We start from the raw sequence: 72089 nt of genomic DNA, 5'->3' as shown, positions 1-72089 counted from the left end.
TATTGATCTTTAGGATTTGGGGAATTGATGAAGTAAGTCTATAAATTGATATTGTTTTCCCAAATATGATCTTACTTGACTATATCTGTATTTTGTAAGATCTGTTCAGCTAACATGCAAATTGACATGCATAGTAATATCCCATCGCATTTCTAACAATCAAATTGTTATAGAAATTTGTTACAGTTTGGATCTAGAAATATTCCTTGAAAAGCCCATGTTTCAAAAGCATGATCCCTTATGCAGAAATGTTCAGAGGTGAAATGATTAGATCATGAGAGCTGTGTGAAACCTCATCAGGGGCTTAGTCCATTTGATGGATTAGTAATTCAAATAGACTGTATGGTGGTAACTGTAGGCAAATGTGGCATAGCTGAAGGAAGGCCGTCACAGGGGGAGTACACTTAGGGATCATGTCTTGTTCCTGGCTCTTCACTTTCTTTCTGCTTCCCAGTTGCCATGAGCTGAGCAGTTTTCCTTTTCCATGCCTTCTACTGTGACTTTCTGCCTTAGGCCAGAGCAATAGAGTCAACTGAACATAGACTGAAGCTCTGAAACCGTGAACCCCAAATAAGTTTTTTCCCCTGTAAGTTGCTCTTGTTAGGTATTTGGGGCACAGTGATGAAAATTGACTGACACAACATTTAACATTTTTATTATCATATTGTCTTCTTTTGTCTCTTGCTGTATATAACCAAGACAGAACAGAATACTAGATACTATAACACATGATATATAATCACTCCCTAATAATGATTGGTTCTATCAGTCTATTAAGTAAAATAGAGCATATTCATTCAGTTGTTCTTGCCAGAGAGTGTGCCGAGCAATAGCAATTGGGAAACAGGATATGAAGGTCTTAGGTCCTTCCCTCAGTCTAGCTTAGACAATTAGTAAAACAAGGCTTTACTCATTAAGACCACATTAATGAGCTATTATAAAGTGAGTATCAGATTAGCTGTCAAATTGACAGTTTCTTTAATTTAAAAGACAGGCAATTGTAGACTGGAGTGTTTTGAAGAGTTCATGTTTAACTGGACTAAGAAGAGAGTTTGGAATATCAGGTTGTTATAAAGTAGTAGCCGTTAGAAGATAGTTATGACAGAGATTTCTAGTTATTATCCTATATCCACTTTTCTACCTCCCTCAGTATCAGAAAGTTTGAGCAGGACACATGGTTTCTTAATCCATTCTGTGCTACTATAGCAAAATGCCTGAGGCTGGGAATTATAAAGAGCAGAAATTTATTTCTCACAGTTATGGAGAATCAGAACATTCAGTTGTCTGGATGAGGGTTACTCTTTGCTTCTGAGATGGTGCCTTGATGCTGCATCCTCTAGAGGGGATGAATCTATATCCAGTGGATAGAAAGGTAAAAAGAGATGAAATCTTCTCAAGACCTTTTGTACATTTGTGGGGATAGGTCCCTCATGATTCAGTCACCTGTTAAAGGCTGCCCCTCCCAACACTGTTAAATTGGGGATTAAGTTTCAGCTTAGTTTTGAAAGGGACAAAAATATTTAAACCACAGCACATGGTCATCAGAATGAAACTGAATTTGGTCATGAAAATAAGTTTTTTCCCAAGGGTGAAAGCAGCAGTGGTAAGTGCAACATACAGAAAATGTCCTTAAATAAGATAAGCCAGTTCTCCTTTTCTTCTTTTTTTTTTATATTATTAAGCATTTTTTTTATTTATATATGACAGCAGAATGCATTACAATTCTTACTACATATTTAGAACACAATTTTTCTTATCTCGGGTTTTATACACAGTATATTCACACCAATCCATGTCCTCATACCTGTACTTTGGATAATAATGATCATCACATTTCACCATCATTAATAACCCCACGCCCCCTCCTTTCCCCTCCAACTCCTCTGCCATATCTAGAGTTTGTCTATTCCTCCCATGCTCCCGCTCCCTACCCCACTATGAATCAGCCTCCTTATATCAAAGACAACATTTGGCATTTGGTTTTTTGGGATTGGCTAACTTCACTTAGCACTTTCTTCCCTAACTCCATCCATTACTAACTGGAATGAAGACAGAGTTTGAGCACCATTTTGTACCATGAAATGAATTTGGGAACATAGGTCAAACATGAGAGAACGATAAACAAAAGGATCAGTGGTCTTTGATATCATGGAATATCAAACTTGCCATGGATCTCCCTGAAATTTTCCTTTTGGTGGTAGTTAGGGATTGAATATGTGTATGCTAAGAAAGTGCTCTAGCACTGACATGTCTTCTCAGTCCTTTTTTTTATTTTGAGACAGTGTCTAAGTTGCCAAGGCTGGCCTCAAACTTGCCATCCTCTTGCCTCAGCCTCCCAAGTGACTGGGATTACAGGCATATATCACTGCACCTGGCTGTTTGAGCCCCTTTTATTTTGGTTTGTCTGTCACTAGCAGCTGAACTCAATTCTATTTGTATACAGAGGATATGTTCTAGGACTCCTAGTGGATGCCTGAAACCACTGATAATACAAAATGCTGCATCCTCTAGAGGGGATGAATCTATGAATTGTTTTTCCTCATACATACATACATACATACATGAGAACATTTATTTATTAGACACAGTAAGAGATTAAAAAAACAATGAAATAGAGCAATAACAATATACTGTAATAAAATTTTGTGAATGTGGTCTTTCAAAAATATTGTTTTATACTCACCTTGTGATGATGTGATATGATACAATGTCTAGGTAATGAGAATAAATGAGGTGAATGATGTAGATATTGTGACATAGCATTAGGCTACTATGTAAGCATAATGTGAACACAATCATGCAATCCCACAAGAATTACTAAGGGACTAACTTGGGAGATGTATACAATGTGAATATGCTGGACAAGGATAATTCATGTCATAGGCTGGATGTAGCAGGAATTGTAAGATTGCATCACGCTACTCAAAATAATGTACAATCTAAAATTTATAAATTGTTTATTTCTGGAAATTTCCACTTGACATTCAGACTGGTTGATTTCAGGTAACTATAATCACAGAAAGCAAAAATACCACGGAAAAGGGGGGAACTTCTATACATCAACACCCTAAATACTTGGAGAAACATAGCGGAGTTTACCCTGAAGAACTGAGAAGTCTAATATTCCTGAGAAGGGGAAAATACAGTGTTCCTCAATTTTAGCACACTATGGCATACAAAGAAAATTGTAAAAGAAATTTTTTGTTATAATGCTGGCAATGTTGACATTGCTTGGGTATACAGCCAAATACTTGTATAGCACTTAAACCAAGAGAAGGTTGAAAAGATCTTGAAGGAAAAAATGTAAAGATTTAGTGACTATGACTTTTAGGAAGGTATAGTGGCAGATATCAAGGACATGGGAGATAGTATCAAAGAAAATACCCAGGTGTTTTAGACTGGTGGTCTGAAACGAAGTGGGAAAACCATCTATAGAGACAGGAAAATCAAAAAGGTAGATGTGAATGGATAGAGAAGAGAGTGAGCCAGAAAAGTTGTGAAAAGGACTGACAGTGGAATCCAGGTGAAATTTTCTGGTAGTATATTGGCAGTAAAGGAAGAGATGGTGGAAGGAATCAATTTCAAACATATATCTCCCAGTTAATGTTCAGTGAAGACAGAGAAATGATAGCTGATGGTAAAAGAGTGCGACTGGATAAGAGGAAAAACTTCTGTGGCACAATAGGATAACTGTAGTTGGCGAGTTAATTGTGCATTTCAAAAAATAGCTAGTAGGATTTTGAATACTCCCAACACAAAGAAATAATAATGTTTAAGGTTGTGGATATGCCAATTACCTTATCAGGTCATTGTACATTATATACATATTTTAAAATATCACACTGTACCCCATAAATATGTATAAAAACTGCCGATTTGAAAGGGCTTATAAAAGATATATGCTGAGGAATGTTCTGACAAAAAGTTAGATGATCTTGTTACCACAGATGAGAATAGCAAAGAAAAGAATGACTACAAACAAAAGCAGAATTGAAGCATGATTTCACTGTGGGCCCAGTGACTGCACACTGAACAAGACAATTCCTTGTGGTTACACCATCTGATAAGATTCTGTTCAGAACATTACCACATGTATATTGTTAGCTCTGTGTGATTCATATTAATCTGATGTTGATCTTTAATATACTCCTCTGTTTACTAAAAGTGATAATATTGCCATAGATTCTGTGACTCGATCAGGTATCATCAGAACTTTTTGTTGTTACATAAATCTCTTAATACTCCACATGACTTGAGAATGACAACTGAGAAAAGCTCATTGGCTAAATGCTGTAACTGTGAAATTCTTCACAACTTCTTAGTATTATAAGGAATCCAAATACCTCCTTCATTCTAAGGAGGAAAAAGAGGCCCACAAAAAGACCGGAGGCTGAATATTCTCTTATTTGTGGATGCTAACCTCAAACAGAGGAGGTTGGGGAGGGGAATAATAGAAATAGATTGGACTGAACAGGGGATGATAGAGGGATGGGGTTGGAGAGGGGAACAGCAAGGACAATAGAAGTAATTGGTCATAACTTTCCTAGCATTGTATTTGTATACACCACCAGATAACTCCACATTATGTGTGACCACAAGAGTGGGGTCCTAATAGAATAAGTTATATGTGTATTCTGCCAAAAATGCATTCTACTGTCATGTATAACTAAAAATAAAAATTAAAAAAAAATTTTTAAAGACCAGAGTTTATAAACATTGATGGGTTGTGTCACTGCAGTATGCTAATTTTGAATCCTTTAGGCATATACCAAGGAGTGGGATAACTGGATCAAATGGTGGTTTCATTCCATTATAACAGCTAATTCACAATAGCTAAACTATGGAATCAGCCTAGTGCCTTTCAACAGATGAAAGAATAAAGAAAATTATATATATATATATATATATATATATATATATATATATATATATATATATATATATATGAATATGATTACTCAGCCATAAAGAAGAATGAAATTATGGCATTTCAGGTAAATGGATGAAACTGGAGGCTATCCTACTAATGGAAATAATCCAATTCCCAAAACCAAAGCCTGAATGTTCTCTCTGATATGCAGATGCTAACACACAATTAGAGGAGGGCAGGAAAGATTAGAAGATCATTGAATTAAAGGGGTTGAGGGAAATAAGGGGAATGGGAATAAGAAAGACCATAGACTGAATCAAACACAACTTTCCTATATTCATATATATACACGACCAGTGAAACTCCAAATCATGTACAACCACAAGAATGAGATCCTAATTAGAATGTTATACTCTGTGTATGTATAATCTGTCAAAATACACTCTATTGTCATGTATATCTAAAAAAGAACAAATAAAAATGTAAAAAAACCCAGATTTTATACTTAAAAAAAAAAAGACAAGAGTTTAGAAGAACACAATGTATACTTCACAGCCTTTCAGAGATTCAGCCTTAGGGTAAAAACCATATAAAAGGTGGGGCCATCACATTATTTGTGAACCCAAAAACAGATGAACATGACTACCCAGGCCTCTCAGTTGGATGGAAATGGCTCAGAGAAGAGACAGGTTTTTCCACACCCATAGACTTTCTGAACTCTGGGTGTGTGTGCATGTGTGTGTTTGAGTGGGTATGGTGAAGGAAAGTAGAATCATTTGTTAGAACAGTATGACCTAGTCAAAGCTACCTAAACATGGCTGTCAGCTCATCTAAGAGACATCTTGTTAGATATTGGAACTATTTAAAGGAGTATATCCCAGTTGGATAGAGAATTACCCTTATTGGGATTTAATATTTACAGGGTCCATGCAGGGGATAAAAGAATTGTTGAATAGTGTATAGGAATAGATTTGTCAGCAGGTTTAGATTATTTGAGACATGTTATTAAAGAAGATCAACTGCTCTAAAATTCTTCCAAGTGATTATTTACTTTTCTAAGGCATTTCATGAATTTTCAGTGAACTTGCATCCACAGTCTCATTTCCACCTTAAAACATCTAAGGTAGACAGGAATGTGACTTATCTCCTTTTAAAAAGACAAATAGGCTTCTGGAACATTCAGACACACGAAGACCAGATGAGGATCCTCCATGTTCTTTCTATAGACGTGCTTTTGAATGGAAAACTTCTCAGAAGAGGATTTAATTTAAAATTTGTATCTATACAGAACTGTGATTTTTCTGTGTCTTAAATAAAATATGTAAACTCTTTCTCTGAACAACCTTAAGACTTCAATGCTATTCTTTCTAGATGGGTACTGTTTTCACTATCTTCTCGTGTCTTGATGTTTTGTGAAAGTCATTAATTTCTTTAATAAGCCTTCTCAACTGCTCAAAATCTCATCAGGAAACAGAGTAGATCTCTTCCTCCATTAATAGATTAGTCCAGCCAACTCCAGGCAAGAGCTGTCCAAGCCATTTATCATATTTCACTACAGGATATGGAAATTTACATGTTGGCTCTCTGTTTAGTTTTTTATTTCCTGTTTTAAAGTTAAAATAGTATACTCATCTTCATTCTCCAAAATGAAGCAAGTCACTTTTTCCTCTAAGCTGAGAATTCAGTAATTTTACAATATATGTAGAGAAAATACAAAATCTAATCAGTGCTATTGTGTATTATTATAATGTGGAAGTACTTGCTTCACATCATTAATTTTATAATGTAGTAAAACTTTACTGATTTGCAGAAAGAGCTTGATCAAATTAATGAATATTTTAAATTATAGAGCACTTGAAGATAGAGTATGTACATCTATGAGCTGCATAAATATGTAACAGATTTATATACTTTTGCATATGAATATCTAAAACTCCAAGGGGCTGCTAACCAGTGTTGCCAAGAAAAATACTAGTAGATTTGCTTTTAAAAAAAGAATTTATAAATCAGGTGCAGGTGGCACACACTCGTAATCTCAGTGACCTGGGAGGCTGAGGGGAGGATCACAGTTCAAGGCCAGCCTTGACAACTTAGCAAGATCCTGTCTCAAAAAAGAAGAGCTGAGGTTGGCTCAGTCGTAGAGTAGCCCTGGGTTCAATCCCCAGTACCACACACAAACACAAAGGACTTATAACAGCATTTTTTGCAAGTATATCAAAACTCAAGAACTTCTTATTGTTTTTGCTTGTTTGTTTGTTTTTGTACTGCGTATTGAACCCAGGGCCACTTAACCACTGAGTTACATCCTCAGTCCTTTTTTAGTGTTTTAGAGAGAGGGTCTCACTGAGTTGCTTAGGGCCTCTCTGAATTGCTGAGGCTAGCTTTAAACTAGTAATCCTCCTGCCTCAGCTTCCTAAGCCACTGGGATTACAGATTACGTGTGCCACTGCACCCAGCTCAAGAACTTTTTAAATGTATGTTTAGGAGTATTTGTGGTCTCCTATTAAGATGGTTTATAAATATTCTTAATGGATAGTTCAAATTATAGGTCAATTTCCAGTGACATAAAAAAACACAGATATACAAGATGGAAAATGCTACAGCTCTACTGTTGGTTGGCTGTGGTAACTTGGCCTCAAAGTCTGGGGAACATGGCTTGAAATTTCATCTACATAGCAAGCACATTTTTCTTCACACTGCATATTTTGAAGGTAGCCAAATCTCCTCAAGTCACCACTAGGTGCTGAGATGTTTTGCCCTGAATGATAACTCATGTACAAATATAAACATAAGATTGCACCTGTTGTAAGTTCCCTTGGTCAGTTTGCTTCACACACTTCCAAAGACTGTTTTGAATGAGTTACAAAGCACCATTTCACTTATGTGCTCTCTATATGGATTATATATGTGTGTATAAACACTAGGGTAAATATGCTAAAGAATATGAAGTAATACTCTTCCCAAGACTCATTTCTACCTCCAGAACATTCCACCAGAAATACTACTGCTTCTCAGAGAGGGGCAACCATGTAAGGGATTCTCATCAATGTATGTGGAAGTAAGGAGTCATTTCTAAGTCAAGGCTCTTGAAAAGTAGGAGTGCTTTCTCCATGCGCTTTTTCTGTATTGAGAACTGCATGCATATGACTCCAAAGCAGGAGAGAAGGATAAATCCACAAGATTGATCACATAAAAGAACACCTGACAACCAGAAATACCAACACTTTTGTTGTATTGAGTCACCACAATTTTCTTGTCTGATCACCTCAGCACTTAGCCCTTCCTAAATCATAAAACTTATTTATGGGCACAAAATAATGTGAAAATATTTTTGAAAGACCTATATTGCAATGCATGGTGGCACAGGCTTGTAATCTCAGTGACTCTAGAGACTGAGACTCAATGATCACAAGTTTGAGGCCAGCCTCAGCAATTTAGAGAGAACCTGTCCCTTAATTAATTAATAAAATAGGCTGAGGATGTACCTCAGAGGAACAGCACTGCAAATGAATAAATAAATAGATGAATTAATAAAACCTCTACATAATCCACTATTATTAGGATGCCATTATGGTTTGGATATAAAATATCCTCCCAAAGCTCTTGTGTTAATGTAGGAATATTCTGAAGGGGAATGATCACATTATGAGAGCTATAACCGAATCCGTTCATCCAATTTTGATTGGAATAAATGGGTGTGTGCAGACAAGTGGGGACTGGCTGGAAGAAGTGGGTCACTGAGGATATGTCCTGGAAGGGTTCATATTCTGTGATCCCTTTCCCTCTTCTCCCTCTCTCTGTTCTGGTCAGCCATAAATGAAGCAGCTCTTCTCCACCAAGCCCTTCCACCATGATGTTCTGCCTCATCTTGGGCCTAGAGCACTGCCCTCAACCAACCATGGACTAAACTTCTGAAACCATAAGCCAAGATATAATTTCCCTCCTCTACGTTATTCTTGTCAGGCAATTTGATCACAGTGACGAAAAGACGACTAACACGGACACTACTCTTATTTGTTAATACTGTACAATAGAAACACTTGCCTAACGTGCTAAGCCCTGTATTTCCTCTAGGGAATTCCAGCTAATAAATACCAGGGGGAAAAAATGGTAAAATTGGAAGAAAATTTCCATTTTCAGACTTTCAAATTAATCATTTAGAGGTCAACAATCCATTCATCCCTTGTAAAGTTATTAGGTGAAAGATTGTTAGGAAATTTACAGTGGAGGAATATGGCTGTAACCACCTGATCAACACTTCACTAAAACTAAAACAACCAGATATGCTATATGCCTTCTAATGTAATCCATATGAAAATTTGCACCTAGGAGACCATGGGAGAAAAAAAATGCAACTGTATCTATTCAAGTTCTTAAAACTAATATTTTAGCCAGTTACTAAAAAAGACAGACAGACAATGCAAGAGAATATTGGGCCACACCAATAGTGTGGGAAATTGGCCTGGTTTCCTCAACAAAGTAATAGCGTAAAGCTAGGGAGAGGGAAACTATGGTGGGTGGGGGGAGCTTTTGACATGTGATGAGGTCTGATTTTTTAAAAAATATTTTAACTAAGGTTTTTTTCCTCCCCTTTTTATTAGGGTGTTAAATTTCTACATAATAGTGGGATTTGCTGTTACATATTCATACATGCCCACAATATTACAATATAATTTGGCCATTATCATTCTCTAGTATTTCCCTTTTCCTTCCCATCCTCTCTCCCCTGGTCCCTGATCTCACTTCATTTTTCATGAGTCGGCCCTCTCTCAACACATCTTTCTTTTCCTTTTTCCTCTCTAACTTCCATATATGAGAGAAAACATATAACCGTTAACCTTCTGAGTTTAGCTTATTTCATTTTACATAATGTTCTCAAGTTCCCTCCATTTTCCTTCAAATGACATAAGTTTCATTTTTCTTTATGTCTGAATAAAACTCCACTGTGTATATATACCCCATTTTCTTGATCCATTCATTCATAGATGGACACCTAGTTAAAGCTGGTTAAATAGTTTGGCTATTATGAATTGGGCTGAGTTCCATAGTGGTTGTACTAATAATCCCATCAATAGTATAAAAGTGTTCCCTTTATCTCCACATCCTCTCCAGCATTTATTATTATTTATATTCTTTCTCCTCCCTTCTCCCTCCGGTCTCCCTGATTTGCTTAGCACCTCACTTTTGCTGAGGCTGGGTTTGAACGATCCTTTTGCCTGAGCCTCCTGAGTCACTGGGATTACAGATGTGTGCCACCACACCTGGCTTAATATTTTTATTTTGATGACTGCCATTCTGACTAGAGTGAAATGAAATCTCAGTGTAGTTTTGATTTGCATTTCCCTAACTGCTAATGATGTTGAACTTTTTTTTATATTGTTGTTCATTTGTATTTCTTCTTTTCAGAAATGTCTTTAATTCATTTGTTCATTTATTAATTGAACTATTGGTTTTCTGAGTTCTTTTTATATACTGGATATTAATCCTCTGTCAGAAGAGTAGTTAGAAAAGACTATCTCCCATTCTGTAGGATCTTTCTTCACATTCCCAGTTGCTTCCTTTGCTGCACAGAAGTCTTTTAATTCAAAACTATTCCATTTGTTAACTTTTGGTGTTATTTCCTAGCTTTAGGGGTCCCATTGAGAAAGTTGTTGCCTGTATCTATATGTTGGAGTGTTGACCCTATGTTTTTGTCTAGGAGTTGAAAAGTTTCTGATCTAATTCCTAGGTCTCTGATCCATTTTAATTTGATTTTTTGTGCAGGGTGACAGATAAGGGTCTAGTTTCATTCTTCTATATATGACTAACCAGGGGAAAACTATTTTAGATTATGAGATTTAAAAAAAATAGGGACAGAGCCACTAAAACTGGGAACCATATTTGGAAACTGATGTCATTAATTTCCCAATTTTTCTCTTTTAGATAATTGAAAAAAATTGAAGGGCTATAGCTCAGTAATAGAGCACTTTCTTAGGGAGCTTGAGGCCCTGGGTTTGATCTCCAGCACCACCAAAAAAATTAATATGTGCTGGGCACCAGGCAACATACTGCACACCTGTAATCCCAGCAGCTCAGAGGCTAAGGCAGAATGATGGAAAGTTCAAACCCAGCCTCAGCAATTTAGCAAGGCCCTAAGCAAAAACTTAGTGAGACCCTGTCTCAAAATAAAATATTTTGAAAAATGTCTGGGGACATGGTTCAGTTATTAAGCTCTTCTGGGTTCAATCTTTGATATACACAAAAAAATATGCATTTAACATTAGGTGATATGAAGGGATCATTGTTAATATTATTTTACAAAACAATGGCATTTTGTTATGTAAAAAAATATAAGAAAATTACATTATTTTTAGCTGGGCGTCCTATTGAATGCCTATAATCCCAGTGGCTCTGGAGGCTAAGGCAGGAAGATCATGAGTTCAAAACCAGCTTCAGCAAAAGTGAGGCACTAAGCAACTCAGTGAGACCCTGTCTCTAAATAAAATACAAAATAGGGCTGGGGATGTGGCTCAGTGATCAAGTGCCCCTGAGTTCAATCCCTGGTATCCCTCCAAAAAAACAAAATTGTATTAATTTTAAAGATGCACACACTAAAATAAGGGTGAGATGAAATGACTTCTGTAGTAGTTTGCTTTACAATGTTGCAATAAAATAAGAGATCCATCTACCGCACTGTACTAAGGATTGAACCCAAGGGTGCTCTACCACTGAACCATCTCCCCAAACCTTTTGATTTTAATTATGTACTTATTTATTCTGATTTTATATAACAGTGGAATGCATTACAATTTATATTACACCTATAGAGCACAATTTTTCGTCTCTGGTTGTATACAAAGTTTATTCACACCATTCATGTCTTCTTACATGTACTTCAGATAATGATGTCCATTTCATTTCACCATTATTTCTAACCCCATGTCCCCTCCTTTCCCCTCCCACCCCTCTGCCGTATCTAGAGTTCATCTATTCCTCCCATGCTCCCCCTTTCTACCCTACTATGAAACAGCCTGATACTAGTTGTTTTAGTGAATCATAATAATAACCATTATTTATCAGGTGGTTAGTATATGCCAATACTGTTAAAACACTTCATGAACTAGATTTCTTTTTAAAGTCATGTTTGTTGAGATATAATTTATATATGGTACAATTTGCTCTATTTAGTTTTATAGTTATATGAATTTTGACAACACAAATTTAAAAATGACTATATATATATATATATATATATATATATATATACACACATACATACATATATATATTACTACAGTCAAGATACAGAATATGTTACCTTGTTCTCCTTTACTTCTCTTTTTTTAAACAATTAGAGAAATTAATTTTAATATATTTTCATTAAACCAAATGAATTACCAACATAATTTGCAAAGAAAATAATTGTTAGTAAGACATTTCATGTTCATTTTCTTTGTCCTAGTAATTCTTTGTCCTAACAAATGTCTATTTAACACATAGCACACCTCAATTTAGACTAGACACATTTCAAATCTCAGTAGCCTCATGTAACCAATGGCTGCCATATTGGCTCCTTTCTCCATCTTTCACCTTTTGGTGAGACATACGCTGTAGGCTGTATGATAAGTCCCTTTGTTATGTGGTTTCTTGTTGAGTTCCATCAAAAAGAACACCAAAGAGATGAACTTAGAATATACAAAAGTAGGGTGATTTATTCCTCCCTATAAGGCTCTATTAGACTGTGAGTTGGTTTCTTCATGCTTTTGTGGGAATAACTTCAGTTAGGTCACCTTCTCCCACAAGTTTTTCATAATGGCTCTCTCTTCATTCACCTCCTACCTCTCCAAGTCTACAAAGTAAAAGTGCTTCACAAAATTTGTTGATTTCCCTCAACTTTGCCCTTACCTTTATAAATACCTTATTAAACAATTTTTACCCTGATTGATTTTTTTCACATTGAATTTTGAATGTTTTTTTTAATTATAAGAAATATAATATACCTCATCTCATATCACAGGCAGTGTATATACACATATCAAATTAATTATGTATTAAAATATAACATATAAAATGTTAAAACTTTTTAAGAAAATATTTGTGTAACTTTGTGAAGAGAAATAGAAAACAAAAAATATAAAATAAACAAAAACCTGAAAAATTAGATGACACTGTAATAAAAACTTTTATGTGTAAAAATTTATCCAAAAGGGTTGAAAGAGACATGAATTGTATTACCAGTCATTTTTGTTTATTTTTGGTATTTAACTTGACTTGGTTTCTCCTTTGATTGTTTTTTCCTTTATTGTAGTTCTTCCCTTTGCAGATTTTTATTGTTGCTTTTCATTTCTTCCTCATGGAATATTTCCAAGAATATTCTGTAGTGCAGGCTTTTTTGCTGTAAATTCTTTTAGCTTTTGTTAGTTATGGAAGGTTTTTATTTCATCATCAATTTGAAGCTTAATTTTTCTGGATATAAGATTCTTGGTTGGCTTCCATTATCTTTTAGAGCTTGGTATATGTTGTTTCAGGATCTTCTGGCTTTGAGAGTCTGGGTTGAAAAGTCTACTGAGATCCGAATTGGTCTTCCCTTATAGTTAACCTGATTTTTCTTTCTTGTGGACTTTAAAATTCTGTCCTTATTCTGTTTGCTAGGTAATTTTCATTACAATGTGTCTTGGTGTAGATATGTTGTAATTTTGTATATTTAGTGTCCTATAGGCTTCTTATATTTGATTTTTCAGTTCATTCTTCATGCTTGGGAAATTTTCTGACATTATTTCATTAAAGAGATTGTATATTCCGTTGGTTTGAAACTCTGAACATTCCTCTATCACAGTAAATCTTAAATTTGATCTTTTGATAGTATCCCATAATTTTGGATATCCTCTTCATGGTTTCTTACCATCTTCACTGTGAAGTCAATTTTATTTTCAATATTGTATATTTTGTCTTCATTGTCTGAAGTCCTGACTTCCAAGTGATCTAGTCTATTGGTGATGCTATCTATTGAGATTTTTAATTGGCTTATTGTTTCTTTCATTTCAAGGATTTCTGTTCTTGCTGTTTTTTTTTCAGTATCTCTGTTTCTTGAAGTAATCTCTTGCTACCTGTTCTCTTATCTATTTGTTGGAGTGATTGGTTTTTGCCTGCATCTGCTCACCTTGGTCATTCTTTAATTCCCAAATCATTTTAGTTATGTATGTTCTGAACTCCTTCTCTGACATTTCACCTACTACACTATCTATGGATTCTATTGTTGTGGTATTTGGTTTGTTTGGGACACTTTCCTCCCTTATTTTTCATAATGTCTATGTGTCTTCCTCTCTTGCAGTGTAGATCTGAGGTATTACAGCTTCTGCCCTATTGTCTTATAGTGTCCCTATAGGTTACCAATACCTCACTTTTAAGGGAGAGATCAATATTACAGCACTCAATGCACCCAACATGCAGCCATACATCAGTTAGCTTCTATTTTTACATTTACAGTTTTGTCACTATAATCAGAAATGATGAGTTTGATTATCTTCTACCATGTAGTCAATAGGTTTATGTAATGGTTTACAGTTTCTAATAGTAGAAGAGGGAACTGGGGGGTTGGCTGAGATGTTTATGAGGTAGGATGTGAGAATATGGATGTATTAGATTATATGACAAGTGAGAAGGTAATCATAAAAGGTTGGCTATTAGTAAGTAGGAGAAACAAGAGATAGGCAATACCTTGCAAGACTCCCTGTTACCTCAGCAACAGGATAACTGTTAGCACCCCTAGTAGAGAAACCTCTGGTTCAGCTAGGCCCACAGGGACCTTGGTTATGTCTTATCAGGTCCTTGTTGTTGTCCCTTAATAGAAGCGGTGATATCCTGGATTCGTGGTAGAGGCAGCCCCAAGCCTATATGTACCCTGATGTTGGGCTTTGGAGCAACACTTTGGTGAATAAGAAACCCCAGCATGGGGTTACTCTTGGCATGCGGGCATGGGGTGGGCCTCTCCTCTGGATCTCTAGGCTGTGGTGTGGCCTTGATTTTATTTTAAATTTAATTTATTTATTCATTTCTTTAGTATGTGTGGTCTTAGGGATTTATCCCCAGGGATTGTCTACCACTGAGCTACATCCCCCTGCCCTTTTTTATTTTCAAAAAGAGTCTCAGCAAATTGCATCAACAGGAGGATCAGCCTCTAACTTGTGATCCTCCTGCTTTAGCTTCCCTCATTGCTGGGATTACAGCAAAGCTCTGGCTCAAAAAAAATTTTTTTTTAAGTTCAGGAGAGATAAACCATATGGCAAAATATTGATGATTATTGAAATTTGGTACTGAGCTTATTTTTTCATTTATTTATTTGTTTGTTTGTTTATGTATTTTTTGGTATTGGGTATTGAACCAGGGTCACTTAAGCATTGAGCCACATTCCCAGTCCTTTTCATATTTTATTTTATTTTATTTTACTAGGTCTCCACTTCATGACTAGGTAGCAAAAGAGGAGAAAGAGAAGAGGAATGTCTGGGGTCCTACTATCTTCTTCAAGGGCTTATCCCCAATGACAGGATAGGCCCACCTCATAATGTTTCCACTTTCTCTCAATGCATCATTGAGAGAACCAGTCTTTAACACATGAGGCTTCAGAGGATGTTCCAGATTCAAAAATATAAAAGTATCTTATGGAGAAATGACAGTGAAAACCTTATGTTCCTATGGATGCTACCAGAAGTTCCAGTACATCTATCAACTGTCTCTTTTATAATTCTTTCATTTTATTGGTTGTTCAAAACATTACAAAGCTCTTGACATATCATATTTCATACATTAGATTCAAGTGGGTTATGGACTCCCATTTTTACCCCAAATTGCAGAATCACATCGGTTACACATCCACATTTTTACATAATGCCATATTAGTAACTGTTGTATTCTGCTACCTTTCCTATCCTCTACTATCCTCCCTCCCCTCCCCTCCCATCTTCTCTCTGTATCCCATCTACTGTAATTCATTTCTCTCCTTAATTTTTTTCCCATTCCCCTCACAACCTCTTATATGTAATTTTGTATAACAATGAGGGTCTCCTTCCATTTCCATGCAATTTCCCTTTTCTCTCCCTTTCCCTCCCACCTCATGTCTCTGTTTAATGTTAATCTTTTCCTCCTGCTCTTCCTCTCTGCTCTGTTCTTAGTTGCTCTCATTATATCAAAGAAGACATTTGGCATTTGTTTTTTAGGGATTGGCTAGCTTCACTTAGCATAATCTGCTCTAATGCCATCCATTTCCCTGCAAATTCCATGATTTTGTCATTTTTTAGTGCAGAGTAACACTCCATGGTGTATAGATGCCACATTTTTTTTTATCCATTCATCTATTGAAGGGCATCTGGGTTGGTTCCACAGTCTAGCTATTGTGAATTGTACTGCTATGAACATCGATGTGGCGGTATCCCTGTAGTACGCTCTTTTGAGGTCTTCAGGGAATAGTCCGAAAAGGGGCATAGCTGGGTCAAATGGTGGTTCCATTCCCAGATTTCCCAGGAATCTCCATACTGCTTATCAAATTAGCCGCACCAATTTGCAGTCCCACCAGCAATGTACAAGTGTACCCTTTTCCCCACATCCTTGCCAGCACTTGTTGTTGTTTGACTTCATAATGGCTGCCAATCTTGCTAGAGTGAGATGGTATCTTAGTGTGGTTTTGATTTGCATTTCTCTGACTGCTAGAGATGGTGAGCATTTTTTCATGTACTTGTTGATTGATTGTATGTCCTCCTCTGAGAAGTGTCTGTTCAGGTCCTTGGCCCATTTGTTGATTGGGTTATTTGTTATCTTATTGTTTAATTTTTTGAGTTCTTTGTATACTCTGGATATTAGGGCTCTATCTGAAGTGTGAGGAGTAAAAATTTGTTCCCATGATGTAGGCTCCCTATTTACTTCTCTTATTGTTTCTTTTGCTGAGAAAAAACTTTTTAGTTTAAGTAAGTCCCATTTGTTGATTCTTGTTGTTAACTCTTGTGCTATGAGTTTCCTATTAAGGAATTTGGAGCCCGACCCCACAATATGTAGGTCGGAGCCAACTTTTTCTTCTATCAGACGCAGAGTCTCTGATTTGATATCAAGCTCCTGGATCCATTTTGAGTTAACTTTTGTGCATGGCGAGAGAAGGGGATTCAGTTTCATTTTGTTGCATATGGATTTCCAGTTTTCCCAGCATCATTTGTTGAAGATGCTATCCTTCCTCCATTCATGCTTTTAGCCCCTTTATCAAATATAAGATAGTTATAACTTTGTGGATTAGTCTCTGTGTCCTCTATTCTGTACCATTGGTCCATCCGCCTGTTTTGGTACCAGTACCATGCTGTTTTTGTTACTATTGCTCTGTAGTATAGTTTGAAATCTGGTATTGCTATGCCGCCTGATTCACATTTCCTGATTAGAGTTGCTTTTGCTATTCTGGGTCTTTTATTTTTCCATATGAATTTCATGATTGCTTTCTCTATTTCTACAAGGAATGCCGTTGGGATTTTGATTGGCATTGCATTAAACCTATAGAGAACTTTTGGTAATATCGACATTTTGATGATGTTAGTTCTGCCTATCCATGAACAGGGTATATTTTGCCATCTTCTAAGATCTTCTTCTATCTCTCTCTTTAGGGTTCTGTAGTTTTCATTGTATAAATATTTCACCTCTTTTGTTAGGTTGATTCCCAAATATTTTATTTTTTTTGAGGATATTGTGAATGGGGTGTTTTTCCTCATTTCCGTTTCAGAAGTTTTGTCACTAATATACAGAAATGCCTTTGATTTATGCGTGTTGATTTTATATCCTGCCACTTTGCTGAATTCATTTATTAGCTCTAATAGTTTCTTTGTAGACCCTTTTGGGTCTGCTAGGTATAGAATCATGTCATCTGCAAATAGTGATAATTTAAGTTCTTCTTTTCCTATTTTTATGCCTTTAATTTCTTTCGTCTGTCTAAATGCTCTGGCCAGTGTTTCAAGAACTATATTGAATAGAAGTGGTGATAGAGGGCATCCCTGTCTTATTCCAGCTTTTAGAGGGAATGCCTTCAATTTTTCTCCATTCAGAATGATGCTAGTCTGAGGCTTAGCATAGATAGCTTTTACAATGTTGAGGTAAGTTCCTGTTATCCCTAGTTTTTCTAATGTTTTGAACATAAAGGGATGCTGTACTTTGTCGAATGCTTTTTCTGCGTCTATCAAGATGATCATTTGGTTCTTATCTTTGAGTCTATTGATGTGGTGAATAACATTTATTGATTTCCGTATATTGAACCATCCTTGCATCCCTGGGATGAATCCTACTTGATCATGGTGCACAATTTTTTTGATGTGTTTTTGTATCCGATTCACCAGAATTTTATTGAGGATTTTTGCATCTAGGTTCATTAGAGATATTGGTCTGTAGTTTTCTTTCTTTGAGGTGTCTTTGTCTGGTTTCGGAATCAGGGTGATGTTGGCCTCATAGAATGAATTTGGAAGAGCTCCGTCTTTTTTTATTTCCTGAAATAATTTGAAAAGTATTGGTATTAATTCTTCTTTAAAGGTTTTGTAAAACTCCGCTGTATACCCATCAGGTCCTGGGCTTTTCTTGGTTGGTAGTTTTTGATTGCTTCTTCTATTTCATCCATTGATATTGGTCTGTTCAAATTGTGTGTATCCTCCTGACTCAGTCTGGGCAAATCATATGACTTAAGAAATTTATCGATGTCTTCACTATCTTCTATTTTATTGGAATATAGGTTTTCAAAATAATTTCTAATTGTCTTCTGTATTTCTGTAGCATCTGTTGTGATATTGCCTTTTTCATCCCGTATGTTAGTAATTTGAGTTCTCCTCTTCGTTAGCATGGCTAAGGGTCTGTCGATCTTATTTATTTTTTCAAAGAACCAACTTTCAGTTTTGTCAATTTTTTCAATAGTTTCTTTTGTTTCAATTTCGTTGATTTCCCCTCTGATTTTAATTATTTTTGCCTTCTGCTACATTTGCTATTGTTTTGATCTTCCTTTTCTAGGACTTTGAGATGAAGTGTGAGCTCATTTATTTGTTGTTTTTTCCTTTTTTTGAGGAATGACCTCCAGGCGATGAATTTCCCTCTTAAAACTGCTTTCATTGTGTCCCATAGATTCTGATATGTTGTGTCTGTATTTTCATTTATCTCTAAGAATTTTTTGAATTCCTCCTTTATGTCTTCTGTAACCCATTGATCATTCAGTAACATATTGTTCATTTTCCATGTGATGTAGGATTTTCCCTTCCTTCTTTTATCATTGATTTCCAGTTTCATTCCATTATGATCAGATAAAATGCATGGTATTATCTCCACCCCTTTATATTTACTGAGGGTTGCCCTATGGCATAATACATGGTCTATTTTTGAGAAGGATCCATGTGCTACTGAGGAAAAAGTATATCCACTTGATGATAGTTGATATATTCTCTATATGTCAGTTAAGTCTAGGTTATTGATTGTGATATTGAGTTCTATAGTTTCTTTATTCAACTTTTGTTTGGAGGATCTGTCCAATAGTGAGAGAGGTGTGTTGAAGTCACCCATAATTATTGTGTTGTGGTCTATTTGATTCTTGAACTTGAGGAGAGTTTGTTTTATGAACGTCGCAGCACCCTTATTTGGTGCATAAATATTGATAACTGTTATGTCTTGTAGGTGAATGGTTCCTTTTAATAGTATATAATGTCCTTCCTTATCCCTTTTGATTAACTTAGTCTTTTAATTCGATATAAGGATGGCCACCCCTGCTTGCTTACGAGGACCGTGTGTGTGGTATATTTTTTCCCAACCTTTCACCTTCAGCCTGTGTATGTCTTTTCCCATCAGATGTGTCTCCTGGAGGCAGCATATTGTTGGATTTGTTTTTTTAATCCATGTTACCAGTCTATGTCGCTTTATTGGAGAGTTTAAGCAATTAACCTTTAGAGTTACTATTGATATATGGTTTGTACTTCCAGCCATGTTTGATTATTTATCTTTTTTTTAAATTTAGTCTGTTTCTCCATGATTAGCTTTCCCCCAGCCCTCTGTCTTTACTGAGGTACTTCCCACTGTTGGTTTTGGTTATTGTTTTTCATTTCTTCCTCGTGTAGTGTTTTGCTCAAGATGCTTTGCAGTGCTGGTATTTTTTGTTGTTGTTGTTTATCATGAAAGATTTTTATTTCATTGTTGTACCTGAAGCTTAATTTTGCTGGATACAAAATTCCTGGTTGGCATCCATTGTCTTTCAGTGTTTGAAATACGTTGTTCCAGGATCTTCTTGCTTTCAGCATCTGTGATGAAAAATCCGTTGTTAACCTTATTGGTTTACCCCTGAATGTAATCTGCCTCATTTCTCTTGTAGCTTTTAATATTTTCTCTTTGTTCTGTATATTGGATATCTTCATAACAATGTGTCTTGGGGTTGGTCTACTGTGATTTTGTATGCTCAGTGTCCTGTATGCATTGACAATTTGTACATCAGTTTCCTTTTTTATTTCTGGAAAGTTTTCTACAATTATTTCATTCAGCAGGTTGCTCATTCCCTTGGTTTGAACCTCTATACCTTCCTCTATCCTGATGACTCATAAGTTTGGTTTTTTAATGTTATCCCATATCTCTTGGATGTTTTTTTCGTGATTTTTTTACCAGCCTTTCTGAGTTGGCTAGACTCTTTTCAAGATGATATACTTTGTCTTCATTATCTGACGTTCTGGCTTCTACTTGCTCCACTCTGTTAGTGATACTCTCATTTGAGTTTTTAATTTGGTTTATAGTTTCTTTCATTTCTAGAATTATTGTTTGATTTTTTTTTATAATCTCTATCTCCTGATAAAGATGCTTAATTTCTTCTTTTATCTGTTTATGTAATTCATTTTCAATGTGTTCTTTCACTGTTTGGATTTGCTGTCTCATATCCTCTTTAAGGTTCCATTCCATCTGTCTAAGGTATTCCTTGAGTTCTTTATTTGGCCATTTTTCTGATGCCTCTAGGTTCTCCTGAATATTTAGGCTGTCCTGCATTGTTTGTACTCCTTTTCTTCCTTGCTTTTTCATGCTGCTCATTTTACTTCTTGTTCGTTTGACTGTTGAGTTACTGTTTACTCCTATAAATTTATTTGATGCTTGGGAGGAAAGGTATTAGAAGGGAAGGGAAGAAGTCATTAAAGAGAATGAGAGTAAGCAGGTAGAATTCAAGGAAGGGGGAATAAGGAAATTGAAAAGAAATGAAAAGACAAAAAAATAGAAAAGAAAAAATATTTTAAAAAAATAATCAAAAAATTAAAATTAAAATTAAAAAAATTATTAAAAATATTTTAAAAATTTAAAAAATGAAAAGGAAGAAAAAAACCCAAATAAAAAAAATTAATAAATGCAGTCTTAGAGTTTGATTATCTTCTCTTCCAGTAGGTGGAGCTGTGCCCACCGGGCCAAGCTTCTCCTCTCAATACTCGGGAACCAATCAGTGTGCAGCAGCTCTTCCTCCCAGACTGGGCGGGTCTCCAATCCTGAGTGCCAAGGCCTTCTCTTGTGTTTAGTCACTTCCCCACTTTTCCTCAAGCCAGGCCCCGCTCACTGGTGACGCTCACCATAATACTGGCAACACGCCAGGTCTGCTGCTCCCAGGAGCCCTATTTTCTTGAATGACTGGGCACACTCTCCCCATTTGCCATTCCCTCAGACCCTAAGGTTGTGGAGCTTGGGGCTGAGAATCCTCAGTGAATTTTGCTTGCCCTCCAGTAGCCCCGCCCCCATAGCTGGTGCAAGAGAAGTCAGTTGTCAGCACTGTACTCGTAGCCGGGGGTTCCGCGCCACGTGTCCCGCGCCACTCCTGATTCCCTCAGTCTGACTAACGTGCTCATGGGAGAGCTGGGAGGGGCCCTTAAGGTTTCCCTGCTGTGTGGAGAGGGAGGGCTAGGGGGTTACACAGCTGTCTCCACCGGTTTCAATGAAGTTATCTCCTCTGCCACATTCTGGTGACGTCAGTTCTCTGCCATGGTGGTATCCCATGCAAATGATGACAGTTTGTTCCCTTTGCCAGGTGACCAATGCAACGGGTGGGTCCTGACTGGCTCTCCTAAGCCCCGTCTCAGTCTTGTGGCCACTGCCTATGAAGGCTCGGTTGGTATTAACCTCCGCATGTTCAGAAGGGCTGACCAGTTGTTTCAGCGGGATCGCTTAGTGCTGAGTCACAGCGGTTTGCCTGCGAGACACAGGCGAATGGGAGCTTGAATCCAGCCGATCCGGGCTCGGTGTGTGTTCTGAGAGGCCCAGACTGTTCGACACAGATCCAGGTCAGCTCAGCATTGCCTAGTGATCCTGAGCAAACAACATTTAGATGGTTTACAACTCCCTATGCCCGCACAGCTGAAGAGGTCAGAGACTTGATCTCTCTGCGCCCGCCACTATGTTGGATCTCTTTTATAATTCTTATTCTCTCCCCCAAACATTTTTTTTTTTTTTTTTGTAGCAAAGATTGAACCTCGGGGTATTTTATCTCTGAGCCACATCTCCAGAACTTTTTATTTTTTATTTTGCTATAAGGTCTCTCTACATTGTTTAGGACCTCGCTAAATTGCTAAGGTTGGCTTGAACTCATAATCTTTCTGCCTCAATCCCGGATCCTCTGGGATTATAGGTGTATGCCCCAAGGCCCAGCATTTTTGTCCACCCTGCCCCCGCCCACTCCCCAAAGTGCTAAAGAATAAAAAAGGGCCTTACCCATGATGGGCAAACTCAATGGTAACTGAGCTACATCCCCTTTGAGGCAGGGTCTCAATAAATTGCCCAGGCTGTCCTGGAACTTGTGATCCTCCTGCCTCAGCCTCCAAAGTGGCTGGGAGTAATATTTCACTATACTTAATAGTCTTTCAATCTAGATTTCCATTGCAAATATTAATTAATTAACTTTTTAAAAGGTTAAACTTTTACACATTTCAACATTCAACATTTTTTTAAAAATTGGCATAATGAGAATTCTCTCTCTCGCCTGTCCTTCAGCCGTCCTGCAATGTGTTTTTCTCATAGTTTCCTCAGTCACTTGCTTTTGTGTTCATGGCTTGCCCTGAAATGTCCTTCAAGCATTCTTTAATTTTGCCCTCACTTCTTCAAATTATAGCTTGATCCTCTATAGTGGCCTTTCCTCAGCCACTATCTCCAAAATTTGTCCCCCCACTTTGCTTTTATTTTATTCTGTGCAACTAAATATTGTATGTACTCTGCATTCTTTAATATGTCTAAAATTATTAATAGTTCCCAAATCATTTTCATATTTCCTGGACAGATTTTAGATTTCTAAACAGCTTACTGATTTTATAGGTCCCTTGAAATCAAAGAATGACTCCTATTTCTTTTGTTCTCCACATAGCAGTCTGGAACTATGCAAGTAGTGGGTGCCTAATACCTTCTCTATCCTCCCAAAACCTTACCTGGTGATACTCAAATTTGCTGTATATTAGAATAATCTGAGGAGCTTTTGAAACTCATGAATGCCTGAATGCTCCAATACCAATTAAATCAGAATGTGCAGGGGTGAGGAATGTGCAGCATTGAGATATAAGCATTAAGCTGGGCGCTGTGGCACACGCCTGTAATCCCAACAACTCAGTAAGCTGATGCAGGAGGATCGCAAGTCCAAAGCCAGCCTCAGCAATGGTGAGATGCTAAGCAACTCAGTGAGACCCTGTCTCTAAATAAAATATAAAATAGGGCTGGGGATGTGGCTCAGTAGTTGAGTGCCCCTGAGTTCAATCCCTGGTACCCTTGTCCTCCCCCCGAAAAAATAGAGATATAAGCATCAATACTATTTAAAGCCCACTGGATGACTCCAAGTATGGTTAAGAATAAATGACCTAATCACCTGCCTGCCCTTAATACAACTGATGTCCTCACTTTATGAGAATGTGCTTGCTATAGTTTGAACCTTGAATGTCTCCCAAAGGTCTATTTGTTGAAGGATTGGATACCAGACTGTGACACTCTTGGGAGGGTAGGTAATTTTTAAGAGGAAGGATCTAGTGGGAGGAGGTTAAGTCATTGCAGGCATGCTTTTGAAGTAGATGTTGGGACTCCAACCCTTTCCTCCCTCTGTTTCTTGGCCTCCATAAAATGAGCAACTCTGTTCTGCTATATACTCCAGCTATGGTGCACACTGCCTCAACACTGGCCTAAAGGAAACAGAGCCTGAAACCTCTGAAACAAGGAACCAAAATAAACTTTTTCCTTTACAAATGCATTATCTCAAGCATTTTGTTATAGTAACTATCACAATTCTCTTACTACCAATGTCATATGTGCATCTTCCCTACTTCTGTACCCATCTTCTACTCTGTTCCTATTGCAGTTAAGAAAGAGTTTTCTTTGCTCCCTCTCATGGAAAGCTTCATAAATCTTTAAGCAGGTGATTTTTCACCTGCAAGTCTCTCTTTGACCCACTTATATCTAGCCTTCATTCCCATTAGACCTTCAAAATGGTTCTTGTCAGAATACCTGTCAGTTTTCTGCCTTCTCACCTCTCAGAAGTTTGACGATGCTTTCCTCTAAACACTTTCTTTCCTTGACTTCTAAGATACCACATGGTTGCTCCTTTTCCCTCTATTGCCTTCACTCCTTTAATTCACATATAGGTATGTTGGTATACTTGGGGAACAGAGCATTTTCAAAAACAACTGGAGCAAGTTTAAAGTTGTTCTCAATTTTTTAAAATTTATTTATTTATTTATTTATTTATTTATGGTGCTGAGGAGCGAACCCAGAGCCTCACACATGCTAGGCAAGTACTGTAACACTGAGCTACAACCCTAGCCCTCAAAGTTGTTCTCTTTATTATCAACTTATTTTAGCATTGCCAATGTATAGTGTCTGTTTATTAGATTTAAATCTGTGAGGTTCTAATTCAGTTATTCTGATATGATAAAACTACTATTTTCACTGGGTATGGTGACACACACCTTTAATCCCAGCAACTCAGGAGGCTAAGGCAAGAGTGTCACAAGATCAAATCCAGCCTCAGCAATTTAGTAAGACACTGTCTCAACATAAAAAAATAAAAAGAGCTGAGGATGTGGTTCAGTGGTTAAGGCCCTCTGAGTTTATCTCTGGTATCAAACAAAGCAAAACAAAACAAAATAAAACAAAAAAACCCTATTGTTTTCTAATAATTCTCTTAGAATTTTTAAAATTCTAGATAAAATGTGAATTGATAGAATGCATCTAATAATTCCACTAGATCTTAATTCTCTTGGTAGCTCTAAGTTAAGTCTAGTAGATTATAATAAAGCAGGAAGATATATACTGTTTCTGTGGGACAGGAATAAAACAATGCAGCTGTCAGTACTTTAATGAGTAGGCAATGTCTATTATTAGCCTACTACAGCATGTTGGCTTTGTTTTTGTAATCTTAACAGGGGTTCTTCTGCATAAGAAACAGTCAATAATCTCTTTTCAGAATCAGAATGTATCACCTGATCAATTGAAATTTAGCCATGTAAATAAGATATAAATCCTTGGTGGCTTGAGAATAAAACACTAATAACTTTGTACCTTTATGTGATGATTTTAACAAATCAGCTGTAACATTTATGGTTCCTAATATTCCTGAATATTTGCATGTAAAAAGTTAACAAATTGTTGAATGAAATATGTTTTTTCATTAACAAAATTATGTTTATGTTTATAATGACAAAAAATTTTAAATGTAAAGAGAATTGGGTGCAGTGACACTTGCCTATAATCCCAGCTACTCAGGAGGCTGAGGCAGGATGATCGGAAGTTGGAAGCCAACCTGGAGAACTTATTGAGACCCTTTCTCAAAATATAAAACAAAAAGAGCTGAGGATGTAGTTCAGAGGTGGAGTATCCCTGGGTTCAATGGGTTCAATCCTTTTAACAGCCAGAGAGAGAAAAGAGAGAGAGAGAGAGAGAGAGAGAGAGAAAGAGAGAGAGAGAGAGAGAGAGAGAGAGAGAGAGAGAGAGAGAGAGAGAAGAGGTATGTTACATGTAGCTAAAAATTAGAAGATGTAAAGAATAATTTTAATTATATTTGGTATGTCTGGTCTTGTGATAGTACAGCAATGATGTTTAGATGGTATTGGTATAATGGCACATAGAATTAATAAGTTTTATACATTTGTCCTATAAGAATTGTTCTTTTGACTTTCATTTTAGCAAATTACTAATTGTGTTATTATCAAGATTTTCACTTAATTTGTGTTGATAGTGTACCAAATGAGATGACTTTTCTTGATTTATTAAAACTTAGATAGTTTTAAAATTAGTTTTAATTGTTTTAAGCTTCATTTTGCTGAGGCAATAATATTCGGATTTTGGGGGGGTGGTACCGCAGATTGAACCCAGGTGTGCCTAACCACTGAGCCACATCTCCACCCCTTTTTTGTATTTTATTTAGAGACAGGGTCTTGTTGAATTGCTAAGTGCATCAATAAGTTGCCGAGGCTGGCTTTGAACTTGCTATCCTCTTGCCTCAGTCTCCTGTGTCACTGGGATTACAGACATGCGCCACCACACCTGGCACATTTGGAATTTTTAATAAAATTTTAAAAGCAATACTCTTAGCAATGCATCTTGAATTTTACATAGCGTGTTCATGCATTGTAATCAGTTTGCTTCTGATAATTATTTTTGTTAACCATATGGAAGTTTGTGTTGTTCTTAAAGTAACAGTGAAATCTTTAGAATCAATAGTAATTTTGACTAATGCTATATTTAGATTTATGCTATATTCAGTTGCAATATGAATTGCATGATAATGAAAATTATTCCTCAGCCTCTATGTACAGCTGTGGTGATAACCATGCTAATTTATGAGTATTGCTGGAACCACAAATGGAATATATACCAAATTCAAAAAAGTGGATACTTGGAACTATTGCAAAACAATGTTTTGTTATGCAAGAAACTATTGCATTGCCCTAGCTTCAGAACCGCTTTGTAGATATGTGATTTTGTCAACAAGCAGCCCAATCACAAACAAGTATAATTCTTTGTGGGTTTTTTTTCTTTTTTCAGTGCTGAGAATCAAACCAGGGCCTTGTGCATCCTGGGCAAGTGCTGTACCATTGAAGAATACTTTTCAAGAGGTACATTTTTAAAGCATAAGAAACAAAGTTAAATCTCTATTTCGTTAGAATCATAATGATGAGAAGAATGGCAGAGGTTTTAAAATATCACAGATCTTTGATAAGTAAATTGAAAATACATAGCTGTTTACCATTGCAGCTTAAAGGTACAATAAATGATCCATGTTAACTTGTAACTGAATGATAATTTTTGAATCACCTTACTCAAACTAGTCAAATATGCATAATACTAAATTTTTATGACTGCAAAATATTTTCAACAACTGTTTCAATAGAAATAAAATTCACAAATTATTAGAAAAGCAAAATTTTGATTTAATGAAGAATGGTCTGTGAAGTATCAAGTAATAATTAATATTCAAGAAGTTGTATTTATTAACAACTGTGTGACAAAACCTGAATATAGGTAATATAGGAGGTTTAAAATAAACCATATAGGGGCTGGGGATATATCTCAATCGGTAGAGTGCTTGTCTCACATGTACAAGGTCCTGGTTTCAATCCCCAGCACCACCAGGAAATTAAAAAAAAAAAAAAACATATAAACTGGGCATGGTGGTGTACTGTAATCCCAGCTACTTGGATGGTTGAGGCAGGAGGATTGCCAGTTGGGCCACTCTCTTTACCTACTTTTTAAGACTCTTTAAAAAGGCTGGGATGTGGCTCTGTGGTAGAGCATCCCTCGGTTCAATTCCTATTACTGGAAAAATAATTAAAAAAGAAAAAAATCTCAAACATACAGAAAAGTTACAAGTATAATAAAATGAAATTTCTTTTCCTAAATCATTAGATAGTGACTAATCTTAAATCCACCATATCCAAATTCTTTTATAATGTGAAGAGCTGTGTTATTTACATATAGTTGCAAATTAGAAGATGCAAAGATGATTAATTTATGATTTCCATCCCCAGCCGCCCCCCACTTTTATTTCCCCAGACAGAGTCTCGGTGGTGCTTATAAAATTTGTGTTTATGTTTAGCCACCACAGTTGGCTAAACATAAATGTAATTTTGTCAATGTAAGGGGATAAAAGATATTTTATTCAATAATTTGCTAACATTTTACATGTAAATATTCAGGAATTTTGAGAGTACCTGGGGGCATATTTTTTTACAAACAAGGATATACTCTTGTTTATATAAATCACAATATAACCATCAAAATTAGAAAGTCACCATTCCTACATTCCTACTATCAAAATCAAATCAAGTCCACTGACTCCATTCAAACTTCTCCATTTGTCCCAGTAATGTGCTTTATTGCAAAAGGATCCAGTTCAAAACTAGGGATCATATTTAGTTGTCCTGTCTTATTTGTCTCCTCAGTCAGGAACTATTCCTCAGCCTTTCTTTGAATTTCATGACTTTGACATTTGTTTAAGATTTTAGGCCACTTACTTTGTGAAATGACTTTCAATTCAGATTTGTCATAATTATAGTCTCATAATTATACTCAGATTTTGCATCTTTGGCAGGGATGTCACCGAATTTCACTACAGTCTTTTAAGTGGCTCCTAATTCCAGTTTGTCCCATTATTGATAATATTAATTTGAATCACTTGACTAAAGGTAAGTGTTCAGGTTTCTTCGCTATGAAGTGTTTTTTTTTTAATTAATAAATTTTTTTTTGAAGAAGTGAAAGGTATCTGGAAATTGTCTTCCTCATTCTATTTCTCATCAAACTTTCTATGTATCCATTTGTACATATATATTAAACCCATGGTGTCTTATTTTATTCAATGCATCATTTTTTAAGGACCATTACTTACTACTGTGCCTCAGGGGCCCCAGATTTGATCAGTAAGAGAGGCTGGCATCTGTGTACTTTTAACATGTCCCTGTCATTCTGGGTACTTTCTTGCTTTGGGGCACAAGATGTCCGGGCTCATCTAATACTTTGTCAATCTCATCCCTGACATCAGTCACTTCTTCAAAGAGGACTTATTCTTTTTTCATGGAAATTGGTTTGTAAGCCACTGTCTGGGTGCTTATTGTTCTTATTGCAGGGGAGTTGGAGGGTTACCACTTCAAGACCCTGTCAGTGGTTAGAAATAGGGAATACATGTATGAGTACACATACCAATGAACATACACATATATATTAATACATATACATACGTTTACAACTGCATTTATTTCCACATTTATTTGTAAGGAATGAGTTATGTTGACATCTTCAATTCCAATTCAATAATACAAAATCCAGTCTGTGGATTGATCAATATCTTTGTTTATTTGATAAATTTTTTGCTGCCCTCCCCTGCTATCTTCTGGATCAGAGCCAAACTAAACTCAGGGATCTACAATGTCACTAGCTCTAGGAAGCTGCTGGACTTTGAGGAAGTCACTGTACTTAGGACCTTCAGTTTTCTCACCCATAAAAATAAGAAAGTGGGTCAAAATTAACTCAAAGGTATTTGCCAGCTCTGTTTCTGGGTCTTAAGGCAGAAAACATATATGCTTTATCATCTCAAAAGAGTTTAAACTGTTTATAATTCAGTAAAGGATAAAGTATTTTACATTGGGAATTGCCAGATGAGGATAAAAGAAACTAATCAGAAATGAAATCTAATCATAACACACTCAGAACATATTCACAAAACTTTCAGAATAAGGTCTGTTTTCCTCTCAACTGGTAGAACTTTGAATAATGGCCAATGGAGTTCTTAAGTAACTAATTTACATTTGAGATTTATATTGGAGATTAGCTGTTGGAATTTCCTGGAAGGTAATTTCCCTTTGCTGTTTGTTTTTTCCAATGCCTGTTCCACTGGAAACCATGCATGCTGACCATGAATCAGAACAGTAACATTTGATTGGTGTAGTACTTCTGCCTTAAGTACTTCTCACCCCAATTTCCCTCTTGTTCATTCAGCCTGGATGCTCAAGGACTTAGCTTTAAGATCTTTGGGTGAATTTTTTCCTGACTAAACCCATTATATTTCCTCACTTGGGATGGTGAACTAGAGAAAGTTGAAACTGATTTCAATATAAGTGGAAATTGAAAAAGAAAGACTGTAATTTTTTATTTTTTAAAGAAAACTCCATGCTGTGTTTTAAAGTAGGACATCATTTTACATTATCACCAACAGTGCACAAATGATTGAGTTATTAACATCATCACTATCACTTGTCTTAAAAAAAGACTTAATTATTTTCAACAATAAATTTCAAATATTTTATATTTTATTTTTTACTACAATGGCATAATTTTGAGAATAATATTTAAATTTCAATATCTCTCTCTCTCTCTCTCTCTCTCTCTCTCCCCCCCCCACCCCACCCTGTACTGGAGAGATTTTTTAGTTGTAGACGGACACAGTATCTTTTATTTTATTTTATTTTTTTAATTTAATTTAATTTTTTAAAAATGTCCTGCCTCAGCATCCTGTGTCACTAGGATTACAAGTGTGCAATTTAATTTTTTAAAATTGAACCCAGTGCCTCACACATTTGAGGTGAGCACTCTACCACTAAGCCACAACCCCAGCATCTATCACTTGTCTTAAAAAAAAAAAAAATTAGTATGCAGCTGGCGTGGTGGCTCACACCTATAATCCCAGTGGCTTGGGAGGGTGTGGCAGGAGGATTACAAGTGCAAGACTAGCCTCAACAAGTTATCGAGAGCCTAAATAATTTAGCAAGCTCATGTCTCAAAATAAAAAAAATAATAATAAAAATAAAAAAGGGCTGGGGATGTGGCTCAGTGGTTAAGAGCCCCCTGGTTTCAATCCTCAGTACCAAAAAAAAAAAAAAATAGTATCCACCCTTACAATAGTGAGGTAATATCTCATAGTGTTTTTGTTTGTTTGTTTGTTGCTACCAGAGATTGAACCCAGGGGTATTTTACCACTGAGGTACATCCATAGCCCTTTTTATTTTGTATTTTGAGATAGGCTTCCGCTAAATTGCTGAGACTGGCCTTGAACTTGTTATCTTCCTGTTTTAGCTTTCCAAGTAGCTGGGATTACAGGAGTACACCACCTCATCTAGCTCCTGGTGGTTTTGATTTGCATTTCTCTAATGATTTTCTTATACACCTTTTGGCCATTTGTGTATGGCCTTTGGAGAAAGTTCTATTCAGGTCCTTTGCCCATTTTTAACCTAGGCTTTTAATAGGATTTGTTGTTTGTTTATCACCATGTAGTTGTAGAAATTGCTCATATATTCTGAGAAAATAACCCCTTTTAAAATATATGGTTTGTAAATATTTTGCCTCATTTCATAGGATGTTTGTTCACTCTGTTAATTCTTTGCTGTGCAGAAGCTTCTTAGTTATATGTAGTACTAATTGATTATTTCTATTTTTGTTGACTGTGTTTTTGGTGTCATGTCCATGAAATTGTTGCTTAGATCAGTTATCTTGGAGCTTTTCCCCTTCTCTTCTAAAAATTTTGCTGTGCTAATGGTTTATGTTGTTGTATACTTAAATTATTAATATATTTAAAATTTTTATATTTTATTTTTTAGTACAATAACATAATTTTGAGAATCATATTTAAATCTCTCTCTCTCTCTCTCTCTCTCTCTCTCTCTCTCTCTCTCTCTTTGATATTGGAGATTGGATGCAGGAGTACTTTACCACTGAGCTACATCCCCAGTACTTTTTTTTTTTTTTTTTTTTTTTTTGAGACAGGGTCTTGCTAAGTTGCTTATGACCTCACTAAGTTGCTGAGGCTGGCCTCAAACTTGAAATCTTCCTGCTTTAGCCTTCTGAGTTGCTGAGACTAGCCATTACATTGGTGAGAATAATATTTAAATCTCTTGATGTCTATGTAGAAAAAAGTATATTTTGTAATATTAAGTATGATTCTCCCCCCATTTTATTGATGCATACTTCACAAATATTGTTTATATTTAAAGTGTGATACTTTTATATATACATATGTGTGTGTGTGTGTGTACACATATACATTGTTAAATGATTACTACAGTTAATTACTATCCATACCTCATAAAGTTATGATTTCTCTGTGTATGTGTATATGTGTGTATGTATGTTGGGAACATCTAAAATCTACTCCCTTGGCAATTTTTTTTTATATGGGAATTGAATCCAGGAACATTTTACCAATAATCGACATCTTTAGCCCTATTTTATTTTGAGACTGAGCCTAAGTTGCTCATGCTGTTCTCCAACTTGAGATCCTCCTGCCTCAGCATCCTGTGTTACTAGTATTACAAGTGTGCACCACTGTACCCAGCTCTCTTTAGCAAATTTCAAGCATATAATGCAGCAATATTAACTATAGACACTATGGTGTACATTAGATCTCCTTAATTTATTCATCAGGAATAATGAACTTTTGTGACTTTGGACAAGACCTCCCTGTTTTCCTTACCCTCCAGCCCCCGAAAACCATCATTCTACACTTTGATTTTATGAATTCAAATTTTTAGAGTCTACGTGTAAGTAAGATCAAGCTGTAGTTTTCTTTCTGAGTCTAACTTATTTTACTTAGCATAATATTCTCCAGGTTCAACTCAGATCCTACATTTGAGTCTTTAATCCAACAATCCTAGAGCTATGGCCTGAATATTTTTGCCCTCCTAAATTCATATGTTAAAATCCTAACTCTCACAGTAATGGTTTCAGGAGGTACAGCATTTGGAAGGTACTTCAGTTACCAGGGCAGAATCTTCATAAATGAGATCAGTGTCCATATAAAGAGGCAGAAAAGAGACCCCTTTCATATTTTACCAGGGGACCTTTGAATCTATGAGGAAACAGGTCCTTACCAGATACTGAATGGGCTGGCACCTTGATCTTGGACCTCCCCTTACAGAACTGTGAGCAGTAAGTTTCTGTTGTAGCAGTTCAAATGGTCTAAGACACAGCCTTCTGGTCATATATCCAAAAGAACTGAAATCAGGATTTTTTTTTTTTTTTTTGGTACTGGGGATTGAACCCCGTGGGACTTACCCACTGAGTTATATCCCAAGTCCCTTTTATGTATTTTTTTTAGAGACAGGATCTCATCAAGTTGCTTAGGGCTTTGCTGAGTTGGGGAAGCTGGCTTTGAACTTGCGATCCTCCTGCCTCAGCCTCCCAAACTGCTGGGATTACAGGTGTGTGCCACCACATTCAGCTGAAATCAGGATCTTGAAGTGATGTTAACACTCCTGTATTCATTGCAACATTGCTTAGCTGAGATGTGGAAAATGTTTATCCATAGATGAACAGATAAATAATATGTGGTATGTATACTCACACACATAAATTCATGTATCTTATTTTATATTTTTTATTTTTTATATATTTTATATTTTAATATAAATATCTATCTATCTATCTATCTATCTGTACATTGTTAAATGATTACTACAGTTAATTACTATCTTATTATATTATATATTATATATATCTATAAATAATAATATTACTACATTATTATATATAGATATATACATAAAATGCAGGGTGAGGAAAATGGGAAATGCTGGTCAAAATCTATAAAAATTCAGTTATTCTTAATGAACAGATTCTGGTGATTTAATGTACACAATAGTGCTATAGTTGCATATACCTTCACGTATAAGAACTTTTATATATACACATATACATTTAGATGGCTTCATATGTATATACATTAATTTATATATGCACAGCATTTTATTCATCTATTCATTCATCAGCAAACAGATATTCATGTATATATATTACATATAATGAAATACTATTCAACTTTAAAAAGGAAATATTTCTAGGAGCTGGTAGGAAGAGCAACTGTGAAGTTATTTATCAAAGGGTATTAAGTTTCAGTTAAACAGGAGAAATAAATTCTAGAGATCTGTTGTATAACACTATATTTATAGCCAACAATATTGGAGACTTAAATATTTGTATGAGAGCAGATCTCATATTAATTCTTCTACCACAATAAAATAAAATAAAATTTAAAAAATAATAATTTGACAAAGAAAAAAAAGTGAAAGAAAAGTAAAGATCACATGAAAAATTCTCAAGAAGTAAGTGTGGAAAGTGAGAGATCACATGTTTGCTCAGATTACTGAGTGCAGATAAATTGAAAAGGTTAAGGAAAGAGGATTAAGAAAATGAATAAGGAAGAACAAAGACACATTATCTCTGTTTGCTTCCACAGATACTGTGAGGTAATAGAAACCTATTATTACAACCAACAGTAATTTATAAATTAAGAGAGTAATACACAGAAAAGCAAATGAGTACCTGGGCATGGTGGCACTCACTTGTAATCCCGGCTACTCAGGAACCTGAGGCAGGAGGATGGAAAATTTGAGGCCAGCCAGCCCAGGCAACATAACAAGACCCTGTCTCAAAATAAAAATTTTTAAAAAGGACTAGGGATGTAGCTCAGTGGCAGGGCACTTGCTTGTCATTCACAAGGCCCTGGGTTCAGTCCCCAGCACTGAAAATAATTTTTTCTTCAAAGGATAATTGATTTTTCAAAGGTTGTGTGGATAATTACTGTTACAGTCATTTTTGGACCTCAATCTTTTGACCTTTAATGAGTTCTCTTTTATTACCCTGCACTTAGAGTACTGGCTCTGCCATTAGTTAGCTTGTGACCTTGGAAAAAATCAATTAATTCCTCTGAGTCTCAAATCAACAAAGGAGGGTAAAACAGAAGCCTTATCCTATTATATAAGATATAAATTTGACGACTCCAGGTACCTCAGATAAGTAAAATCATGTAATACCTATCTTTTTGTGTCCAATTGATTTCACTTAGCATAATATCTTCAAGTTTCATCCATGTTGTAGCATGTTTCATAATTTCATTTCTTTTTAAAGCTAAGTAATATTCCATTATATGTACATACTACATTGTATTTCTCCATTTATCTGTCAATGGGCATTTGAGTTATTCCTATCTTTTGTCTATTGTAAATTATACTGTTTTGGACTTTGTTATATAGACATCTGTTTAAGTCTGATGGATTTTTGATATTCAGAACCCCCCTTCTTTTGGGGGGTGCTGGAGATTGAACCCAGGGCTCTACGCATGCTAGGCAAGTGCTACATCTGAGCGTCCATTGAGCTACATCCCAACTCCAAAGTATTATTATTTAACAAATGTTTATACAGTACCTAATACTCCTAAACACTGCTAGATGCTGGGTATACTCTGTTGGTCTTAGAGGTCTTCATTGTACCTCTGTTTCTTTAACATACAAGGCCTATATCATTGAAATCCAAGCTAAAGCAAACAAACAATAAAACAACTAATAAAAGTTAGTTGTAAACTTGAAATGGTGGCACTTTTGCTTGTAATTCCAGCTATTATCTGAGACAGGAGGATTATATATATATATATATTCATGCTTGTGTATGTGTGTGTGTGTGTATATATATATATATATATATATATATATAGAGAGAGAGAGAGAGAGAGAGAGAGAGATAGAGAGAGAGAGAGAGTTTAAATGCATAATGCATAATGCCAGTATTGTATTTGGAGTTAAAAATGAAACATAGAGTAAATATTCTCTCCTAAAAAATATGTATATACTCTGCTCTGATGTCTGAATTACCTCCCAAATCTCCACCACCTGAAACCATTACCTTGAGAATGAGGATTTCAACATATGAATTTAGAAGGACAAAAATATTCAGGCCATAGCTGTAGGATTGCTGAATCAAAGACTCAAATGTAAGATCTGAATTAAACCTGAATAATATTATGCTAAGTAAAATAAATTAGACACAGAAAGAAAACTGCAGCTTAATCTCACACATAGAATCCAAGTTGCTGTGGGGCCTCACTAAATTGCTGAGGATGGCTTTGAATTTGTGATCCTCCTGTCTCAGTCTCCCAGGTAGCTGGGATAATAGGCGTGTGCCACCATGTCTGGTTCTTCTAAAATATTTTTAAAAATCATAATAGCGCAGAGATTTTAACATGTTAAGTGATTATGAACTTTTTTTTTTAAAGCAACATTTTATTTTAGGTTCACAAAGTACATTTCATTTGTTTCAACAAATCCACTCTCATCTGAAAATTCTCTTGAGTCTGAAAGGAGCATGCACACTGAGCTTGGGATGCAGTGGTTGGCTTCTTTTCAGTTTCTTAGTAAGCAGAGTGATAAAGAAAAAAAGAAAAGAAAAAGTCTCCAGGGAAACCGGCTTCATCGTTAAACTTCGAATTGAAAAGAAAGAACTAAATCTCCCTTGAACAGTGTTCTTATTTACTAAGATCTCTGGCAAGTCATTTTACCTGTTTCCTGGGGAGAGTAATATGTACTTCGCAGAGATGTTTGAAGAGTGAAATGAGATAACACCTAAGGGCATTTTGTAAACTCAAGCACTATACCAACAGGTTAAAAAGGTTGCCATTTTAAAAACATGACTAGTTTAATATATTCTGATAGCTATGAAACAGTGATGAAGTCATCATCCTGCTGTTGGTGAAAGAATTTAATCAAATTTGTATAAAAATTTCCCCAATGGAATTCAAGAAAGTTATTTTGAGTTAACAACAATAAAAATGAATCCTGAATTTTTTTTTCTTCTCCCTGAATTGATATAAGAGTTGAAAAGTTTCTTTTCTACCATTCAATGAAGAACAGGAATCCCCTTGGTAGCCTGCATATGATCCTTCTATGTATGACATGAAATACCACCCACAACACACTATTCCATTTCAACTACTTTCACTAATCTATACTATCTCTGACCAACAGTAATGCAAAATAAATCCTAATATTGTTCTTTGAATGTTTAAAGAGAATAAAAAAATTAAGTCTTCCTTCTGTAGTCTTTCCTCTGGACTTTCTAGGATTTTAGCATTTTTTACCAATATGACAACTGCCCAATGGATATTTTTAGTGTCTCTGTTTCTTTCTTGGTATTTGGAACAGAGCATAATATTCCATGTATGGTATGAATAATACAGGTTCCTTATGCCGAGTTATATATATATTTCTGTTAATATGCCTTAAGCTCATATTAAAGTATTAAGCTAAAGTCTTGACATTTTTTCTTTTCAAGAGCTGATCATCTATGTTTTAGCAATTCCATTTTCTTTTTTTATATTTATTTTTTAGTTGTAGTTGGACACAATATCTTTATTTTATTTATTTATTTTTATGTGGTGCTGAGGATCGAACCCAGGGCCTCTCACATGCTAGGCAAGCACTCTACCACTGAGCTACATCCCCAGCCCCAACCAATTCCATTTTCATATAATAATTTTTTAAAGATTCAACTACAATAATTTAATTTATTCCTTTTATTTTGTCCTGTTAGATGCAAAAGTGAAAGAGCATAGAAAATATTTTTTGGTTCCCAACTTTCCACTTCATGTGAAACCTGTTCCTACATCTTTCGTTGGATTATGTGAAATCTGAGAACACTGCTTCTGCCTCTTGGCTTTCCTCTAACTTGAAGTTGGCTTCTGATCTTTGCAGCTTTGGCTAGAACACAGCATTACCAACCCCACCCTATACCCCTGGGATCACTTCACACTTCCTTAGTCTGCAGCCTGGGAGGGCAGCCTCAAGAGTTTTATCAAATAGAAAAACCAAGAAACTCAGCAGCTTTGGCTCTATGTCTACCAGAGAAGGGAAAGACACTCGCCTTCACTGTCACATCTCTGTGCTGATAATGGAAGAAGAAATGTCTCCACATGTGGAAGGATCATTTCTGGGGAGGAAGACAACAAATGACAAACTGGAAAAAAAAAAAAACCCACTGGACTTGGAGTTGAAGGTGCATGTTGGTTGGGGAAAAATTATACTAATTCTGCTGCATTCGTGTTGTATGATTTGGGGAAAGCCACACCCCTTGGCCTTCATATATAAATATTGAAGAGTGAGGAGAATTCTATATCAGACCTAAAGTCTCTTTCAACTGTCAGGGTACCTTTGCCATCTCCTGTTGCTTTGCTCTCTGTGATTGAAAGACATTTCTCCCAAGGCCCTGGAGACAGGCAGACCTGGCAGAGGTTTTGTAAACATGCTCAGTGGTTGAAAGACCCCTTCTCTCCCACTCTGACCTGTACCCCTCTCTTTTTCTTCTTTATGTGTATCAGCCTTCTTCATCTATGTTCATAGAACTTGGACACTTGCAGTACTGCTTTGCCAAGTTGCCCCAACCTAAGAGCATAGAAAATATTTTTCTAAGGTGAAATCCAGGATAAGAGGAAGACGTGTCACATTGTAAAAGCAAATAATAACAGAGATAGGTTATTTGGCTAGAAGCAAGTTTACAGATATTTTCTGCATGAATCCATTTCCTGATTAAGAGGTGTATGTGTGTGTGTGTGTGTGTGTGTGTGTGTGTGTGTGTTGCTAGGGATCAAACCCAGGACATCGTGCATGCTAAGCAGGCACTCTACCACTGAGTTACATCCCAGCCCACAATACTTGTTTTTTTTTTTTTTTTTTTTCCTTCCTCTTCTCTTTTTTATTTGGATCAGTCCTTGCTTCTTTGGATTCACAACTGCTGATTTGGTTAGGATAGACCATGTCTGGTCTGTGACTTTGTTCCATGTCCATGCTATACCTGAAAGGAAATCCATGGAACCCAGTAATCAGGGATTTTTAGTCTCCATATTTGGAGGCAGTATCTGTCTCATAAGGTGGGGAGGCTCCATAATTGAACAGATGTTTAGATTCTGGACAGTTAAAAATATCCACTGTTGCAGCTGACAATTCTCAAATGATTTTCTTCAATTCTTTGGGCAATGGTCTTTAAAAGACTGTTACTTGAGAATCATAAAACTAATAATTATTTTTTCTCTTGGCCTGAAATATTGAGGGCTAAGGAAGAAAATAATTTGGTCTTCTCTTCACATAGCCTGATAGGAGTTTGGTTGGGACCCAGAAATAGGAGGATGTAGTTAGAGAATTAACTGCCAAAGCCAAAATTTATGTCTGGAAGAACCAATTTATAATCCTTTACTCTGATAATTAAATTACACAATCTCTTTCCAGCCACTTGCTTTTTCACAAGAATGGTTTAATGCACACTAAGGTTTTTCCTGGATGAAATAATTTGTTTTTATATTTTCTAGAATTAGAACAGTTGAATTAGAGCTAGCTAAAAAGATACACAAAGAAGTTAATATAACTCGTTTCCTCCATCTAATTGTACTAGCTTGCTAGGTTTACTGTAATAAAGTACCACAGACCAGGTGACGTAAACAACAGAATTTTAATGCTCTCACAGTTCTGAAGCTGGACATCTAAGAGCAAAGTGTCATAAGGGTTGGCTTCTTTGAAGGCTGTGAGGGAAGAATCTGTTCCAGGCCTCTCTCCTTGGCTTGTAGATGGCCATCTTTGCCCTGTCTTCACATTGCCTTCCCTTAGTAAATGTCTGGGTCCAAATTTATCCTTTTTATAAAGATACCAGTCATGTTGGATTAGGTCCCATCCTAATGATCTCATTTAACTTTATTACCTCTGTAAAGATCTTATTTCCAAATAAGGTCACAATCTGAGGTACTGAGGATTAGGACTTCAACCTATGAATCTGCAGGGAGGGCAACACAATCAGCTCATGACACTGATCTTGTTGGTGATCTCCTCTTTAGGAGAGGAGGGAAACTGCACAAGGCTCTGATGGCTGTATTGGGAAGAAAGTAGTGTTGAGGGCTGGGAGACTAAGACAATAGCATTCCTGAATGTGGCAGACCTGAGAAGGCCTCTTAGATCTGTCAAAGGACAAAATCACAATTATGTTCTAGATTAGGGTAACCCTTTACTCAATAAAATTGAATGAATGTTCTGATGAGCTAGCTGAACAGAAAAAGTTGTTTTATAGACAGAAAAAGGTTAGAGAAAGCAAAAACACTCCCCCCATCCCCACCCCCCACCCCCAGAAAAAGCTTATTGGTCATTTCAAAGTTACTTTCCTTTTAAGGCCAACAATAGAAAGGCAACTGATTAGTTAGCATCAGATTTTGCTTTAGGTTACCCTTTTCCCTGTAAGGATTAAAGCAAAGGGAACATCTTTATCCTGCCAATTGAAATGTGCCTGTTAGGGAAATTTGGCTGTTTTTTCCCTAATCCTGATTTCTTGGAAGAGGCATATACGGCTTAGTTTCAGTTTGTAACTTGATCATGAACAACTCTGTTTTGATTTTTAGTCGGGTCTGTTGAGTCCTAGTGAAGGTGCATAGTCCAAAACAGTGGCATCCCATTATTTTTATTTAACAGTATATAATCTAAGGTTGTAATATTTTTAATAAACAATTTGAAGACATGATCTAACAAATATAAGCAGAATTTAGTAAGTATTTATCCTATGAGTGGAACCAAAAACATTTTTGTTTAATTTTAAAAAGTACAATTTCCCTAAATCTTTCTCTCTAGGTGCTAAAGCTTATTCTGCCAACAGTTTGGCAATATTATAATATAATTTAATAGTGCCAATTTTACTTTAATTACAAGAATCATATATAAAAACCTCAAAATTCATAACATATTTTTCACATATTTCATCCAATCTAATTAAACTATATTTTTAAGGCACTTTTGTGTTAAGTAAGATGCAGTAAAGCAAATATAATGAAATCAGAAATTTTCTTTTCTTTCTTTCTTTTTTCTTTTTGCTGAGGATTGAATCTAGGGCCTTACACATGCTAGGCTATTATTCTTCCAATGAGATATATCCCCAGCCCTTCTTATTCTAAGTCAGGATCTCACTAATTTGCCCAGACTGGCCTGGAATTTGTAATCTTCCTGCCTCTGCCTCCTGAGTAGCTGGTATTACAGGTATGCATTACCAAGCCTGACTTGGAATCAGAAACCTTTCATGGAATCTACTTAAACATACCCACTTTATCTATTTCATAGGATTCAAAAATAATAATGTGAGCTACATAAGGTTCTACAGGTCCTAGGTATTTTTATTATATCAAACTATGGGCAAAGATTCTCACTTTTGTTTTTAACTTACTGAGACATTTGTCAAATTGTCTGTTGGTTTCTAGCATCTCGTTCAATAGAGATGATTGCTGAGATGTTGAAAGGTATTAATAGTATAAGCAAATACGTCAAATTTTATGAAATTGCTTTGTTAAAAATACAGACTAGAAATTTTAAAAATAAGCTGAAGGCTAAGCGAACCCCTTTCTCTCCTTTGTATTCTAGATCTCTTTTGATACCTATCATATTCCATTTTGCATTTTGGCAAATTATACTTATTTCACAAATTTAGTAAATCACACACATATATTTCTACCATACTCTACATTAGGATTATGGGGAAAATTAGTTCTATTCACCTTCTACTTTTTCAGGTATTTCCTTCTTAGCACCTTGCTGAGTTAGGGTAGATATAACCTTGTGAGCTTTGAGACATTTGAATGTGAATGAGGAAAGCAACCACATGATGGCAGCATGTTAAAAGAATAAAGATTTACTTGAAGACATCCTTTCAATTTTTAGAACTCTGTATGAACAAAGAAGAAAACCTCAGACTTAACACTTAACCTGCTTCCTGAATCCCTTATTCAAGTCAGCTCTTACAGATGCAGCAGATGAAGTAAACTGATTGGTTTCAGATCTCAAAAGCTCAGGGGCTCTGAGCTCTTAGATCCTAAACTAGAACCAGGCAAGCAGACTACTCATCCTTTAAACTGAATAGTTCTGGGTAATAAGTATGAGAATTATTTGGTACATTATACAAAGCCAAATAATAATTAATGGATAGTGCTTAATAATAACGTATCATAGTTACACAAGATGCTTTTTTTCATCTTGTACACATATGTGTCATAAGTTTTTTGTTTGTTTTTGTTTTGTTTTTTTTTTTTTTGTCTGTTCTTTTTCGTGCTGGGGATGGAACCCAGAGCCTTGGAGCATCCTAGGCTAAGCTACGCCCACAGCCCCCTGTTATGCAATTTTGAATGAATCATCAAAACATTTCAGTACCTAATTTGAATAATCTCTTTGCCTTGTCATCTGTGACTGAAGACTTCATTTCATTAATAAACAAATTAGTCAACGTTTGTTGAATACCCCCAACTACATGCTAAATGCCTAGACAGGGAAAGAATGACCGCTTGACTCTTGTATTGGAAAAACCTAGGTGTGATTTATTCAGAACCCCAAACAATCCCATCAGATCTATCTTTCTTTTTCCTACTTTCAGTTGTTCCCCCTCTCTCCCTCTCTGTCCTTTGTGTTGTACTGTGTGTTTGTTTTTCCTGAGATTGCACCCAGGGGCACTCTACCACTGAGCTATGCCCCCAGACCTTTATATTGAGACAGTGTCTAGCTTAATTGCTGAGACTGTTCTTGAACCTGTGATCCTCCTGCTTCAACCTGGCATCACAGGTGTGTACCACCTTCTCTGCATCAGTTCTGTTTTCTTTTGCATTGGATTGTGGCAAACATGACTCCAGTCTATTGGCTTAGCTACTTCAGAAAGAGAACTCTGTTGCAAAGTTTTCAGCAAAGGTTCTGGGGCTGTGTCCCATTAGCCAGGTTTGTGTCACTTATGAAAGTCTGAAATAGTCACAGCCTCCATCATGAATGAAGGACTCTGATTTGCTGGACTAGTCACAGGCTCACATGCTAGACCAGAACTTAAATCACTTTCTTCTCCCACAATAACATGTACTGAGAATGGATACCTAGAGTTTTTCCAAGGGCAAACCAGTATGCTATTACCAAAATAAGGGACAAGGAATGCTAAGCAGACAGAAACAACAGTACCCACCAAAAGCAGTTAATAAACTTTAAATGAAGTAGACTTGGGAGACTGCAGGAGAACAGCAAGATTGAAGCCATCCTTGGTTACTTAGGATAAAAAGCGCTGAGAATGTAGCTCAGTGGCAGTGTTGCTGAAAGCTCAGTCCTTGTCCCCATGCCAATTTTTTGAGAAAAAGGAAAAAGGTTTATTGCTTTGCTAGCAAAGGAAAAACACAGGGTACTCCTGTCCCAAAGGCTGTGATTCTGCCCACCAGCAGGAACAGGGGGCTTTTAAAGAGGTGATTCAAAGGCCACTAATTCTCTGTTGTAGTTGTAATTCACTTGTTAATCTGGGAGATAGACATTTCTGAGATCCTCTAGTACCATCTCCAAATCTGGATTACTTCATTCCTAAGGTGGGTGTGTACTCAAGGACAGATTAACTCTGTCTAGGATTGGCAAGAAAGGTTATCCTGAGTTAGGGAGAGAGATTAGGAAGGAGAAGGGGGAGAGAAAGAGAAAGAAACATGTCCATTTAAAAAATAAGCTACAGCCGCAGAGCAGCATAAAGTGGACCACTCTTTAAGCAGAGTTCCACTCCAATATGGTGGGGGGCAGGGTGAAAAAAGAGAGAAGGAAAAGAATCATCTGTTAAAGAATTTAAAAACTAGGCAAGCACTCTACCACGGAACTACATTCTCAGTTCTTATTTTAAGACAGGATCTCAAGTTGCACAGGTTGGCCTTGAACTTGTGACCCTCCTGCCTCAGTCCCCCAAATGGGTTGACTGGTGTGTGCTACTGAGAAACCAGCCTCTACCTCAGAGAAAAGCCTGTCCAAGGAAGGGGTGTTATGCTCGAATTCGGGACCCCCAAAAGACCACCAGAGACCAAGATCGATGTAAACAGCAAAGAGGTGTTTATTTCGAGCTAGCTGGGTCCTCCGCACCCACAGCAACTGGTGACGCTGAGAGGCCCTGAGCCCAGGGTTTGCAGCAGTTTTATACATTCTTTGGAGAAGGCAGGGACCCCCACATACATCATAGCATCTCTTAGCAAATCATCACACACCGCGGGAAAATCAAATAACAACTCTAAGACATGATTAGCACACTCACTGCCGGGAACAAGTTGGGTAGGGGTGATTGGTCAGTACAAAAGGGGTATCCATTTGAACTGATTGGTTTAAGCCAAGAGGGGTGTTCTTGTTGAACTACATGGTTTCCCAACATGTTATCAACTACCATAAACTACTGGGAGGGTCATCTGGCATCCCAGGTATTTCCCTGTCTCATGCTGATTGGTGGCTGCTAGGGGGTTACTATGGGTCTCCACCTAGCCTGACTGACTGGAGCAGCAGATCTCTCCTGTTATTTGTAGATAAACAACTTAGCAGAGTGGGAATGTGCCTAGGAGTGCTCTGTGGGTCTTTCCAAGGACAAAGGTCATGTCCCTTCCTTGGACAGGCTTTGCTCTGAGGTAGAGGCTGGTTTTTTAGAGGCTGGTTTTTGTCCCCCCCCACCCCCCACCCCCACCCCATACCTGGGGTTGAACTCAGCGGCACTGAACTACATCACCGGCACTATTTTGTATTTTATTTAGAGATAGAGTCTCACTGAGTTGCTTAGTGCCTCACTTTTACTGAAGCTGGCTTTGAACTCGTGATCCTCCTGCCTCAGCCTCCGGAGGTACTGGGATTACAAGCCCCCTCCCCCCCACGCCTGGCTTGATTAGTTTTTTAAATACTTATTTCATGTGATCCTTACATAAACATTTATAGCCCAGTACTATTTTGTTGTCAAGGACATAGAAAAATATAGATATTAAATTATTTGCTCAACTGTTGCTTTATCATCTTAACATAGAACTATTATCAAAGTTGAAGCTGTAATTAATATTTCTCAAATGATAGTTGTTCTACTTATGTACAACATTATGGAGTATTTATGAATTTGGGGGTGAATAGAAAATGTCTTTATATGATCTGATCTTTTAAAATCAAGCTATGTTTGAGATGAGAAAAACCACCTAACACAATGTTTCTCAAATTGCAGTCTGCCTATGACATAATTCCTTGGGTAGTTTGTCATAAATGCTAATACTAGGGCTTCATTCATCAGACCTCTTGAGTCAGAATCTTAAGAGATAGGGCCTCAGGCTGAGCACAATAGCACATGCCTGTAATCCCAGCAGAAAACCAGCCTCAGCAAAAGCGAGTCACTAAGCAACTCAGTGGGACCCTATCTCTAAATAAAATACAAAATAGGGCTGGGGATATGGCTCAGTAGTCCAGTGCCCTGTAGTTCCATCTTTAGTACCAAAAAAAAAAAAAAAAAAGAGGACCTCAGGAAAGTGGGGTGTGTGTGTGTGTGTGTGTGTGTGTGTGTGTGTGTGTCTTTAACAAGAGGCTCAGGTGATTTTATGCACCGTAATTATCTAAGAACCTCTGGGTTAACATTTAAATGTGGGCAGACTTAGAGACTTATATTTAAAGAAAAAAAATATAACAAGGACTTAGACTTTTCACTTTTGCCTGGGTGTCTAAAAGCAGGACTAAAGATCTGGCATCTCTGCCTCCATTTTGCATCCACCTCCTTTGCTCTGAGTCACCTTGGATTCCAGCAACACTGTCTGACTGATAAACATTTTGTGATGAATTGAAGCTACCCTCCTCAGGTAACCTGCAACTTTCTCATCTCAAAGCCCTGCCTGACCAATCCTGAGATAATGATAGACAGACCACACCTGATCAAGATCACCTGCTTTGGCAGGTATGAAAAGCCTCCAGCTCTGCAAACACCAACCCTTGCCCACATTTTTCTTTCTATAAAACGTCAAAGTCATGTCAGCACCTCAAGTAGAAGGTTGAGGACATGGGTCCCCTTGTTTTCACTATTAAAAGTTCCTTTCATGATTTTCACCCTTACCTTTTGTTTGGTTCTGGGGGAAAGTTGTTGAACTGATCTGTTAGATCCCCGGAGTCAGGGCTCTGGTCTAGGATCCTGGTAACAAAATCAGAACTCCATAAGATTCTTCTCAGTTCCTCCTTCAAGTCTGTGGTTTACTCTGGTGACCCATCTTTGTTCTTTTCTTTTTCTTCTAAGTTAAAATACTCAACAATTATAGTCTCAGAGTTATTTATCTATTACACCTAAATTCATGATATTTGTGGCATTGAATAAGGGTATCAGTTCTCATAGCATATATTTAAAAAATAAAAACTTAAGATTAGAAAGGACCTTAACTGACCTGTCCTTATATCCAGATAAGGAAATTGATTTCCCAAAAGTAACTTGCATAGATGGGCAGTTAATATTGACAGCCCTTTCAAAACTACTCATTTTAAGAATGACTGTTTCATTTGGGGAAATGGTTATAAAAGTCAGTTAGCTTATATAATTAAAACAGTTTTACTTACTTTTAATTGTGTGTGCACCAGAGCATAGAATTCAATTTCAGAATCCTGAGCCATACTTTGTGACTTGTCTTTATTAATAGTTATTGGGCATTTGCAAGCTCTCCATATGTATTACTCACAACCCTAGAAAGTAGTTACAGTATTCCCATTTTATAAATGAGGAAGCTAGGACATAAATGAGTAAATGCATTCAATAACTCACCCTAGACTAGTGTAAACTTGAAATTTTATGTGTAGAAGAATCTCTGGCGAGACAGTTTTGTTAATATGCAAATTCTGGTTCAGTAGGTCTAGGGCGGTTCTGGAGATTAAATATTTTCTTTTCTTTACTTTTTTGTTGTCGTTGTACCAGGGATTGAATCCAGAGGTGCTTTACAACTGAGCCCATCCTCGTCCTTTTTTACGTTTATTTTGAGAAAGGGTCTTACTAAATTGCTTAGGCCCTCTCTGAATAGCTGAAACTGGCTTTGAATGTGTGATCCTCCTGCCTCAGTCTCCTAAATCTCTGGGATTACAGGCTTGTGCCACCGAGCCCGATTTAGAGATTCTGTATTTCTAACCAGCTCCCAGGTAGGGGCCAATACTGTTGGTTTATAGATCATACATTGGGTAGCATGATCCTTGTTCATGTGTTCTAGTCTCTTCACTGTACCTGACTTGACATCAAAGCCCATGCATTAGGACTGCTCCCCACTTCCCCACGACTGGCCACAGCTGGATATGTGCTTTTGTCTTTGCCACATTCTCCTTTACATCCTACAGATTGAGGAGTGCAGCTAGTTATTGCTGCAGGTTCATTGGTGATGTAACTTTGCCCTTGAGGAATATTCAGGGAAATCACGCAGTAATTGGGACTATCACCTTCACCCCTGAGGCTCTGTTCTACAACCACTTGGCCTGGAGTCACAGCTCTCTAGAGGAAAGATACAGGTGGCAGTAGCAGTTGCCATTTCACTTACCCTTTGGAGTCACAGGGCATCTCTGGCTCAGTGAGTGGACTCAGTCAACTGACTTATTCCCTTTGCCAAATTTAATATTCAAAATACATAAATATATATATTTGTATATATAAATATATACTGTATACAATTATGGAGGTTGAACATAAATGTTAGGACACCCAGCGATGCTTTAGGCTTTCTTTTATATAAGGTTTATTTAAATATATGTTAATTGTTGATTATATATTAAATATTAATATATTTGTTTACTTTGCTTCTCATTTTCCTTGGTGTTCTCAGTTCTTTTTCTTCTGATTCATCTTTTCATTCTATGCTTTGTTTTTGCCCCAACACTTCCTTTTTTATTATACTATAATTTTAGCATGTACTAAAAAAAATTCACATTAGCCACCTTTCATATTATATTACTTTCGTTAATTCAGCCTGGTCGCAAGAATTTCTTTTTCACCATTTTTTTTTCTCCCGCTCTCTCTTCAGGTGAGGTGGTTTGACTTGGTTCTTTCCAACCGAGGGACAGGGGAAATAAATCTGGGTGTTCAGCATAAAGAGAGCTAATGACAAGGCTCTGTTTAGGGAAAGGGCCTTTTTGTCTTCTCTGTGTTTTTCTTTCTGTCTGTTTGATATCTCTGTCCTCTGGTGCTTATCTTTAAAAGACAGCTGCGTTGCCTCAGGCATAAATCAAAAGAGGAAAGCCAGCCTCCGAGAGGATGAAAGGGAGCAGGAGCTGAGGAAGCCGAGGGAGGGAGAAAGGACCCTGGGGAGGCGGGACCGGGCCAGAAACCACAAACAAAAGGGCTCCCCTGAGACGGAAGGGAGAAGCCAGCTGCGGAAGGGTAAGATGAAGTTCCTGATACTTGGAAAGCAGGAGGGACGAACTCCAGCAAGTGACACACACATCCCCGGAGCACGTCAGCCCTGGAAGCCCAGGGCGCGTTCTCTGGGCGCGTGGACTACCTGGGAGGTAAGAGATCGATGCCAGGACACGGGACAAACCCAGGCCAGAGCGAGAGATGGCACCACCCGGTACAGCAGAGTTACCTAAAACAAGAATCAGGTGATTTCCTACAGTGCTTCCCGATATAAGAGGTTATACATGAATATTTCTGGTTTTCTGGAAAATATACTGAAGATAGATTTCTTCCGGATTATGTAAAACATAAAAAAAAATCTTGAATGTACGCACACAATTGCATTTCCTGTTTAAATGAACATCAAATTTGAGAAACAAACAAAAAAAATCATTAAAATTCAGTCAAAATAATTATTTGACAATAGCTGAAAAAGTCCAAGTTAACTTTTGCTTTAGACTTCTGCAACAACTAGAAATATAACTTCATGTTCTTTTTTTTTAAAGAATTTTTTTTAATATTCATTTTTTAGTTATTGGCAGACACAACATCTTTGTTTGTATGTGGTGCTGAGGATCGAACCCCTGGCCGCACGCATGCCAGGCGAGCGCGCTACCGCTTGAGTCACATCCCCAGCCCCTAACTTCATGTTCTTTAAGAATGCCAGGCTCCATTTATATTGCTCCTCACAGGTTTATTTAAATATACTAATCTTCTGCATTTCCTCCATCTTACCTGATGGTTATCAGGAGTACAGTGGATATACCCCAAAGAAATGAAAGGTTTTTAGGATGCATATTTAGCTCCCAGATATTACACACACAACACACAACACACACACACACACACACACACACACACACACACACAGGATATCAAAGGAAATTAGGGGAAGCTCATAAGATTAAAAAAAAGGGGGGGCATAAAATGTATCCATATAGAATCCTTCTTCTTCAACAGAAGCTAGTGTTGTGGTAACAGGTAATGCTGATGTCTGAGTGAGAACAATTGTGTATGTAAGAGTTATAAGGTTATAGATATATTCTCAGATACAGCTTTTTTTTTTTTTTTTTTTTTTTTTTTTTTAATAATGGGGCTTGAACCAAAGTTTTGCACACACTAGGTCTGGGCTCTACTGTTACCAAAAGTTTGGTCCTTGTCCCCAATGCCAATCCAATAATGAAGACATGGTTGTGAGGAAAAGGAAAGTTTATTGCTTTACTACCAAAGGAGAAGCACGGACTCTGTGATTCTGCCCATCAACAGGAACAGGGGGCTTTTAAAGAGGTATTTAAAAGCTGCATTCCACAGTTCTCTGTTGGAGTTGTAATTCACTTGTTAATTTGGGTTGGGAAATAGTCATTTCTGAGATGTTTAGACAGATAATTCTGTGTGGAATGAGGAAGAAAGGTAATCCTGTTTCCCCTGAAATTAGAGATGGGGAAGAATTAGGGAGGAAAAGGAAGACCGGAAGACAAAGAAATATGTCCCCTTTAAAAATAAGTTGCAACACTGTGGGAGTAAAAGCTATTTTTTTTTCTGCCATGATGTATTAACAGTTAGGTTTGAAAAAGATACATTTTGATAATCAGCTACTGATGCCAGTTGAGAAGAGAGTGATCTGCGAACAACACTTTAATATAAGTATATGTGTTTAGAACCTGTTGAAGTACTACCAATTTTTAGAAAGAAAGAAAGAAAGGGAAAGAAAGAAAGAAAGAAAGAAAGAAAGAAAGAAAGAAAGAAAGAAAGAAAGAAAGAAAGAAATAAAAAGCAAGAAAGAAAGAGAGAAAGGGGAAGAAAGAAAGAAAGAAAAGAAAGAAAAGAAAAGAAAAGAAAGAAAGAAAGAAAGAAAGAAAGAAAGAAAGAAAGAAAGAAAGAAAGAAAGAAAGAAAGAAAGAAAGAAAGAAAGAATCTGCAGTGGTAGAGCGGCAAGGGCTACATACAAAGCCTAAAGTGAATCACTGTTTTGCTACCACTGAGCCATATTGCTAGACCTTTTTATTTTTAAATTGAGAGATGGTCTTGCTAAATTGCCCAAGTTGGCTTGGAATTTTCCAGCCTCATGCTTCTGCTTCCTGAGTAACTATGATTATAGGTGTGTTCTACCATGCCCCACCAAATACAGCGTTTTAAAAAATTAAACTAAAAAATAGTAACACATGAATATGGTACAAAATTCAAAAGTTATGTAGTAACATAAAGCTCTCCACCAGTTCTAACTTTCATTCACCCAATCCTTTTCATTAGAGGCAAGCACAATTATTTTCTTGTGTATTCTTCTGGAGCTAATCTATGGAAGATATTAAACTCTTACTTCTGTTCCTTGAGAGGTTTAGTTTTCCATTGACTTAAAAACAACAAAATGGAGCTCTAATGTTTGATTCAGATCTGAAAAGGACTTCCATTTATCAATCTAGATAATTGAGAACTTGTCAGATATACCAGTCCAGGATACCTCCTTGGAAGAGTGTTTTTTCCTCCAGCAACAAGATAAATAGCTGGTTCCTAGGAAGCTGTCTTTCCTTAATGGGCCCTATTTTATTAGTTCATTGCCTAGTAATTACAGCTAAATGCAAATAAAAATGTAAAATGAATGTGATTTCCTTTTATAGGTTGAATGATATGGGTGGCCCTGGACTGTGAAAGAAAACAGATTGTTCTTTGTGTTTTTGTTGGTATAGCCAAGGTTTCCTATCTGCTTTGGATGAATTATCACTAGCTTCATAAAACTACACTGATTTAAAAAAGAAAGAAAGAAAGGGAGAATCTACAAATTCCCCTCCTGTGCAGTGTCCTGATAAATTTATATGGCTCTATCATCTGTATAAAATGCCAATTATTAATAATTCAGCAATAGATCTTTTGAGTTGTAAGAGCTTTAAATTTGCTGATGTCTTCAAAACATCTATCACCTGCAATCATTTAAAATTTAACCAGTATGGAACAACAGGAAGTATCCATCAGAATATCTATGGCTCTTATAGTACCAAACTTTGGTTTGGCCATTGATAGCAGAGTTAGCTAAATGCCAGCACTGTATTAGTTCTTACTGCTATAAATGTGAATTTAAATTGGAACAACCGTGACAAATATTCCATGATGACAATGAATATTGAAATTTTTGCTGAAAATGTTGTCCCTGATGATAATCCAATAATGAGGACATGGTTTTGAGAAAAAAAGAAAAAGACAGTTTATTGCTTTACTAGCAAAGGAGAAATACAGGGGACTTCTGTCCCAAAGGCTGTGATTCTGCCCATCAACAGGAACAAGGGGTTTTTAAAAGGTGATTCAGTGAAAATGAGATTAGGGAGGAGGGATCGGGAATGAGAAGGTTAGGGAAAAGAAGATCAGGGAGATGAAGGTTATGAAAAAGAAAAAAAAACATAAATTTTAAAGCCACAGGGATTATAGTCAAAACACCAAGTGAACCCTTGTTACAAGTGGCCTGCTGTTACATTTGTATATACTAGAAGAAAGCCCCAAGTGTCCACCTGTTCAATATTTATTTTACTAGGACCACCATCTACGAGTTGTTGTTTGTCACTATTTATAAATTAAACTTGAATTTCTAAAGATAAAGCAGGCAGTCATTTTACTGCTTTTTAGACAATTTTTTTTTCTAAGCTGTGCACATACATGGTTTTAAGTCAAGTATCTCATAAAGCTTATAATTGAAAAATAGCCATCTTACGTCCCTTCATTGTTCTGATTATTGTTTCTCAGAGAAGACTTTAACTCTGTTAACTCTTTTTCTTGATGTTTACTGCCAAATTTCTCAATGGTATTCATTTAAAGTTACTTTTTCAATTTATATGCAATTGAGAGATTACTTATTTTTAACCCTGGTCCTCCTGTATCTCAAACACAGTTATCTCCTCTTCATAGGATAGCTACAGCTTTATTTTTCACTAAATCAATATTTGGTTTTCATTATTATGGGCCATGTAAATATTACTCAGAGCTGACTCATATAGCATATCATGATTATAATGGCTTTCTTCTACAACTTTGTTTTTTGCTTATTTATAATCGAAACTTTAAAAAAACATTTTGCTTAGTCTTCCACTCACCCATGTCTTTCTAAGACAGCTCATGTTGCTTCACAAAGTGTTGACTTCTTCCTAATATATTCTAATCCATCAGAGAATCTCCTACCTTTCCCATTTCCTGAAGATGCACTTTTCATTTTCCATCTTCTATCTGGACTATTCGTCCTCTCCCCTGCTCCCTTCCTAGAGTTTCTATCCAAATTCCCTGGAAATTTCCTTACTTTCCTGCTGAACTGGATCCTTCGTCCCTGAGTTCCTCTCCTGTTCTGGGGGCATCCATCTTCCACATACTTCCTGAGAGACAGGATGAGACTTTGCTCATAGGAAAATGCCCTAATTCTCCCATTACAATTTATAGGCTGTGTGTAGAATTTTAGGTTTGAAACACTTCACGATTAATATTCCAGTGTGTTCCAGGTACTAGTGCTGAGATATCTGGTGACTTCTGCTTCATGTTTCTTGGTACATGATCCATTTTCCTCCCCTCTGGAAGCTAGTAGAATCTTCTTTTTCTCTATGTGATGTTCTGAAGTTTCTCCGTGATAGGCATTTATATGACTTTCTTCCCATTGTGTAGTCACCTTTTTGTATTATGATGTGATCTTTCAGTCTGGAGACTCATGTCCTTTAGTTCTGGGAAATTTTCTTGAATCATTTATTTGATAATTTTCTTCCTTTCATCTTTCAGGATTTCTGTTTTATTTCTTGGAAAGATGCTCTAATTCTCTCTTATCATTTTGTTCTCTCTTGTATCACTTTCCTGACAATTTGTGGGGTTTTAGGAGGGAGCATACATAAGTGTACATTTATTGTTCCATATTTGACCACAAATCTGACAATCGTGAAGGAGTTGAAATTTTGTTGGGAACTAACTTCTCCTTAAGAACTAGCAGATAATCAGGTCATAAAAAGCAATGGACAAAACAGGCAATCCATGTGGTATTATCCCTTTTATTATTCAAATACAAAATCATTTTACATGAGATTTCTGTGAGGTCATCTGAGTAAACACCTATTAAATAGTTTAGAAAAACAAAATAATTCTGTTATGTGAGTCAGCCTCCTAGTCCCTAATATTAAATTTGTCTCAAACACAGCAGCATTCTTTTTTTTTTTTTTTTCTGGTACCAGGGATTGAACTCAGGGGTCCTTGGCGGCCACTGGGCCACATCCCCAGTCCTATTTTGCATCTTATTTTGAGATAGGGTCTCTCTGAGTTGCTTAGCACCTCACATCCCTAGTCTTATTTTGCATTTTATTTAGAGACAGGGTCTCCCTGAGTTGCTTAACACCTAGTAGTTACTGAGGCTGGCTTTGAGCTCAAGATTCTCTTGTCTCAGCCTCCCAAGCAGCTGGGATTACAGGTGTGTGCCACCATATATGGCTAGCATTCTCTTTTCCACAAACACACACACACACACACACACACACACACACACGAAAAAAAAAAGTAAACCGAACATTATTGTTTTATTACTAACCATTTAAAGAATGTTGTAGTTAATTTAGAATTTAATTTTTAATTTATGGACATGAGAAGGAAAAGGTACATTTTGTCATACTTTTGACATCCCCTTCCCCCCACTGAGAATTGAACCCAAGGTTCCTAGAATGCTTTGCCTAAACTGGCCTCAAATTTGCAATTCGCCAGCCTCAGTTTCCTCAATAGCTGAGATTACAGGCATGCACTACCATGCCCTGTTTAAAATTAAGTCTAAAGGAATCATAAACCTTAGTGATCATTCATGATTTCATTCATTTTTGTATGAAAATTATTACACTTCAATTACATAAAACCTGAGTTAATTTGCTTGCTTGTTTATAATGTGAAACTGAAGTTATTATATCCATATTTCAGTTTGAATAGCAACAGTGTTCTATGTCCAGTATAGAACTCTTCCTTGGGCAAAACCATTGGAAAAGAGCATTGCAATATCATACTGCTGTTAACTGTTTTCTAGGTCAAATAATGCTTGTTATATCAGCGGCAGGACCTCCAAAAGAAATCCACTAGGCAGAATTAGATAGAGACCACCCTCTCTCCTTTGAAACTGTGCATTCTACATCTTTATTAAAGAGCTAATCAAGCTTTTTTTGCAATTTACTTATGACTTTGCTCCATGAGGACTTTGGAATGCTTGAGAGTAAGGTCTAGGTCATGTTTATTTTCATAATCACAGAGCTTAGCACACATTATATCTTAAAATTTGTAGAATTTAATCAGAGTCAGGAACTGAAATATTGAGTAGTCTGCCCTATGTACTAACCATGAATTATTTCATTCTTCTCAGCATTAAGAATCCCTTTAAAGCTATTTTTACCCTTAATGAATTTCACATTTTGAGAGATTTCTACCAAATTACAATTTTAGAAATAATCTCTGGTTTCTGATAACTGTTGATATAAACATATACCATACCAGATGGAAAAAATCCAATCAAGAGTAAAGATATTTAGCCAGGTGTGGCAGTACATCCCTGTAAACCTCTAATTCCAGTGGCTTGGAGGCTGAGGCAGGAAGATCTCAAGTTCAAAGCCAGCTTCAGCAATGGCAAGGCGCTGCTAAACAACTCAGTGAGACCCTGTCTCTAAATAAAATACAAAATAGGACTGGGGATGTGGCTCAGTGGTCTAAGTGCCCCAAGTTCAATTCCCAGTACCAAAAAAAAAAAAAAAAGAGAGAGAGTAAAGAAATTTATTTTTGATGTTATTTTTAGCAGTGATATTGTAGTTAAATATTTTCATTCAACTATGTGAAAAACTGAAATCAGTTATGCTTTCCTTTTTTTTTTTGCTTTATTTTATAAAGATTTATCCATGTGTATATACCCAACAAACCCGTTTTCCTTTTAAAACATGCATTAAAATTTCAGACCCCTAATACGCTTAGTGGTTGCATCTGGGAAGATTTGAGGGATGACATTTTATTCTTGCAGTGCTTTACTTTTACAAGAACACCTGGACTAAATATGGAAAAAATAAATTTATGAAATATGTCTGCTGGGTTCATGAAAATTTATTTTCTGCAAGTTTGAAAGTTTTATACATATGAAGGAAAACAACTGATTAAAATACCTCTTTGAGCAAGCACCCATGTAAAAAACACCCATTTAGTTACTCCAGCTACTCAGGAAGCTGGGTCAGGATTATAAATTCAAGGCCTGCTTGGGCAATTTAAAAGTGAGACCCTGTCTCAAAATGAAAAATAAAAAAGGCTAGTAATTTATTTCAGTGGTAGAATGTTCCTGCATTTAACTCCCAGCACTACCCCTCAAAAAAAATTAGAAGAAAAAGTACCCATTTATTTTTAATAAAAGTACTGTGAGTTTCTATTATAAGATTGCATATTAACCTGGGCATAGTGGTACATGACTGTAACCCTAGCAGTTCAGGAATCTGAGGCAGGAGGATCTTAAGTTCAAAGCCAGCCTCAGCAATTTATCAAGGCCAGGCCCTAAGGAACTCAGCAAGACCCTGTCTCTAGGTAAAATATTTTTTAAAAGGCTGGAGATGTGGCTCAGTGGTTAAGTGCCCCGGGGTTCAATCCCCAGTACAAAACCCAATAAATTAAAAATCATATATTAAAAAAAATTTACCCTTAAATTGAAAAAGGATAACAATTAAAATGTCAGAAAAAATATATATATTTCTACCTTTGCCCATCTTCACTATATTCTATAGAAACCAGTATAAATGTGTGAAAAAAAATCTTATAACTTCTCTTTATATATATGTATGTATGTATGTGTGTGTGTGTGTATATATATATATATATTTTTTTTTTTTTTTTTTTTGAGGTGATGAGGACTGAACCTAATGCCTTGAGATGCTAAGCAAATGTTCTACCACTGAGCTACATCATCAGCCCTTTTTATTTTGAGACAGTCTCTTGCTAAATGCTCACACTGGCCTCAAACTTTTGATTCTCCTGTCTCAGCTTCCTGAGTCACTGGGATCATAGGCATCTACCACTGTACACAACTTAGAATTTTAATTATAGAATACAGAGGAATACAGATATGTGACTCTCAAAAGTTGAGATTTTGATATGTAAAATTAAGACTTCATTAAAGCCTATACAACTACTTGCACTAGATGACTGAAATATTTAGTGTACGGTTCTGTAATTCTCAATACCCATATTTGACAGTCGGCTTTACAGCTCTTCTTTTGACCCAATATGGTCCAAACTAAAGTCCTGAACCCTGGCAACACACCCAAACTTGTTTTTTTTGTTGTTGTTTTTTGAGGGAGGACTGGGGATTGAACTCACGGGGACTCAAGCACTGAGCCACATCCCTTGCCCTATTTTGCATTTTATTTAGAGACAGGGTCTCACTGAGTTCCCAGTCCTTTTTAATTTTATTTTGAGACAAGGTCTCATTAGGGTCTCCTAGGCTGGCCTTGCGCTTGTGCTCCTCCTGCATAGCTGGGATTATAGGTGTGCCTCACCATATACCATTTCATCTCTGCATTAATGCTTGTGTATTTGCAATAGCACTCTAACCATTATCCCAATTTCTGCCTTTGCCCATCTTCACTATATTCTATAGAAACTAGTATAAATGTGTGAAAACATGTTAGATCTTATCACTTTTCTTAAAATTATTCAGTGATTTTCCATTTCACTCTAGGTAAAAGCCAAAGTGCTTTAGATGGTCAACAGGCCCCAAATTAATTACTTATTGTGTAACAAAGTAGCCCAAATTAATTGCTTAAAACAATATCCCTTTATTATTTCTCAGTTTCTGTTGGTCAGAGATCTGATCCTGGGTGTTTTAGGAGGCTGCAGTCAGTGTGTTAGCTGAGGTTGTTCATTCCAGGGCTGGAATGCAGGACCTAATGTCAAGCTCATGTGCCTCTTAGCAGGCCTTGGGGATCTACCTGACTATTGGTCAAAGAAATCAGTTTTTTCTCACGTGGCTCTTTCCATCAGGCTAATAACAACATGTGGGCTTGCTTCCCTAGGAGTGAGGTGTGAGTGCGTGTGTGCGTGTGTGTGTGTGTGTGTGTGTGTGTGTGTGAGAGAGAGAGAGAGAGAGAGAGAGAGAGAGAGAGAGATTCCCTACCTGCCATTCTTTATGCTTCTCTATGGCATTTATTACTATTAATTATTTCATGAGTTTTATGTATTGTCTGTTCCTCATTTCTCCATCCCAATTATAATATAAACTATGATGGAGAAAATTTTGTATATTTTGTCCACTATTTTATCTGCAATGATTAGAACAGTATTGAGCATATTAAAAACAAATACTAAATAAATAAAATAACTTTAAAAATATTTAAGGAGTCTTAAAAACAGATATCCATTTGTGGTGAAACCCCATAGCACTTAGAAATTCTGTAAAAAACTAGTCTGTTTGTGAGGCAGAATCAACAGAGATGACTTTGTGTATCCTCATAAGAGACAAAAAGTTTATAATAAGACACCAAAAAACAAACAAAAATCCAACAAACCACACAGAACATCATTACCATCAAACACTGCACACACATACATACACACATACACGCACACACACGTAGACATTGCAACATGGTTATGAAGATTTGTCAATTTGTTTTTTGTCTTGGATTCAATAACAGATCTTACCCTTTATGCCAGCACTGGAGAATTTTCAGGGTAGAAGCAGCCTTCTTTTCTTAGAAGTAGAACACACCTGAAAGGGAAGATGGTGAACCCCACTGTGAAGTATGGCCTCCTCCTGAGAAGCCAGGCAAGCATCCCCAGGAGATGCACTAGGAACTTATAAACTGTCCATGCTGGTGAACAATCTGTGGTCATGCTGTATTATACTCCACAGGATTTATTTCTCCATGTGAACTGACGTCTCAGAAGGTGTTCGCTGTGTCTCTGAAAGTGGTGATGACCTTGGTGATGTGGTTGTTGAACTTGTTTTGGGCACCAATCCATTGAAGTACAAGTTTCTCCTGATGGGAGAGGCCCTTACTCAGGAGGGCTTCCCAAAGAGAACTGAGAGGCATGTTTAAACTGTTAGAGAAGGATGATGTCAAAGTTCCTAATCTCAGCCCCTGGCTATGTCCCTGCCCCAACAGAAACACATAAATTCCTTTTTCCATTTCTCCTTTGCGTCTGCTTCATTGTTTTCCTTTACATAAACTTCTAAGATCCTATTGGCCAACCTCCAATCCTACTTAATTGCCCAATCCAGTTATCTTATATCACCTAGGAAAAGTACACTTCAGATTGAATTAATTGAAAAGGAGTTAAACTAATGACAGTAAATATCAGTTTTTCAAACAGAATCCTATAAAGGAACATTCGTCTTTAAATCATATGCATCTCATTTTGAAATACTCTCATAGAATATATGCATTCCTCTTACATCTAAATTTTATCTGAAGTAGATTACCATGTTCTCTTTAAAAAAAATTTTTTTTTAGTTGTAGATGGACACAATACCTTTATTTTTATTTATTTATTTTTGTGTAGTGCTGAGGATCGAACCCAGTGCCTCACACATGCTAGGCAAGTGCTCTACCACTGAGCTACCAAACCAGCCCACCAGCCTAACTTGTTCTGGTTCTTTTGCATTTCCCAACCCTCTTTTTTTTTTTTTAAACAGCTCCTGGCCACAGTGGGAACCATGATCTCTCTCCTTTATATCTGGCTATATTCCCAGAGTTTTCATTTCCATGTGGCACATTTTTATGCTCATCTTGGGTACCCCAATGCTCAACATATTGTTGGGCAGAGATACCTGAAAGGTAACTTTCTTCCTCTCTTGTTATTCTCCTGTGGGACAGGTGGGGGAGGGATTTGCTGATTAGAGTTCTAGATCTATAGGTTTGTAGGTTTTAGCATTAAGTACTTCCTTTTTAACTGAGTCCTTTTATTGTCCCCCCCCCCCCACCATATCTTTTTGGCTTACCAAGGAGCTGGTGTGGTGAAAGATGAAGAAAGGGCAATGCATTGGTTTAGGTAAGAAAGATGTTATCTATTGAAAAGCAAAACTCCAGCACTATCTGTTCAGGTAGTGCTGAACTCGAAACTTTATCATTTGGGTGAATTTTTCCAGAACCAAAATAAGGTAAAAATATAAAGTCTCTTAATCCTAAAGTCTTGGTACCTTCTCTTCCTTTTCCACTTAGTGGTAAGTTAGCAGTGGGTATAGAAGTGGTGGGGCCAATGCATTTTAAAACAGTCTGCCCCAATAAGGAAACAGTAGATTAACTTTAAAAGAGCCAAAATAAGGAACATGCAACATTCTAGGTCAAGATTCAGAACATTAATAATGCTATTGAGTTGGTCACAGTCTTGGTAACAGTGCCTATTTTCTCAACTACTCAGAAGGCTGAGATAGGAGGATCACTTAGGCTCAGAAGTTTGAGAGTAGCCTAGGCAATACGGTGAGAACTTGTCTCTAATAATAACAATTTTATTAACAATGGATTGTGTATTACCTTATTCATTACATGTTGGAGCTCTTGGCCATAAAAGATACATTTATTTAAATTCACAAACTGGGCTATAAGTTAGAATCACCTGGCAAGCTTTCAAAAAAATATTGATGCCCAGCTACAGATTGACATAATTGAGCAGAAAAAGATCCCCAGGTGACCATAAGTGACGCTGAGTCCAACCACTACTTGGCAAATCTACCATGATCTTTAGAGTAAACTTGAATCAAAAGAGGAAGGCACTTCAGCAACATATTCCAGCATGAGGCTTAAAATAGGTATTCTGATAAAGTTCACCTGACAACAGAAAGAACACATTTGAGAATCAGAAAGGAAGTGCCGTGGTTCCAGAGTGGCAAGGTGTGGCTGATGATAAGCTATACTTAGCTGGAACTCTTCTCCTGGGAATCTAGGCCACATCCCCGTAGCACTGGCATCCCGGGTTGGGTGCTTGTTGGAAATGCAGCATCTGAGTCCCTAACCAGACCCATCGAAGCAGAATCTTCATTTTAACAAGTCCCGAGTGACTAGTATATGCATTAGAGTTGTAAAATTGTTGCCCTAAACAACATTTTGTAAACCAGGTCCTTACATGGGACCACAAATTAAAAACAAGTTTGAAACATACTTTCATCTTTTAGAGATGCCTTCCACTGTCAGGGATTGGGTGGAAAAAGCATTTCAAAGGAAAGATTTATCTTTCTATACTTGAAAAATAGAATTTGTGGTTTCTTTTGCCATATGAAAAAAATAATTTATACCTAATGAGAAAAACATTGCCAAAATGAAAAACAAAAATCAGCTTTTAACAAAACAGTAAAAGCTATTTTTGACATTTTGGTAAGTATTCTTCTGGACTTTTTTCAATTAATACATGTCTTAATTTACTGAAATATTTCATTATTTTATGTTTAGTTTTTTTGGTAGCTTCTTGCTATCAGAAGCTACTGTTGTGACGAGCCTTTCATATGCACACATACATATGATTATCTGATTGTTTTTTTATAGAAAAATCACTAAAAATGGAATAACCAGGTCAAACAAACATCACGGCCACTATTCTCAGTATATCCTAGTTCACTGTAGAATAAATGCTAAGTATGATTATATCAAAATGAACCCAACTATTATGCATAACTATAATGTGCTAATAAAAGCATAAAAAATGCATGTCTGTAATCTCAGCAGCTTGGGAGGCTGAGGCAAGAGGATCATGAGTTCAAAGCCACCCTCAGCAATAGCAAGGCGCTAAGCAATCCAGTGAGACTCTGTCTCTAAATAAAATACAAAATAGGGCTGGGAATGTGGCTCAGTGGTTGAGTGCCCCTGAGTTCAATCCCCAGCACCCTCCTCTCCCCCCCCCAAAATTACAAAAGCATAAAAATAGAATACATGCTAAATTTTTGTAGACTAGTCAACATTATTTTTAATCATTTGCTCATCTTTGCCAATTTGAGTAACAACATAGGGATGAGTCATTTGCATTTTTTCATTTCATTAATTGTGAGGTTGAATTTTATTTCTAAACATCTATTGGTAATTTCTTTTTCTTTTCCTGCCAATTGTGCATTCATGCAGTTTGCCCATTATTTTTGCATTGGATTTTGTTATTTTCTGACTCATGCTTAAGTATCCATTAAAGATAGCAAACCTTTTGTACATTTTCATTTACTTCTAACACCCCACCCCCAGTCATGGTTAATACGGTAATAACTGTAATGTAAGAAGGTAATAATTACGTAAGTGGTACTGCTCCAAATGGTAGCCACTAACCACATGCGGTCATATAAATTTAAGCAAATTAAAATTACATAAAATTTCAGTTCCTCAGCTGTACTATCTACATTTCAAGTGTCCAATAGCCACATGTGTTCAGGGCCTACTGGCTTCATGCAGATACTGGTCACTTCCATCTTTGGTGAAAGTTCTGTTGGAAAGTGTTAGAATATTACATTTCCATTTCAGCAACTGGTAATAGTGCTTAAAATATCAGGTTATGTATTACTCAACTAACATTTCTAAATGACCCTTTCTGTATTTCAATTTCCTGTATATTTTGGAGAGAAGACTATAATTATATCTGGAAAAGTGAATGAGTGGGTTGAGAGCAAATAAGTGATTCATTTTTTTTTAAAGTACTTGTTTCAAATAAAAGAAACATTTTTAATGAAGGAGGTTTTTGACATCTGTCTAGATGTGTGGTAAGATGGAAGTAATGGTTTCCAGTATTGGTTATGTGTTTTTATTGGCACAGTCCTCAGTTTTATTAAAGGGATGCTTTTCCATGGAGTTGTTTCCTCATTTTCTATTCTACACCCCTGCCACCCTACCCCAGCACACCAGTCCCTTTTTCTCCTTTCTTTTTCAGACAAGCCTCACAGCGGGACCATCCTCATGCCTCCTTTAACCTTGCAGTAGGAAAGCTGAAAAACACAACTGGGCCCACGGAAGTCGGGTAATGACAACTGTCTTGTCCCTTCCAGCTGATATGTCATTCCTTCCAAACTTGCCCCTATATATCACCTGCAATTGTTAGGCAAAGACATTTTATATATTGTTTACTTACTACTCTCCTCTTTCTGTATTCTTACATTGCTTCCTCATGATAAAAGTCACAAATCAAGGGAATCCAAGATTCATATTTATGCATAGATTCCACTGATTAAGTCCTCCTCCTCCTCCTCCTCCTCCTCTTATAGAATTTTCTTACAAATTGAAAATAATAGTTAAGAACATTAACATTAGGTAGATAGAATATTAGGTAGCTAGAATATTAGGTAGATAATACAATACACGCAAATTTCCTTTGCATGTATTGTATTATCCTCTTTTGATTAGTCATAGTCAAAAGAAATACCCTGTTACTTTTTTAGGGGAAGTTTTTCTTAATATTTTTGAATAGTTCATAGTCTGTGACATTTTTATGCAGATATTTTGAGTCAGAGACATTTTGACAGAGCCCCCAAAATAAACCATTACATTTTCAACTTTTTTTGGCGGGGAGGGGATTACTAGGGTTTGAACTCAGGGGCACTTGACCACTGAGCCACATCCCCAGCCCTATTTTGTGTTTTATTTAGAGACAGGGTCTCACTGAGTTGCTTAATGCCTTGCTTTTGCTGAGGCTGACTTTGAACTCATGATCCTCCTGCCTCATCTTCCTGAACCCCTAGGATTATAGGCGTACGCAATGGCACCTAGCTCAGCTTATTATTATTATTATTTTTTTAAGTCATGCAACTGACATCTATTCCATTACCAAGTAAAATGTTTACCACTTCCCACAACTCCATCCTTAGGCTAAGGAATAGGCAAAGATTATAAAGAGAAAGGCTCATCTGGTATCGTGGTGCATGCCTATTATTATCAGCTTGGAGGATCCCGAGTTCAAGGAAAGCCTGGGCAACTTAGTGAGATCCTGGTTCCATGCCAGTACCACCCACCCTACACACACACACATACAAAGAAGGCTCAGTTAAGGGCATAAAGATGGAATAAATATTGAGAATTGGTATAATGTAGTCAGGGATATTGGTTGCATGACTACATGGTAATGAAATTTTGAAATGACCGTTTTAAGGCAGCCAAGTCAATGTGTTATAGCCAACATGTTCTATTTCATAACTGACAGTTGTCAGATGGGCAGGTTTGTGGGTTTGTAGAACCCTTCTCCAGTTAGCATTCCCAAACCAACATATAGAATTTGCTTGCAAGAGTGGGGCACCTCAGACATTACACAAGATTCTTGACTAGAAAAATTCCTTTAAATAATGCAAAAGAATCCAGCTGATCTCTGCTATTTTAAGAATATTTGTTTGGGTAGCTCTGATTTTGTTATGAAGGCACTCATGATAAAACCCAGCTGACATGTCACATATTCTTCTCAGTACCTTAGAAGGAGTTTAGGTGTTAACTTGGTCCTTAGCCCAAACATTTGGACACACATGTCTTTTCAGTTTACTCTTCCTTTGCCCTACTAAATAACTGCCTCTTCTAGGGATATACAGATGCTCCTTAATGTTGCTGCAAGACAGGGGATCCAAGAAGCCCAAGAACTCCTGGAGAATGTTATTTTGACTCAAAGCAAGCTTCTGTCAACTAAAGGAACAAGGAGGTTCTACAAATCTTAACTGTCCTGCATGCTCCTCCTAGAACATGGCATCTTTTGCTCTCACTTGTCTGTGGCCTTGCAATGCTCCATGGAACTTTCAATAGAAGCTGCTTTTAGATATAGTTTTATATGTTGCTTAATCACCAATTTGCTGCTCAAAATCCTTTAAATAAGGTGTTGTTTTGATGTTTTTCTGAGGTTGACCTCTTCTGGATAGAGGAATATTTTATTTGGATTCCATTACTGCTCACTTCAGCTAACTTTCATTCAAGTCAGTGAGCATTCGACGAAATGGTAGGAGGAAAAGAAGGAAGAAACCTGTCTCACCAGAGAGTTGGCTTCGTAGATGTGTTACTTGGCTCCGTCAGATCCACTGAAGGAGCTAAGCTCACCATCAGCCTAATTTATGACATGTGGTGCTCTGCTTAAAATAAGGTTGTTTTCATGTCTCTACATTTCAATTTTCTGCTCTATTAGGTTTCTATGAAATTATATTCACTTTTTGTATTACAAAAAGTTCTTTATAGGATTAAAAATGACTATGAGTATTGTCATCAAAAAGAAAAAGAATCAAAGATAAGAGCTAACATTTATTGAACACTCGTCTTGAGGAAGATATTTTCCTACCTGCTTTGTGTTTTAACATTCAGTAGTTATATAAAAAAAAGTCTTATGAACTGAGTAGTAGTATCACTCTCATTTTACAGACATGGAAAAATAATTGAAGAGAAGTTAAGTAATATTCACAGAGTCTTAGAGAGTAAGTGGTAAAGTGGGATTCTGAATTTTGATAGTCCGGCTTTAGAGTCGACCTTCTTACCTAGTTCTACTGATGTCACTCCCCCCAAGTTATGAACTTATCCTTCCGAACAACTAATTTAGAGAGTAGGTAACTGGGTTTGTTACTAGTGGATAGCGAACACTTACTTAGTCAATAACTCAGCCACATTTCCGTCTTCCTTCCTTCCTTCCTTCCTTCCTTCCTTCCTTCCTTCCTTCCTTGGGGCACTCTACCACTGAACTACACTGCCAGCCCTTTAAATTTTCTTTTCTTATTTTGAGACTGTATCTCTCTAAGTTGCTGAGGATGACTGGAACCTGTCATCCTCCTGCCTCAGCCTTCCCCGGGGTCACTAGGATTACAGTTGTGCACCACCATGCCAGGTCCCATTTTCTTATTGTATTATTTTCTTTAAGCACAAGTTACATATTTCTATTTTTCAAAGTGTTTTGTTGTTGTTGTTTTGGTTTTCTTGGTACTAGGAATTAACCCAGCTTTGTCACTGAGCTACCTCCTTTTTATTTTATTTTTAAGACAGATCTCATTAAGTTGCTGAGACTGGCCTCAAACTTGCAATCCTCCTGTCTCAGACTTCCAAGTTGCTAAGGGATTACAGGCCTATACCATCAGGCATGCCCACAAGTGTTATTTTTAACCTTAAGTGCAGTTGGCTGTATTTATTGCATTAGATTGTAGCATAGTTCTCTCCTTGGAATATAATTCAGAAACATGATGTGAGGATGACAAAGTGTCAAATTAGAATTCAGTGTAACGATTAGGCTTTATTTAAAATACTTGTTTTCCTTTTAAATGTCAAGTTTATACTGCCTAATAGCAGTAGAAGCCTCAGAAGATGACTGTGAGCCTTAGGCTAGTTCTTCTTCATTCAAGTGGAACCCATACACTTTTAAGGATGTAGATGAGATGGTCAAATGTTGTTTTGTGCTTCATATTTTATGAAGCAATTTTAAACTTTTCAATGTAGAAATCTCTAGACCATAAACTAAATTCTCCCCCTGAACCTTTAGAGATAGCATTTTAAAAATCCTTGCAACCACTTCAAATTTTCTTACATTTCCTCAGGGGACTTATTTTTTATTCCGTCAATGTTGTTTGAGATATATTACTGGAAATTTTATTCTGAGCTACAAATACTCATTTAAATAATACTAGGATAATCATCATATAAATGTTCATTTATACCTTTGTATCACTCCCCAGCACTTTCCCCTCCCTCCCCACCACCCATCCTTTGGTCCCTTTCCTCTGGTGATCTCCCCTTGATTTTCATGAACTCCATTCCCACTTTTCTTTTCCGTTTTTTCTCTGGTTTCTGCGTATGAGAGAAAACATCCAGCCCTTATCCTTCTGAGTTAGTTTGACTTATTTTGCTTAACATAATGTTCTCAAGTACCCTCCATTTTCCTGCAAATGACATGATTTCATTTTTCTTTATGACTAAATAAAGCTCCATTGTGTATCTATACCACATTTTCTTTATCCATTCACCTGTTGATGGCACTTAGGCTGGTTCCATAGTTTGGCCATTGTGAATTGTGCTGCTGTAAACATGGGTATGCAAGTATCACTGTAGTAAGATGACTATAATTATTCAGGCTAAATATTGAGAAGTGGGATAGCTGGATTATATGGCAGTTCCATGCCTAGTCTTTTGAGGAACCTCCATACCGATTTCAATAATGGTTGTACTAAATTACAGTCCTACCAACAGAATAAAAGTGTTTCTTTTTATCCACCTTCTCCCCAGAATTTATTATTATTTGTATTTTTGATGACTGCCATTCTGACTGGTATGAGATGAAATCTCAGTGTAGTTTTGTTTTGCGTTTTCCTAATTGCTAGAGATGAACATTTTTTTCATGTATTTGTTGGTCATTTGTATTTCTTCTTTTGAGAAGTGTCTGTTTAATCCATTTTCCCATTCATTAATTGGGTTATTCGATTTTTAGAATTAAGTTTTTTGAGTTCTTTATGTATTCCAGATATTAATTCTGTCAGAAGAGTAGCTAGCAAAGATTCTAATCCCATTCTGTAGGTTCTCCTCTTCACATTCCCAATTGTTTCCTTTGCTGTGCAGAAACTTTTAATTTGATGCTGCCTCATTTATTTATTCTTGACATTATTTCCTGAGCTTTAGGGGTCCTACTGAGAAAGTCATTGCCTATGCCTATATGCTGGAGTGTTAACTCCAAGTTACTGTACTTTAATTTAAAATACTTTCAAAGGCATATTTACAGTAACAACCAAAACTTAAAATTGTGAAGGAATAACTATACATACATGTTTAATTTAAAAATTCCTTTAGACTATTTCTATAAATATCTAAACAACTAACATTGATTTAAATTGCTTAAGAATGCTAATATATCTTCTCTTAACAGTTCTTTGTTGCTGAAATAAAATAATTGAAGTAATTGAAAATGCATAATTACAAATAGAATGACTATAGTCTTTCTATGAGGACTCACCTGTAAAAACCCTTCACTTTTGACTTTCATAAGACAGTGCTTGGCTATAAAATAGGGCATGATCCACCAGTCCATTAAGGTTGAGGCAAAACCAGAGTGTGATGGATCAGGATTCCCCTGTATGCAGAGCTCTGCTTCTCCCTACCCCCTCACCTTTTTTTTTTTTTCCCCCCTTGGTAGCTGGGCTAAGGCTCAAGGGCAAAAGCAAGACATAAAAAGAAAATTGGAGCAGAGAAAGAGAGAGCAAAAGAGCAAGAATGAACTTTTACATGTCCAGTTGGTTCCAAGATTCTGGTTCTGCTGTCTTTCTTCCTCCTTCTAGATCATGGTGGTTGAGACTCTGTTATCTCCTAAAAGCTCCCAGGTTTCCTGTTTAGCTATTCTGCAGTCTTGATCCTTTCTCGGGATCTATCTGGTTGTCTGGATGTCAATATAAAAGAAAAAAATCTTACATTGAACATGACATAATTTATGGCACACAAATCTCAAGTCTACAACCAATGAATTTTATGTGTATGTGGGCCATGTAACCACCAAATGAAGATGTGGATTTCCAACATTATTTCCCAGTGTGGTATGGCCACATTGTTGATGGGACTTGAGGTAGATTAATGCACAAATTTTCATTGTAAATAGATGCCTTTCAATTATTTGAACAGAGTTAGACTTTTTTTAAAAAATTATTTTTGTTGTTGTTGTTGATGGACACAATACATTTATTTTATTTATTTATTTTTATGTGGTACTGAGGATCGAACCCAGTGCCTCATACATGCTTGCAAAATAAAATAATTGCTCTACCACTGAGCCACAACCCCAGCCCCAGAGTTAGACTTTTATTTGTAGATTGTCACAGAAAACCCTGCAGGAAGACATAAGCTTAGCCATGAAGCCAGGGAGAATTCAAACTAGTAGTTTCTTGAATTCAATTAGAGCACATTTATTGTAATCATAATTTACTACACAGAATCTTCTAAGGTAAAAAAATTTATGTAATAGTACCCTAGTAAGCATTAAATCAAGTTATATATATGTTATTACTAAAGTCCATTTGAATCTTGATTCAACAATGACAATAATTTTTTTTTCATTTTATTAGAAAAATGTTCTTTGGCATGTAATAAAAACTGAGTAAAACTGTTGATGAATGGCTTACACAAATTATCTAATGACAGCAATCATATCTGAATTAACTTTGTGGATTCTTAGCCCAGGGCTTAACTTACTATTAGGAAGTATTAATACACACCACACACACACACACACACACACACACACACACACACATATATATGTGTGTGTGTGTTTTGGTACCAGGGATTAAACTCAGGGGTACTTGGCCACTGAGCCACATCCCTATCCCTATTTGGGATTTTTATTTAGAGATAGGGTCTCACTGAGTTGCTTAGTGCTTCCTTTTTGCTGAGGCTGGCTTTGAACTTTGTGATCCTCCTGCCACAGCCTCCTGAGCAGCTAGGATTACAGGCATGGGCCATGTACCCAGCTTAGCATTTTGTATTCTTAATGAGGTTTGAATACCTAGTCTTTTTTTTTTTTTTTTTTTTCAGTGCTGGAGATCAAACCATTGCACATGCTGGGCAAGTGCTATTGAACTACATCCATATATATCCCCAGTCCCTGTCATGTTCTATTTTTTTTTTTTTTTGGTCAAACAAGTAACATTTATTTGTCATTTATTAATTTATTATGTATTGAATGGTTTGCTAAACACTATAGATGTAGTAGAAAATATAAGGAAGGTACTATTATTATCTCCATTTTATGAATAAATGAGGACAGCAGGTTTAGAAAGATAACTAGTCTAGGATCATACCAGTGGCAAGTGCATTGTAGAAAACCAAAAAGATTATAAGATAACAGAATAAAAGTCACTCACAAATCTATGCCTGGTTATTATTATTGCTAACATTTGGATTATTCCCTCATTCTATACATGTCATGATAGATTAGTGAAATTATACCAAATGCACAGTTTTCTATTTTCATTTTCTTCCTTAGTGGTATGCTAACGTTTTGCCTCTTATCATGTCACTGATTTTTGCTAGAATTATCTTTAATGATTGCAGAACATTCCATTGTGTGGATATGATTTGTATCTAATGCTGCTTTGATATTGATACAAGTTTCCTTTTATCCTTCTGCTCTAGGAAATAATATTCCAGTGAACATCCTTGGCTACATTTTGGATTTTTCCTCAGGTTGCATTTTTAAATTTTTTTAGTTGTACATGGACACAATGCCTTTATTTATTTTTGTGTGGTACTGAGGATTGAACCCAGTGCCTCACATGTGCTAGGCAGGTGCTTTACCACTGAGACACAACCCCAGCCTCCCCAGGATACATTTTTAGGCTTGGAATTCTATACCAAATAATCAAACAGTTTCAGGTCTTAAAGAAATAAATTGGCTAACATGTTCAAATGAATTTACAAAAAGAATCATAAAATACAGGAGAAAAACTAAAAGTAAACAATCAGCTCCTAATATATAGGTTGTTTCCTAAAATTAGAATTTTCACTTTAGGATAATTGTAGATTCACATATATTGGTAGGAAATAATACATAGAGATCCTGTTGCCCCTCACTCCATTTCTGCAGTGGTAATGTCTTAAAATCATAAGACTGAGCCACAGCCAGTGCATCTCAGTGCTGCAATCAAGATGCAGAACATTCCTGTCATATTGCTGTCATGACTACACATCTGCCCCAGCCCCTATCCCAGATCCCAGGCAATCAATAATCCATCCTCTATTTCTATAATTTTGTCATTTTTGAGAATGTTATATAAATGAAATCATAAAGTACATGACTGTTTAAGATGTCTTTACTCAGTATAATTTCCTGGAGAGTCATCCAAGTTGCTGTGTATATTAATAGCTTGACCTTTTATTCCATGGTATGTATGTTCAATCATTCACTCATTGATGGACATCTGTCTTGGACCCCATTTTTCACTACAATGAATAAAGCTGTAGTGTTCACAGGTTTTGATTTGTGCAACCTTGGCTCTCCTGTTTTTCACACAGACATATCAGCCTGCAGGTAAGCATCTCAGCTCAGCTCCATAGAGTCCACTTCCCTGGAGAGTTATTGAATATACTAACTTTGGGTCCCTCTAAGTTCTGCACTGGATCCTGGGAGACACTGCTTGCTTCTTTTCCATAGCTGATCCTGCATGTCACTCACATACCTGTATCATGTATGTGAGAAAAGAAAGCATAGAAAGGTATTTTCTTGCTCTCTTTCCACCCCAAACTCATTCTATTCTCTCAAGGATGCAGGAGAGCATACTTGCATGTTCCAGGTTTGAAATGATCGTGCCAGCGTTGTGTTTCTGAAGAAGTGGATTGCCCTTTCAGAGTCTATTTTCTCAGACATGCAATGACAACCTAATAGAGTTGTGAACAAAACAATCCTTCACATGAAGTCATCAGGCTGAAGGTTGTTATGTTAAAGTTGTCTGGCATGAGGAAATAGTCACATTTAGTCAGAGGCAGATTTACAGTGACTTAAATGAAATTTAGATTTTATTTAAGTTTTTACTTTTTATTTTTTGATACTGAGGCTTGAACCAGGGGCACTTTACCACTGAGCTACATCTCGAGCGCTTTTTATTTTATTTTGCTGAAGCTGGAACTTGAATTTTTTGTCCTCTTGCCTCAGCCTCTCCAGTGGCTGGTATTATAGGTATGCACCTTGACCTCTTTTTTTTTTTTTTTTTGGTTCCAGGGATTGAACCCAGGGCTACTTAACCATTGACTCACATTCCCAGCCTTTTCTTGATCACATTTGCTCTTGTGTCAACTGTCATTGGAGGGTTGTAGGCCTTTAACTGTGGGAAAGCTGAACTGGGAATCTGATTAGTTTGGGTTTGTGGGATATATTTGTTTTTCCTCCTCCTCATCCCGGATACCTTCCCTCATACCATTTGGTGGGTGTGGCAACATCCACCATGGTCACCATGACAACCAATGGGCTCTATTTGACTTATACTTCTGCACTTAGCCAAGTTACTGCTGGTTTTCTTGGTGTTGGAATGGCACCTCAAAGAACTCAGACTGCCCTCCATGCAGGTGTAAGGCCACAGGTGTGGTCAACCTGCTGATCGTGTGATACCCAGCTTCAGAAATACTTAGGTGGTGGAGGAGGAAATTTTGCTTTGACATGTATCTTAGATGCAACTGGTGGAAAATTCTTCTAAACCTTAGAGTTCACATGTTAAAGAAATCTGATAGAAGTCTTCCTGATATTGACTACAGTCCTAAAAATGTATATGAATTGACCAGTAATGAGTTGAGAAGCTGAAACTTTTATCAAACACCAATAAAATAAATTTGAACAACCCTGCTCAATGAGATAGTGAAGTCCTTCTGTTCTCTATGTAGAAAATATAATTGTCCAAAAAGTTGCCCAAAGAGCATGAAGTCCAAAACAAGCAAACAAACAAACAAACAAACAAATAAGGAAAAAGATGACTTAGAAATGTGTTAGGAAGGTAATTGACAAAATTATGTCATTTTCCTGCCAGGCATGGTGGCGCATGCTGTAATCCTAGCGGCTTGGGAGGATTGTGAGTTCAAAGCCGGTCTTGTCAAAAGAAAGTGCTAAGCAACTCAGTGTGATCCTGTCTCTAAATAAAATACAAATAGGGCTGGGGATGTGGCTTAGTGGTCGAGTGCCTCTGAATTTCATCCCTGGTACCGCCCCCACATGCAAAAAAATTATATGTCATTTTCCTGGTTGATTGAATGTTTCAGTATTTGTCAGTTTTTAACTTTTTAAATGTGATGTCTTTTCTAGTCCCTGGTATTTTTTGATTTACAAGTTTGCAATCTTTTTCTGAAGAGAGCTCTCAAGCTGGATAAGCCCCTGGCCACCCATTCCCTGTGATCACACACCCTGATGCAGATGACCAAGAGGCACTTTGTAGACAAAACTACATTTGGGTTCTTCTTGGTTGTGAGTTCTTAAACACTATATAACTAAGAAACTTGAATTATGTATTTGTAGGAATAGGATTTTTCAAAAGTGTTCATTTTGCACCCACATTGCTTCAGGTCTTTTTGGCAAACCATGTATTGCCTCTGCCTCACTGAAGGAGGAAAGGAGGATTAAATCAGCTGTCAGGCTTGCTGTCTTCCGAAATAATTCCCTCCAAAACCACGAAAGAAAAAGGATTTACCTTAAATGTACTTAGATATTGATGTTTCCTTGGCAACATATTCTAAATTAAAAGCAAAATAGTGATTGAATATGTGCAGTTTTGTTAAAAAATGTGGGCTCTGAAGCAGCGGTCTCGGAAGCTTCTTCCCATCCTTTGTTAATTGAAAAGTGTTATTCTTAGATGCTGTCATGCAGTTAGAAAAATATGTTTTCTAGGCAGGAAAATGAGAGTTCATTTCCCTTAGCTCTGAATCTC

The sequence above is a fragment of the Callospermophilus lateralis genome, chromosome 8 (genome assembly GCF_048772815.1).
Source record: "Callospermophilus lateralis isolate mCalLat2 chromosome 8, mCalLat2.hap1, whole genome shotgun sequence".
Classification (NCBI taxonomy): Eukaryota; Metazoa; Chordata; class Mammalia; order Rodentia; family Sciuridae; genus Callospermophilus; species Callospermophilus lateralis.
This window is presented reverse-complemented; position numbering follows the sequence as displayed.